This window comes from Ptychodera flava, chromosome 7 (genome assembly GCF_041260155.1).
Source record: "Ptychodera flava strain L36383 chromosome 7, AS_Pfla_20210202, whole genome shotgun sequence".
Classification (NCBI taxonomy): Eukaryota; Metazoa; Hemichordata; class Enteropneusta; family Ptychoderidae; genus Ptychodera; species Ptychodera flava.
Window position 1 is genome coordinate 20,138,254 of NC_091934.1, and position 69,002 is coordinate 20,207,255.

General features: G+C 39.1%; 2 protein-coding genes across 2 annotated transcripts; both read right to left on the reverse strand.

Moving 5' to 3' along the window:
- Positions 1-40,867: 40,867 nt before the first annotated feature.
- Positions 40,868-44,913, reverse strand: LOC139136972 (C-type lectin domain family 19 member A-like). Its single transcript, XM_070704852.1, has 5 exons — positions 44,804-44,913; positions 44,396-44,478; positions 42,721-42,932; positions 42,251-42,371; positions 40,868-41,112 (listed from the first exon to the last, which is right to left on the reverse strand). The coding sequence occupies exons 2-5, from the start codon at positions 44,451-44,453 to the stop codon at positions 41,045-41,047; spliced, it is 459 nt and encodes a 152-aa protein (XP_070560953.1). The 5' UTR covers positions 44,454-44,478; positions 44,804-44,913; the 3' UTR covers positions 40,868-41,044.
- A 1,209-nt stretch (positions 44,914-46,122) lies between these two features.
- Positions 46,123-49,443, reverse strand: LOC139136973 (C-type lectin domain family 19 member A-like). The gene is made up of 4 exons (XM_070704853.1): positions 49,307-49,443; positions 48,386-48,594; positions 47,184-47,304; positions 46,123-46,423 (listed from the first exon to the last, which is right to left on the reverse strand). The coding sequence occupies exons 1-4, from the start codon at positions 49,368-49,370 to the stop codon at positions 46,362-46,364; spliced, it is 456 nt and encodes a 151-aa protein (XP_070560954.1). The 5' UTR covers positions 49,371-49,443; the 3' UTR covers positions 46,123-46,361.
- Positions 49,444-69,002: the final 19,559 nt, after the last annotated feature.

The window sequence follows — 69,002 nt, forward strand, 5'->3', positions numbered from 1 at the left end:
TGCTACCAAAATATGTTGCAAAGAAGAACAACTGTCCAACCAATTCTCCAATAATACGAATTTATTTCAATGTAACTGCCATATACTGGCGAAGAGAACTGTTTACAATAATAGTTGTTGATACATATATCTAGTCTGACAAAACTTTCACTGTGGTTTCATCTCTGTATGCAAATTTAGAGTGACATTGAAATGTAAAGTCAGATATGCAAATATAGAGTGAAGTATGCAAATGAGAATAGAAAGGAGAATACAATTGTGCTTTCCTCCATGTAAGATGAGCAGAAGTTAGTGTAGCATGTCTTGCCTACCTGGTATGTGCGCCGCGTGTTATGGGCAACACTGTTGTGAACGTAGGCTGTGGCCAGCATCATCAGTTGCCACATATCAGGTGTGATGGTTGTAAGTGCTGTGGTACTGGCATAGGTTTTGCTTGTGCCTTGGGTGCCAGCATTCTGATCTCTGCATCTTTTAACGAGAAAGTGAGTCAGGGATTCGGTTATCAGTTCCATTAGTGTGGGCTATTAAGACATGGAAGTTAACTTTGGCCACCTGATAAAAGATGCCTCTGCATGATTTTCATAGCCACCACATCCGATGGTACCAGAGGCATCAGTGAATAGATCCAGGTCGCAGAATAAGGTCCATTTAGGCTCCAGGAATGAGGCAGTACCATTTCGATATGGCAAGATACTTCGCGTCGAGGCGGAATTCACTGGACAAGATGACGGTGGAATTGAGTGCTTGAACTGTCACACTGAGGTCTAACATACGACGGAGGAATATGCGCCAGTTGGAATGCATTTGCACACGAAGTTGAGGGTGCCAATGAGGAGAGTAGCTCTTGTTTTGTGCATGTTTGCCGCTGTAGCCATGTCAGGAGAGTATCGAGAGGTCTTGTAACTTGTCATCAGGAAGCCACAATGTCATGGAGATGGTGTCAATGATGAAACCGAGGAACGTTATTACCGGGATAGCCCTTCATCTTCTCTGGAGTGATGGGTATGGCTAGGTCATCACAGGTATTGAACATTCTGTCCAGTAAATGCTGGCATTGTCCGGATGTGATGAGCCAGGCCCAAAGGTAGTCATTCAGGTATGCAACAATTCCTTCGTCCTTACCCTAGACTGGATGATCCAAAGCAGGGCTTTGGCAAAACAGTTGAATAGGAATGGAGTAAAGTGTAAGCCGAAGGGTAACACACGATCAAATAAGTATAGTCCTTGCCATTTGAAACCAAGGAGGTGCCAGTCTGCCTTTCAACTGGGCATAGGAGGAATGTATATTTAATGTCTACCTTGGTAAGAAAGTGCCCTTGCCGTGTCTGTGCGCCATGATGGCCGCATTGTCGACACGGGAGTAGGTGATGATGTAGTCATCCTTGTTTATGTTGTAGTTAACAGAGTCATTTCTCAACTGTGACAAGTCCAATATGATTTGATAGCCCCCTGACTTTTTGGGCAGAACCCGAGTGAGTTGACAACAGGGTTTTGTAGTGGTGGTATGCGAATGGGCCAATTGTGTGGTGTGATTGTAGTTCCTTGTGTATTGCTTTGGTAACAACATCGGGATCCCTCATGGCAAAGTTACCACTGCAGGTGTAGCGTGGTGCATTTGTCCCATTGAAGCCAATGTTGGCGCCATAGATGAAGTCGTGGAGTAGGGCGGCAGTGTTAAGGTGACCTTCAAGGACTGTAACTAGTTTAGCGAAGTAGATTGGTGCTGTTGGCTGTAACGTTTTGAATATAGCCGGACTGGCGATTATTCCCTTGAAAGGGCTGAGGTGGCTGTTGACCTGTGACCAGGTGGTGTTATTGAGTATTGTGGTCAGGTGAGGCGCACACAGTGCATCTGTGTAGTCTCCCATAGGGACAGGGGGTTTTGCAAGATCCACAGTTGAAGGAACGACATACCTGTGGCTGTTGTTGTTGAGTAGATTCAGACTCCTTCTTGGCATTGGTATTTTCCCAGTAGTAAGGGTTCGTGGTGCTGTTCAGACATCTGTTGCACTCAGTCTTGATGTGACCTCATTGCCCACATCCAAAGCATGAAGGGATCAGTAGATGTGGGTGTTGCTTGAAGTGGAAGAAGTGCAGCTCTGGATCTGGCTCGCCCCAATTCAACCAGTCAGAGAAGCGTGCCGCATTCAGGTGGAAGGCTTTGTCATAGTTAAGCCATCGTGGACCAGTGGTTAGGGTAACGGACTCACTACCGGAGGATGGTGAGTTCGAGACCCGGTTCAAGTCCCGGTAGATCCAGAGTAGCGGATGCACTGTCGGAGGACGGTGAATTCGATACTCTAGCCCGGTGTTGTGCCCTTGAGCAAGGCACTTTACTCCTCAGTGCTCCATTGGGGTAGTGGGTTATGGGTACCTAATCCTGTAAATGGGCTAGCGCCCGTTGGATGATGGACTAAATAAAAAAAAAAAAAAAAAAAAAAGCCATGCCATAGTTTATAGACAGCTGCCTTTGATGCTATGAAATGATGGTAGTTAGCCAGGGGTATGGCTAGGTGCAGATGGTACAAGGATCTATACATCAAGAATATACTGTAACACTGAGACCAAAGTTGTCAATGTTTTTTCGTTTGACTTCAGTGGTAAACGTAGCTATGCCCGGTTGTTGGGATCGAAGGCTATCTGTGTTTTTGTGGCCCTTGATGCGCTTGGGGCAAGGGGATCGGGTGTACTCACTGAGGTCGATGAAATAACCGATGTTTGCCAGATTGTTCAGCGTTGTTTGCTCGATGTATGGTAGAAGGAGATCGGCTGGTTGCGTAGCTGCTGTTGCGTTTGCCGGTGTTCCAGAATGAGGGGTGGATGCCACGGTGTGTCTATGGAACTGGGAAGCTGGGTCCGCTGCAACATGGGTGCAGCCATATTGGCTGTTATGTTGTTATGAGGCACGCCTCCTACGGTGGGTTGATCCAGGAAGTGATGTATCGCCATCAGCGGTGACCAAGTCAGTTGCGAGGGTCGTTGTAATGGCTGACTGTTGTTGTGTTACAGCGTGCTGATGGTGGGTCTGCGAGTGGGCCGGTCGGGCTGCCCGCTCCACACTGGTCTCAATGATCGAAGCAGGCGATAGAGGTCCAGTATCTGTGTTAGCGGAGGTGATTGGTTGGCTTATATGTGATGCGCTGTCAGGCCAGTAGCACCAGTCGTTTGGACTTGCAAGTCACGTCGGATTGATTCAACGGCTGTGGCAATTCCGGCCTCAATGAGTTTGGAGATGTGGTCGGTCACTCCCTGCATTGGTACTGTATTGGAATTCGAAGTGGCAGGGCACGCATCATCAGGTTGAGCCTGTTGTCTCCGCAGCAAGTAGGGATCGAGGTGCTTTGGAGCCCACTTTGGCCGCGATGAAGATCTACGGCAGCTTGCCCAGTCTTTTTCTTTCTTTTACCCATGGTCGTGATGCGTATAGGATTTGTGATGTGTACGTTAGCGTTGCAGAAGCTGAAGTGGCGGCAAATGACTTTGGCCAAGCGAGGTATGCACGGATAGCTGTTGGTCAGTGATGCGAGCAGATAAGGGGTAGGACGTCATGCAAGGCATGCATGGCATTCGTATTTGAGAGTGAGGGTGAACAAGAAGCAGCTGTGATTCGAGAGGCAAGGGTTTATTGTGTGTTCAGCAAAAGTGAAGGGCGTGGTTGTGAGGCAAACGTAGAATGGACTGTGTCCCCATGCCCTTCCCTTCGTCAACCATGATTATAGTAAAGTCATAATCATCCGTTTAATTTCAACAAACACAGGAAATACCGACGCATTCGGTCATTGATGTCTCGAGTTTGAGCCGGGAATAGAATAGAAGTCGAAGGACTCTCCGTTTTCATGCTTCGGACTATGAGAGTTTCTACTGAGTCTACACATTGCATCTTGCGATTTGTGTTACTTCTGACATTTGTATTAACATTTTTGTGAGCATCTCCCGAACACTTTTGACCTATTAATTAGCTAACGTGTGTAAACACGTGGGCTTATGTCATAGCGATGTCTGTCTGTCTGTCCGTGTGTGTGTGTGTGTGTGTGTGTGTGTGTGTGTGTGTTAGTGTGTGTGTGTGTCTGTCTGTCTGTCTGTCTGTTTACATAACTCAAAAACGCCTGAACGGATTCAAGTCAGATTTGGTACACAGGTACCATATGCTACTTGCAAGAACTGATTAGATTTTGGTTTGTGTGGCTTGCATATTTATGAAGTTATGCAATATCGTTTTTTTCCGTACAACGGTTTCCCTATGGAGACGGTAATGACAGTGTAGACATATATCAAGAAATACTGCACAAAATTTCATGAAACTTTTCACAGATGACAATCTAAGAACATTATGATGATACTGTGAGTGTCATGTCAATTATCTTCTCATTTGCATAATTAATGAACTTTTGTTATTAGTGAGATAACTCTGAAATTCCTGCACCAAACTTGATGATACTTGCAACAAATATTGATCTGATATATATCTAATTACACTTAGAAGCATTAGGCAGTGTAAAGTTAATAAATAGCTCATTTGCATATTTTATGAAGGTTTGTAATTAGTCATATAATTCCGATATAACTTCACCAAATGTGATGAAATCTGCTGCAGATACTGATCCGACTGATATCTAACTGTAGTGTAAAGCATTTAGTAGTGTGAAATTAATTAAGGGTTCATTTGCATATTTAATGAACTTTGTAATTAGGTATATAACTCTGAAATTATGGCACCCAAGTCAGTGAAATTGGGTACAGATATTGTTTTGATAAATATCTAATTGTACTGAGAAGCATTTGGCAGTGTCAAGTTAACAAATAGGTCATTTGCATATTTTATGAAGTTTTGTAATTAGCGATATAACTCCAAAATAACTGCACCAAATGTGATGAAATCTGCTGCAGACACTGATCCGACAGATATCTAATTGTGGTGTAGAGCATTTAGTTGTGTGAAGTTAATTAAGGGTTCATTTGCATATTTAATGAACTTTGTAATTAGTGATATTACTCCAAAATTACAGCATTAAATTTGATGAAACTTGCTACAGATGTTGATCTGATAAATATCCAATTGTACTGAGAAGTATTGAGCATTGTCAAGTTAATAATTAGCTCATTTGCATATTTCATGAAGTCTTATCATTAGTCATATAACTCCGAAATAACTACATCAAATGTAATGAAAACTGCTGCACACACCGATACGACAGATATCTAACTGTGTTGTAAAGCATTAAGTAGTGTAAAGTTAATTGAGGGTTCATTTGCATATTTAATAAACTTTGTAATCAGGTATATAACTCTGAACTTTCGGCACCAAAATTTTGTGAAACATGCTACAGATATAGATTTGATAAATATTTAATTGTGCTATGAATCATTGAACAGTGTCAATTTAATTTAGGGTTTATTTACATATTTAATGAACTTTGTAATTAGTGACATTACTCTAAAATTACAGCATTAAATAATATTAAACGTGCTACAAATGTCGATCTGATGGATATCTAATTGTCCAATAAAGCATTGAGTAGTGTCAAGTTAATGAACAGCTCTTTTGCATATTAAATAAAGTTTTGTAATTAGTGATTAAACTCTTAGAGTACTGTGCGAAGTTGATAAAACCTGCTACATATAGTGATAACATATATCTTATTGTTCTGTAAAGCGCACTACTATTAATGAACCTGTTGTAAAACACGTGAGCATATTCAGTCATATCTGGTTTTATTTTTGGAGTGACAAGTACCGTCGCTCCAAAAACATTTCCAAATTTGAACTACAAGACATTTGTGCATGTTGTGTCTTTGAATTCCTGGCGCCTTTAAGTCTGGGAAACCTTGTGTTGAGCACACTTTTTCAAAATTCGATTGTAACTTACTGTCAATCATTCCGTCAACATTTCAGTGAAATAAATATTGACATTCCTTAAACTGTTCAAATACGAAGCCAAGTCTCCATTTTTTGCTTAAATCATAACATTTCGAATGTAACCCAGTTCCACGAAAAAATAGTTCCGGTCGCTTGTTTTTCTGTTGGCTTCACCAGACCGGTTTCCATGGGTAACTGTATGGAAACCAGTCCGTACATCGTTCAAAGGCCCGCTAACTTCCCGGATGTTCCTATTTAAATCAATGGACTGATTTGCACTCACATCGAGGCATGTAATAAATTAACTGAGTAAGGATGTGTTACCAGATTACGGTGAGTTGGGGCTGCGGGAATCGCGATTGACATCTTATTCTTTTCAGATCTCCCTTATACCCTCAAAAATTTCCAAGTCCCCCGTCTATATGATCAAAATTTTGCAGGTGTCCCCCACTTATCATATAGCCGCATATTTATAGGGGATGCACGCAAAGAAAAATAAACATGTATTGCGCAGTTCTGCTCGCAGATATTTGACACTGCTTGTTATTAGCAGTTTGTGGGGCCATATTCCTGAAGCAAGTTCTTAAATTGATTCAATTTTAAACACATCAGACTCAGTGGACTTGTTGATTTGTCAGTCTAAGCCGACATAAGCTAATCCAACTTTGGCCAGGTCAATGGCAACCGCTGAAAGAACACACAAAATGAGGATCATGAGAGAGTATGCAATCGTCAATTTCTGGCTACATTGTGTTTACTGCGAAATTGTGAAAAACTTAGCACAGTGACCTACTAAAATTGTTTTTAAAAGTACAAGACAGATTCACTTAGATGCTACTCTGGGATCGAGGTGCTTTGGAGCCCGCTCCAGCCGCAATGAAGATCAGTGGGCAGCTTGCCCGGTATTTTTCTTTGTTTTACCCATGGTCGGGATGCATATAGGATTTGTGATGTGTACGTTAGCATTGCAGGAGCTGAAGTGGCTGCAAATGGCTTTTGCCTAGGGGGTATGCACTGATAGCTGATGGTCAGTGAAGCAAGCAGATATCAAAATTATGCCAGGTCAATGGCACTCGCTGAAGAGCACACAAAATGACGATCATGAGAGAGTTTGCAATTGTCAATTTCTGGCCACATTGTGTTACTGCGAAATTGTGAAAAACGTAGCACAGTGACCTACTAAAATTGTTTTTAAAAGTACAAGACAGATATGACTTAGATGCCACTGAAAATTGACGATACAGGAAGCTTAACATATTCCATCAAATAATCTCTGAAATGTTTGGTGTAATAATGGCAAATTTGGTAATAATGAATTTATTCATACATTTTGTCATTCAATTAATTGTTACTTTTCAAAACTTTTCATCATTTTACGATGAATGTGAAAAGTTAGAAGATCAAGCATGGTAACCCATCTTTTTCCTTTTATATTTTATTATTCTCAAATGTCAGAACTCAAAATCATTGATAGTTGTCAAGTATCTTGGTCTTCCGTGTGTTGTTTTCTAGCCTCATCTTGTGTGCAAGTATATTTCACTTTCATGAGCGTTGTTTCGACCATATTCTCCTTCAACTACATCAGAATCAGAGCTATCTCTGTCACTGCCAGTATGAGGTGATAATTACACCTTAATAGCAGTGCAATAGCTGTATTAACTTTGATAATTTTGACGATATTTTTGTTCAGATGATACAACTGCTTTCTCGTTCTACTCACTACAGCATGTTTAAGGTGGTTGGAAAGGCTAGAGCGTCAGTTATAAATTTCAACAAACTATTAAATATAAAAGTAGTCAACATTCTCTGTGGAATAAAAAAAACTAGACATTTGGCACAAAGGCATTGCAGAGTTATAGCCTGTTAAAACTTCTGAAAAACTGACCAAATATGAAGAAGTTGGGGAGTCCTTAGTGTATTAACTATGGTAGAGGTCCCCTAGCTTTTAATGAAATGTTTGAAAAGGGAAAGTCATTATTTGCTGTTTTTCAGGAAAGTTTGACAAGGCGGTGCTGGCATTCAGAGTGAGTGACTGCTATTTTAAATGCATTTTTAGATTCTTTGAGTGTCAAAGAGGTGTCAAAAGTGAGATTAACCAAAAAAACTGCTCTATAACTTCAAACGAGGGTGCAAATATGGCTTGTTTTCAACATTTTTGACAGAATAACAGTTTTCCTACATAATTGTATACCAATTTAATCCAACTTTGAAATGAGATACGGACATGAAATTTTACAGCCTATTAACAAGGTTACATATACGATTTGTACGGCACAATTTTTCTGTATTTGAAGTACTTTTTGAAAAATCATATTTTGAAATTTGAAAGAATTTTTAATAATTTTTTGATATATAAACCCCTGTAAAATCATAAAAACAAATTTTATTTACAAATCCTGCCGTACAAATCTTACAATAAATAGTGCCAACATATTTATAACTAATTTGGTAATATTAATACTATCAAATTATTATTAAATTCAAATATGTAAAAAAAATATGAAAAATTAAATTTAATATTTACTGGTGTCATATTTCAAAATCATGGCTGCAAATATACAATTTTTATATTCTTTGGAATAAATATTAACTAAGGGAGTTATCCTGAAATTTGAACTAAATATCCTGATTCTAACACTTGAAACTTGACATTTACTCTGAGAAAGGAATTGGTGCAAAAATAGCCTTCCAACCACCTTAACTGCCCCGTAGTCAGCTTGCCAATACAGCCTGTGTATGTGTACTGTGCTTTTGTATCATCGACAAATGGTTTTCAGTCTTGACTCTAATTCAATTATCATAAATATTTATATAAACCGGCTATATTATGTGTTTTCAGATCCTGAAGTGAGACAGAAAGAAACGGTTTTTTGATATATTGCATAGAAATATTGAAAATATTATCAACATTTGCAGCTTCTGCCCCGTTACTATGCCCTACTGTGACATTTTGAATGGGACCTGTACTCCAAATATTAAAGGAATCGGACCGGCCGTTTTGAAAAAGAAGCTTAGGATGTAAAAAATTTACGGATGCCACACATCCACCAACTAGATAAGCTCCAAGTCACTGACAGCAAAGCTAAAAAAAGATGTTAGTGTCGAAAAAATATAGAAACTCATCAAAATTCAGTTCCCGACCCTTAATGTTTTCGATCTACATGAGAGATGACTGAGGTTCTCAAGACTGTTTCCAGACAGCTACATGTACACTCATCTTCTTCAATTTCTTTACAATACGCTTCTGTTAAAATATTCGATTTCCAGTTAAATCCAACTTTTCACATCCTGAAAATAATGCAACAATAGGTAATATGGTGACATGAGACTTTGAATGAAAGACAAGGTAGCCTTATTAGGTTAAGGAAAAGAGGAGACTTTGATATACAGTGCCTCATTTCAATAGTGTTACAAAATATTGGCTTCTTCTTGTCATCAACTGGTGAAAAGAAAAAACAAAGTCAACTCCCATAGCTGAAACAAACAGTGTATACTCTGCGATGTTTAACTGATGTTTTACATGCAACTGTGTCTACTAAAAGTCCGTCATATGTGTTCAGTATACCAGCCACGTAAAGAAAAAAGGCTTCTTTACGTATTGTAGCTATTCCATAGTGCTATACAATTAATACAGACGAACACCTTTTTATATTTGGAGAGAAAACCTACCCTTCAGATCTGTCTTCCGCACGATCTCGACTGCAGTGTGCCTTTAGAAGAACAATGTCGCAACTCTCGTTTTGATGCATGATGGGATGAGAAAAGGTGCCAAACTTAAAGACTAAGTGTTTAGGAGTAGGACGCCTCTCGCACTCCAATGTTAAAATTAAACGTTCACGGTTGTTTTCTGATTTTCTTTTCATTTTTTCAAAATTTCAAAACGCACTAAATGTGTACAATTATTTTGTATTCTTCCTTTTTCAGAAAAAAAAAAACATGCTTTCAACACTTATAGACCGGACATATTTATTACTTAGTGTGAAATCCGTGTACGTTTACCGGACAGCAAGGCAGTAGTAAAACCAGATGTGAACTGAATGTGCTCACGTGGTTTACAACAGGCTCATTACACTGTATTACGCTTCGCAGAACAATCTGATACCTGTCAGATCATTATATGTAGCAGGTTTCATCATCATCTGAAACACTCATTACAAATCTTCATTTAATATGCAAATGAGCTGTTCATTAATTTGACACTGCTCAATGCTTCATGGGCCAATTAGATATCTACCAGATCAACATCCGTAGCACGTTACATCAAATTTAATGTTGTAATTTGGATTAATTTCAATGATAACAAGGCAGTATTGCTGAAGGCAATGAGTACTTGGGCCGTGATAGAGTAATTTTGAGGACAATATATACTACTATTCAAATATGGTCTTGAATTTCCTCCTGTCAATTAGGCATTTGATTAACTGGTTATTAAACGAAGCAATGGCATGACAACGGCAAAATATGTCTAGCAACTTTTGTGGAGATTGAGGCAGGGGTTCTTTACTTATAGTGAAAATTGCTTAAACTCCTTAAATATTCAAATTACAGCAAATTTCTTTTGTTCTCGATGGTAGACGTCTAATATTTAGATGGGCATATTTAGATTTCTACCCTATAGTTATCCCTATATACCAAAAATCGGACATCCAGCTCTATTGGCTTGCTCAGAATTAGATATGCGCATAATTAATGAGGTACAATATGTGGTGTCATAAGGTGTCCCATCATACCAAATATGAAGGGTGTAGCACTTGTGGTTACTGAGTTGTGGACAAATATATCTATTTGAGGTCAAAGGTCATTGAGGTCACGTGACATTTTGTCAAAATAATTGTATTGCTAAGTTATTCCTATATACCAAAAATCAGACCTCTAGCTCTATTGGCTCGCTCGCTTGAAAACAATCTCATAAACCTGGCCATATGGGCAACTGTGTATGGGCAGCTGGATGTTGACTTCCCGGAGAAGGCGAGCTGTCACGTTCAAGCTCAGGATTATTTGTCGATCAAATTTCAGTAAATTTACCTTACCTAGATGAAATTTGTCTATAGGCTGAAATTTCGCCGAATTTTGACGAAATTGCATCGATTTTTCAGGTTCATATCCGACATTTTTGAGTTTTGAGTGCAGACAGAAATAAGTTTTGAGGCAACATGGCTGCGACCCCATGTTGACCCCGGTATCTGCTAAAGTGCGGGTTGCGGGCTACGGGCTGCGGGTTTTTAGAATTATGGCTAGATTTCTAATATATGTAATATGGCATTTAGTATATAAAATAAAACCTTTAGAATGTGTCTATTATAAATAATGATGATCAAGTCTATCGTACAGTATCCCTTTTCCTGCGAAGTCCATATTTCACCATCAGGTCAAGATGGTTAAAATTAATGAAACACTACTATATGGTGTATTTTAACGTAATACTGTATATTTGAAGGCTGTTGAAAACATCAATGCTGTAAACTTGATTTTTTGGACTAAAGATGCTATAACAGACCAAACCAATGGGTGAAAATACGTTATGTTTCTGAAAAAAATCAAAATCTGCTAAACTAAAAGCGGCGATTCCGAGGACCAATTTATTTATTCCGAGCTGCCTGGCCATTACAAATAATTAGGGATCTGAATCACTTTTCTTTCTTGCCATGGATGTGAGTGAGAAATATACGTAATACCAGACTGACAAAAAAAAATCGCGCCTCGGAAATGTCGCCACTTATCGCGGAATGAAAATTGTTACATTTCTAGTATCAGGCCATAGGAAGTAAATTCTTTGTAATGCATCCATTCACAATTCGGTTCCAGGCAACTCATACAGAAAATTAAACAATGCCTAGTTAAATGCAATGCATAAGGAAAGATTTGACTTAAAAAAGCGTAGAAGTGATGTGTATTGTAAATGCCGTGTATTTTTCATGAAATCTTTAAAAAGAAAAAGACGTACAACAGAGGACTTAGTTTACTTTGCCGTTTCGGTTCAAGCGAGGTCGCGACCTCAGAGAACGACATTCTGCTAACATTTTACGGAGAATTTCAGTGGGAAAAATACGCCGGTGCGTTGCCTTATTTTCAGGAATCGATCTAATAGGAATATTTTGGATGAGTTTGTGTTCTGCAGCTCTCAATAATTTATCTCCTAATATCATGAACGTATGACTTGCACCTGCAGTATGATAGTCGCTCCATGCCGGTATGCCCCCTTCAAGCATTTGATCCAGCTAGCCCTGCGTACGATGCTGTGTGTTCCGCTACAGCTTAAATAGCCCCGTGTGTTGAGCGGGGCGAATTAGCTGTAGCGGAACACACAGCATCGTACGCAGGGCTAGTTGACCCTAGCCCTGCGTAAGATGCTGTGTGTTCCGCTACAGCTTAAATAGCCCCGCTCACCACTGAGCGGGGCTATTTAAGCTGTAGCGGAACACACAGCATCGTACGCAGGGCTATTGATCCAGCGCGGCGTGACTTTGAAAAGTTTCCTAGGACTATAATCGTGTTCACCACAATAAAATTATTTGAAACGGCGTTGAAAACGATTTCGAAAATTGTGCTTTTATCGGCGGTTGAACTAATCTGAAGTGTGAGAAGGCGAAAATGATATCAAAAAACACACATTTTTTCATGCCCGCAACCCGCAACGCACAAATAGCGCATCCGGTTGACCCCTAGCCCTGCGTACGATGCTATGTGCTACAGCTAACACACAGCATCGTACGCAGGGCTAGCGAGAGAGTTGCCGACATCGACGGTTATTTACGAGAAGTGAATAAAAGACTGTCATTTTTGGAAGCGATCGAGTAGCTGAGGTAGGCTGGGATACGACTTGGGCCCAAGAACGCTGAATTTCGGCAGTAATTTGGCTTTTTACGTGAAGTCCCAAAATGGATTTGAAGTCACCGACCCTACGTACGGGTCTTTGCAGGGCTGTGGTGAGCGGGGCGCGATTAGCTGTAGCGGAACACACAGCATCGTACGCAGGGCTAGTTGACCCCAAGTGAAAATGTTGTTCGCGATCAAATCTTCCTATATTTTTTTCAGAATTTTCGACAAAATCATTGCTTCTTAAATCTTTTGTAAAATATAAAATACTAAAATAAAAATGCGATGTGCCATGTCTCCAGATTTCTAAAACATCGTTCGTTGACCGTTCGACGGAATACTCATTTCGCAAACTTGTGACGCAGTTGAAATTCAATACTGACCGCCAATAATCTAGACCCCGGTTCTAGACATCCTCCAAATTATCCAACCATTCGCGTTAGAGTTCAGCTCGCTTAGAGTATCATAACATTCTTCGGCCTTCGTTTAGATCGACCCTAATCTCTCCCATTTAGGAAACAAATACACAAGCTACCTCGACAAAACTTCGTGCACCATCCAGGACCAAACGCACTACAAATCTGTCTTGACGTCATCATCTCCTTACATGGTAATCGGCATACCGTATTTTTTAGCAAAGGAGACACAGAATACGTCGGAGTATTCAGTTTCAAAACGTATTACATTGTTGATGTTGTCAAAAAAAGGTAATGTTACTGCAGTGGTATAAATTACAAAACACAAAAGTTCAAATCAGTTTATTTTGGACTGGCTTTACCCAACATTTCATATTGTTTCTTATGCCAGATTTGACCACGTACTTACTGGCGACCCCTTTACATGCAAATTTTGTGTCAAATGGTGTGTTCTCCTGGAAAAACAAACGTACGATTTCTATATGAAGGAGGCGAAATTTGCCCTCAAAACTCGAAACCACCCCTTTATGGGGTGTACCTAGCTATTTTGAACGAGCTTCTCGAATCTGCAGCTCTATTTCGAAATGATGGTCTGGTTTTCTCAGCTCAAGGATAAGTGTTCTCCATCGCTGTGGGCATTACTATTTCCAACTGGGGTACAGTTTCCAGTCGTAATGTTTTTTCATTGTGTCCGGGATATAAAACCTTTCCTTTTCAAACTTTCAGTTTGATTAACACTAGTCCACATCTTGTCAGTGATTAAACATGTTTCAAGTTTAAATGTTAAATTCTGGTCTCGAGCCCTCCTGTTCGACCAAACTGAAATTACCCCTCCCACTTTGGCTCGTCCAGTGGGTGTAGCAAGGGTCGTGCCATCGCTTAGGAAACGGAGGGTGCATTAATTGTTGCATTTCGATGCACATTTTGATTATATTCAGAAGATTTTGTGGCAAAAACTCAGATAGAGAAGCATTATATTCACATCTCACTTATTCATGACTGGCTGAGAGCAGCACTTCCATTAAGTTAGCATCATTACGCCATTTATTATGCCAAGAAAGATGAAGCCAAGACATTTTGCCCTCCCTGGTCTCAGCCAGAAATGGTTATACCTTACAGAGTTTTTCCCACGGAATGAAAACAAATGTACTTGGGCTGAGGCCCAAGTACAACAAAGTTCGTTAAATATGCAAAGGAACCCTTAGTTAACTTGACACTGCTCAGTGCTTCATGGGACAATTAAATATTTATCAGATCAATATCTGTAGAACGTACAAATTTAAAGGCCGAATAGCTGTATCTTTTAGCATAATTTGTGTAATTTTACTTCCAAAATAAAACAAGTTCGTGGGAATGTACTCATTGAGGGGTGTTTATACAAGTATAATAAACGGTCCACTGGGACTGTATGTGCAATTTTGAGCAATATAAATAATAAATGTTTGCCCAAACGTAATGACGCCCTCAGGCAAGTAAAGCAAAAACACTGTACGCCGTGCATATATACATTGAAATCTTCACAGAAACAAAAGATTAGTACAATATAATGCATATTGCTGAAAGTTTTACTGGAACATCATATGCTTTGTTTTCTTTGTAATATTGCCAGTTTTTCAAAATGCGGGAAATCAAATAACGATTAAAATTAAAATTTACGTGTCCAATTTTTCAGTAGTAAAAGACTACATCCTTTAAATTTGTCGAATTTAAAGAAAAATAGAGAAAATAGAAAGCCTTTTAAGGGTCAACAAATTTCAAGAGTTAGAGCTACAGGAGTTTTCAACCAATTACGAAAAGATGATGACATAAGAGATCAACCTATGAAATTTAACTGTGGTGAACTTGACTATTCCTTTCATTACCTAACTTGACATCTTCAACTAAATGCACTATACGGTTAAGTGTGTGCACAGAGACATCAGGGTTGGACAATTTGATAGGAGGGGGAGGAGAATCTGGAAGATTTATGAGATACATTATTTTTTTATCCAATCCCTTGTACATTATTTTCCCCCACGCTACCTTTTATGTCGTCAAACCTTCGCTGCCTGATTTTGTTATTGACATTTGCTTAGATATATTTTGAAATCTGCCAGGAGCCCCCTCCCCGATATCAAATGGTCCAACCCTTGGTATTGACCATGTTTTGCATAAAGAGATACAATGACCAGATGGCAGGAAGTGTGTGAACTATTTACAACCTTGATATTCTTAAACCTTGAAAACATTTTCGTATATATTTGTTGGAAACCAAACCTTCTATAATCATCTTCAGTTATGCTTTCTAATGATTTTTACCGCATTTTAACACAAGATACAGTTTACCACATTAAATGCTTACTAAATCACCACGTTATGTACTCTTAGTTCCTATAGGTATAAAATTACCAAAAAAAAAATATTTTCACAATGTTTACTAATTTTGTTCATGTCAACACAATCTGAATAACTTATGGTACCACCACTCAAAGTAACTTTCATGCCAAATTTCAAACTAGCATTGGAAGGGGTTGTTGTAAAGACATTTGTTTACCAAAAACAACAAAGAAAAATAAAAATGTATTACAATTGTTCATCTCATTCTGACACGGTAATATATGTATGAGAACATTTGTAGAGATTACTAACCAAATTTTTAATCAATACAGCGACTATTTCTGTAATTTTTTCAGTCAAAAGTTAGGAAAATACATCACAAAATAAAAAATTGAAGAGATTTCTCTTAAAATTTTAACAAGCAACCTAACAGCCAATAGAGCTACATTGTGTTATGTAGAGAATAACTTTTTGACACGTGTTGCTGAAGGAGAATATCTCTGATAGCGCGCTTCAGATCGACCTGACCAAAACGGCAAAAATAGCTGCAAAATTACATAAATGAAAATTTCGTCATAATTTCACCACATCAAATTTTGATCATCCGTAGAACGTTAACATGTCTACACAATATCAAAGCTGTCAGAAAAGTAATTTTTAAGAAACAAATTTTTCGACAGAAAATGGCAGATTTGTCATTTTAAGATAAACCATAGGAACCTGTATACCAAATATGAACGCTATCAAATGAGCAGTTTTTAGAGTAACACATGTTTGACCAAAATGACAAAATTGTCCCAAAATACGAAATTGCAGATTTCATCAGAATTTGGATATATCACACTTTGATCACCCTTATGAACCTATATACCAAATATCAAAGCTATCAGATGAATACTTAGTGGAATTGAAATATTGCCCAAAAATTACAAATATGAAAATTTCACTTCAATTTATACAAACTTAACGAAGGTCATCCCGAGGAACATGGATATAAACTTTCAAAGCAATCCGACAAGCCGTTTCAGAGAGTGAGATTGTTTTTACTAAAAACTGAAAAAATTACCCCAAAAATACAAACATGAACATTTCACCTAAATCTGTAGACATCTGATCGATAGTACCTAAAGGATCTGCATACCACGTTTCAACCTTATCTGACAAACGCTTACAGACTTTTTGCAATTTGCAGGATATTTCCTTTTTCCCCTCATTCGCATATTTTTGACAATTACATGTTAATTCGAATAATTTCACATCTCCACCCCTGGATACACCAGTAAACCAAATACTAAGATGGTAGGTGCTGTGGTGTAGGAGTTTTTGCAGTGGACGGACACACACACATACATACATACATACATACATACATACATACATACATACATACATAATATACATACACATACATACATACATACATACATACATACATACATACATACATACACACATACATACATACACACATACATACACACACACACACATACATACATACATACATACATACATACATACATACATACATACATACATACATACATACATACATACATATACATACATACATACATACATACACACATACACACGTACACACGTACACACGTACACACGTACACACATACATACATACATACATACATACATACATACATACATACATACAGACAGACAGACAGACAGACAGACAGACAGACAGACAGACAGATAGACAGACAGATAGACAGACAGACAGACAATTTTTCCAACCTTTAAGAATAGCTTCCTTTAACACAAACATGTACGGCCATACGGGAGCTAAAAATCAGTCGCATACGACCCGCTACATTCTGAAACAGGCAGTTTAGTGGCCATCTTGATTATTTTGTAAATGAAGTACTGCGCATGTCAGCCAATTGAAAACATGAATTCCTCGACCATATTTACCTGGCAAATGATACCGCAATGACGCCAACAGGATCTCATGGATCTGAGAATATGACATTTTACCTGATTTGGAGGTCATTTAGGCAGTCATCTTGGATTTTTACGGAAATTAAGAATTTAGCATATCGAAGAAATTTTTGGACCCTGTTTACCTGGCAAAGGATATCAAAACCACTTTCGCAGGATCTCATAAAGCTGATCTTGGCGCCACCTTGAACATTTCAAAAACATCGAAAGATGTCAAGGTCACAAATGTGACAATATACAGTATCTGATGCAGTAGTATTAGAAGATACAAAAACCATTTCGGGGAGAAAATGTTGGATTTTGTGCTTTGGCAGCAGAGTAAATGTGAACGCCATTAGTATGTACAGTAAATGTGACATCTACTGTATAATTAAGCATAATAGAGGGACTTTCAGTAAGATTTGGCGAGTGCCCACTCTCTTCTGTGGCTTCACCATCGCCCCGCTTTGCTCACGAGTTCACATGAGTGAGAGTGAAAGGGGAGGTAAGACTGCGTTCAATAACAATTGTGAGGGGGCTGGAGGAATTCAAAGGAATTAGAAATTCTGCGGTAGTCCGAGGGGGGAACTTGAAAGTTTTTCTCTGCCTATGGGGGGGCCTGAAAAATTTTTTGTTCCCAACATTGGATGCCGTCAATGGTTCTTATGTTAGTAATAATTGAACAAAACTTGAACCGTTTTGTTGCATTTTATGACTTTAATCTCGAAAAAATCTGAAAATGCATGAATGCCATTAAATTTTCATAAAAAAACAAGTCGGCCTTGTAACTGGGCAGGAGCTACAACTGTTGATATTTTTTTCGATATTTCTATGCAATGCATCAAAAACAGTTTCTTGATGTCACTCTTCAGCATGCTGAAAAACACAATATTCAGTTTGTCAACAAAGCCCGTTTGTCTATAATATTGGTGATAATTGATTTAGATTTAGACTGAAGGTTATTTGTCAATGATACAATGCACGGTACACGTGAGCTGTGCTGGCAAACTGAATACTGGACAGCCAAACATGCTTAAGGGAGTAGAACAAGAACGCAGTTTGTATAAAATGGGCAAAATTGTTATCAAAATACAACGTTAATACGCTATTTGCCCTGCTACTGCCTAAAGCCAGTGTCACTGACTCTGCATAACGGCAGTGAAAGCTCTGACTCAGATGTAGTTAAAGAGAGTTTGTGTCATAGGACACTCAATTGACAGTAAAACATAATTATCCAAGCCGCACTTCATTCTTTGTACAGAGACTGACAGCCCTGCAGAGCTAGATCGGATGCTGGCCATAGTGCCCACTGGTTTCGTGGGGATATAAAGCATTTTCGTAACTTTGCTCTAGATTTCCCCGAAAAACTATTTTGCTAACCTTCGAGTTCTAGCATACCAGCTAGAATTGGCAAACATAACTACGACTTGCAAGTATATCAGTGAATGGTTTCCTCCTCTATTCAAAACACGAGTAATCGCTTAAGTAACATTCGAAATAGTATTACAAGTTTTTGTGGTCAAGCCAGCACGTGACAACCATCACACGGGTAGAAAGTGAAAAGGTTGAACACTTCAAATGAATTTGATTTCAAAAATAAATTAAAAACGCAAACGAAAGTTAAAATCATAGTAAAATTGAAACGAGGACGAATTTTCATTTTGAAATAGAAAATCAAAATGAATATCAAATCCGAAAATGATACTAGTTTAGGAAGTAAAAATGGAAATAAGAACAAAGTCAAAATGTGGAAATAAAGATAAAAATGTAAACCGAAATCAAAACCAAAAAGGAAATCAAAAATAGTCTGAACTAAAGTCAAAGTCAAAATCAAAGAAATTTCGGTTTAAGTCAAAAATTAAGTCAGAACAATATCTCAATGAAACAAAAACAAGTTGAATTTAAAATATATAGAAATTATAATCGAAATCAATTTAAAACGAAATTAAAACTAAAAATCAGAACACAAATTAAAACGAAAATTAACACCACTATTAATTTAGAAAAATAAGATTAATTTAGCTTTGAAAGCTAAAATCAAAACGGAAAGAGGAACCTTAAATCAAAATCGCCATTAAAATAAAACTTAGTGATAAAATGACAAATACAGTTACAACAGAATGCGATTCAATTTTAAAATAGATATGAAAGCCAGAAAAACTCATTTTTGAAATCGAATATCATTAACAAAATGGTTTGATGAGCCTCTCCTCTGTTGCGTCTTGCTGTTGCCGGCTGAATGACCTGCCAATGAATTTATTTTGCACTTTGTATGCAAATACGTGCTGCTGTGTTTCAGAGATTTCAGAACTTTGGCAGTGAATGCAAACATTTATTCTGGCGCAAAATGTGCAATACTTACTACATGCCTTGATGTGAGTGCAAATCAGTGCATTGGTTTTGAATAGGAACATCCGGGGAGTTAGCGGGCCGGTGAATGATGTACTAACCGGTTTCTATGGTTACCAGGTCCAGTGAAGCCCTTGACGTTTTCGACGTCAAATTAGACGCTTAACGCTTGGTGTAAAATATCCATACGCGCACTACTATTTTGACTTTCGTTTAAAGTCTATTTGATACTGGTCGATAGTGATAAAATTATTTGAAAATGCCCTGCGTGTAACCAATGTCATATAGCATTAACTGTGAAGAGGCATGTAATTAAAATATTATTGGCTGAATACATGGGTTTATGTACCCTCGCAGCAGGAGACAATTGCCCTCCTGGCATCGGACGAATTGTCACCTGCTCTCGGGCATATAAACCCATGGCCATATATTCAGGCAATAATATATAATACAATACGGGTCACGAAAATGCTGTTTCTTGTGGCGTTGAACGGTAGTGTGAAACATCGGTACCCGATGTGAAATAACGCAAGATACACGACACGGCTTGGATTTGCCCCCAAGTCTATAGGCAAATAAATGTCACAATACGGTTTGCGAAATTGAACCGACATAATTTGGTAGACTATCACGAGATCGTTGGGTGTGAACGCAATGGCTTTGTTTGCGAGCAAGTAAAACTGCCGTGTACGTCCGAGCCAGTTCAGTTGATATTTAGGAACAAAGCTGAAGCTACTCAAAGAATTTTATCGACCCTGGACCTTCGACTCATCAATTTTTAAAGATTTCATATGAGGGTTTTCAGTGTTATTACAGCAGTAAATCTCCTCTCCAAACTTGAAAGGCGAACGCAGGCATCTTACAATGTCCGCTGTTAACTTCTGAACTCACATTCTTGGAGCTCGATCGCAGCTGGCCTGTAGCCGTCATAATATAATTGTCGTCGTGAGGATTAGGCACTCGTTAAATTCGACATTATTTAGAAATGTTTATTTAGATTAACATCAAGTCTTACTTATGAAGTAAGACTTTTTGTACTGCATTCAAGATATATTTGGTTCCTTTCTGAACGTTTCCAATTTAGGAATGATATGCGAAGTCGATGGGTTGTGTTGCATTTCGTTTGCGGCGTAGCGAACATTAAAAATCATTTTAGCAGAGGAGCATGGTCCATCATCTATTTTCGACAAATTTTCATAATGCTGCATAAGGAAAAAAAACTAGTTCAAAGATTATGATGGTGTAGTTGTGAGGTTTTTAGTAGTTGCTTTTTTTCTTTCTCGTCAATTCATTGAGCAAACTTGATCTCCGTATGCAGTGCATAACATATACCACAATAGAGACTGCCTCCCTATCGTTTAGTGTAGCAGTTGAGAATGTGTGTTTGCACAGCACATTACTGTCGGAACACTCTGTAAACCTTTTAAAAATCATCATTTGTGCGTAAATACATTGTTTATCTTTATCTTTCGCGCATATCGCCTATTTTTTGCGCGTTTCTTTGCCAGGTTTGGATCGACCAACTGCTTGGAACAGCGTAGGATTCTCTGGGCGCTACGGCAAATCCTGCGTAGATGTGGTTGAGCTTGCGCAGCACTGTGGTTACGTTGTGTTTCGTGTCTCAACAAACATTGAACTTTTGCCCGGACAAGAAGTCATTTTTTCACAATCGTTTTACTATAAATTGCATACGATTGTAAGCCAGGCTGGTCCTGCATACTGTGGCGATTCAGTATCATTTAACATGATGTACTTTTATAATTGAAGATTTCATTAAAATATATAAAAACGGTTAAAAGTTAGCGGCTTTAATCTTTTTATTAATGGCATTGGGGAATATCTGAATAGTGGTCTTTATAGTGGAGAGTATTGGGCAATGCTAAAATTATTGTATTTATTTTGCTGACCATTTAATTCCAGATTTAGCAAGTTCTGTATCATTTTGTCAGTTTCTTTTAAATGTAAGCTAGGAAACAAATGATCGAGTTGCAATTGATGAATGCTGTACATTCACCCCTCTATGTTGTATATTTTAAAAGATGTGTAATTATTGGTTAAAACTTTTTACAGGTACACTCTGATAGGTATCCTTACAAGTGTTACTTCATGTTTAAAAGATTAGTGGAAGAAAGTACGACAAAATTCTTGAACTTGGCTTGTGGTGGAAAAGCCATCATTTAGAAAGAAAGGAAATGAATTGCAGTACAAGCATAACGAGCAAGTAATGGACCACATAGAAAGCGCAGTTAAAGCAATAGAAGACTCGAAATACATCCAGGCCAAAGAAAAAATGGTGGAAGGTATTACGATGATCAAACATAGACAAAAACTAATCAAGCTAGCAGACATGTCCAAGAACGGATGGAAAACGGTAGATGAGTACGTCGCCCACGAGTTAGCTTCAGATGAAGAAGATGACAAGAAAATACAAAAGGCAGAATATCGAGCTGGGCAAAAGCTGAAGGAACAGCGACGTGGTAAAGCGAAGGCGTATAGGGATCAGCGTCCCGGAGGTGCAAGCAGTGGCACAGCTGAGGCAGGCGATAAGGGACGACACATTACAAAGTAATCGGGTGTTTCCTATGGATGCGGCGAAGTCGGTCACTGGAGACACGAATGTCGAAACAAACCTGTGGCAGGAGCAGATCGGTGCAAAAGATAAGTACCGGTTATTATTCTTTTAATGAAAATGCAAGTCTAAACCCGAACGGTGATATTAGTGCGAATATCACTTTATCATGTCTATTTGAGCGGAAAGCAAGTGTATCACGTCTATGCATGGAATGCAATGAAGTGGGTATTTGAAAAGGTGATGATGTAGCCTTGGAATGCAAGCCGATAGGAACCGATATCGAAGGTCAGGGTGCATCAGTTGAAACAAAAGCCAGGGGGTCTGAAAAGATTGATCCATTGATAGTAAGTAGTATGCGATGTGCACATGTTTTGTTTTGGTGAGATATGCCCTGGGTGGGAAGAGATTAAATGTTGTTGTCGATCTGATTCGACGGGTGAAGACACAAGAGGAGCGAATCCAACGAGTATTGTCAGCGATATCTGACGTCCATACAAGGTAACTGGAGTGTTGCCGTCCATCACAGGACAGTTGATATCCCTGTATGAAGTACAGTGGGGCCGATCGTGCGGCTACGAACAAGGTGTTTATTTATGTGCATCAATACACGATCAAGTTGGTGTGGCAAGTTACTTTTAAATTCAGGCGCCATGGATGATTTATGTTTCTGGTCAGAAAACCTAAAGCGTCTCAATGGCCGCGAGTGGCATAGATCCAGGGCATGTACACGGATCGTATATTCTGATGCCTCAGAATTGGGCTATGGAGGTCTCTCCGTTAGTTGTAAGGATACAATAAGTCGGGTACATGTCAGGCCCCCGAGGCTTTGCAAGCTCTACTGCGAGAGCTTGAAGCAGTACAACCGAGTACTGCATGATTTAAGAGAAGCCATCGAGGGCAATGTTGTACATGGTGTACAGATACCAGAACGTGGTGCGTATAATTGAGACAGGTCAGTAAGAAGGCCAGTCTGCAGGACATCGCAATAAGAATTTGCGCATTCTGTGAGAATGCAAACATTGAGTTGGAAATGAAGTGGATACCACGAACTGTTAATGAGAAAGTGGATTTTCTCAGTCGTTGCCGTAGACAATGATGATTGGTCGATTAAGAGATTTTGTACATTGAATTCGATGGGCGATGGGAGCCTCATACGATCGACTCGCTTCGCTACACACTATAATAATCAGTTTGAGAGGTTTAATTCGAAGTTTTGGTGCCCAGGTACGGAAGGGATCGATGCCTTAAGGCACTCATGACGGGCGAGAACAACTGGTTGGTTCCGCCTCCGGAATTGATAACAATGACGGTGAGAAAGTGCTCGAAGAGAAAGCAAACAGTACTCTAATTGTGCCACACTGTGGCGTTCCGCACCCTACTGGACGTATTTGTGTCCCCAACGGGCAACAATTTATGAAAAATATGGTATGTTGGCAAGGTTTGCCGTCCATTGAAGTACTTCAGATAAGGTAAGGGCGAAATGGCATATTCAACGGCCACCACACTGAGTTATGTATGATTGCATTGCGCATAGAATTCGCGCAAGAGTAATATGCGACTGTTGTAACTTTGGGGAAAACGGAATGTGAGTATACAATATTAAGTATTTTATGCAACGCAGAGTGGCAATCAGTGCCGTATAGAGAATTTATTCTGGAATGCAATAGGCAGCTGTGTGGCCAGTACACGGAGTGGTGTATGAATGTCACGGCGTATTCGTATATACGAGCGAGTAAACATGATATTTCTTTATTGCAGGTCTGAATATGCAAGGTGTGGTCATGGGGCGAGCTTGGAAGAGCATGGGGTTGTGGACAACGAAATGAGAGATATTGCGACCTCAGATGATCAGTAGATTGATAGATTCTAGAAGTTTTGGGACACCTTCAAAGTATTTCGGGTATTTAAGAATGGAAAGAATAGGCGGAAAGAAAAATGTGAGCCACTACCTTGCCAATGCGATTCATGTGGCATAATACATAACGACGCTTATAGACAGTAACAAAGCGTTAGTGTGGTGACTGGTGCAGTATACGGCATCAAATGCAGCACATGAAGAAAACGAGAGTCCAACGTCTCGCCCGTTTATTAGGGCTAATGTGCAGCATTGAATTAGATCTGACCCCAATTGGGTAACTGACCAATATAATGAAAACAACACAAATAGACTCTCTAAGTGGCTGTGAGTGTTAAAATGGACCAATCAAGAAAGGAGCTTTATATTCAAGCTGCCATCATGCAGTTTTTTACGAACTTAACTGAGTCTTGCAGAAGATGTTTTGGCAAACCGACCCAGCGCAAAGATCCGGTAACGCCAGAAATGATAACAGCACTGTGTGTAAAATATGAACATTCTAGGGACATAGTAGCAATAAGAGACATTGCTATGATAACATTGGCATTCACAGCATTTCTACGTTTTGACGAATTAAGTCGTCTGATATGTAGTAACGTTAGTTTTCACAGTGATCACATGATACTCAACATTGAATCAAGTAAAACTGACCAATATAGAAAAGGGAACGAAGTAGCAATAGCCAAGTTGGGAACTGTGGCATGTCCATATGCTAATGTGCAACGCTATATTAGTCTATGTAATATTGTTATTGATAGTAACGAGTTTTTGTTTCAACCATTTTTGCACACATGCAGTGGTATTAAGCGAGTAACTATGAACAAATCTTTGACTTATACCAGGGCCAGGGAAACTATCGTAAACAGATTGGAAGAGCTAGCGGGAGAGAGAGCTAATATAGGTTACATTCTTTTAAAGCTGGAAGTGCCACAGCTGCGGCCAACTGTCAAGTGACAGATGTTTCAAACGTCACGGTCGATGGCGATCTGTGATAACGAAGGATGGCTACGTGGACCATTCACTGCAATCCTGTCTGATGGTTTCCAAAAACTTGGGACTGTAGGGTATCTTTTTGTTTCCCTTTCTTTAATGAAGTCTAAAGCTGCCACCTCTGGCTGATCCATCATTAATGAATGAATGGAGTGGAACGTAATTCATTTATTAGAATGAGAGTATAGAGAAGACATATAATTTCTCGCGGTTCGATAGTATAGAGAGAAATTGATGTCTTCGCGTTACGTGAATTTGACACGTGGCATTGGTAATTAATGCGTGGGCGGGGCTACGGAGCTATAAGTGGGAAGTTTGGAAGTAGATATTCAGTCTAGCCAGACACTTCAGCAGCCTACAGACGGGTTCGTCCAAGTTATCATCAAAAACAAAGGTGTTGTTTTGTTTTCGTATTGAGGGAATGAAAGAAAGTGGTGAAGTCCGACACCACCCCGTGGTCCTGTGTTATGCATTGTTTTTGGACACAGGTTTCCAGAGAATTTCCCTTATCTAAGGTTTTTTACCTCTGTTTTTTCCTGGACGGCATGCACATGTAACGCGGGTAATACATTTCATTTGCTTTCGCAACGCCATTAGCTTCCGCACCCCGGTATATGGTGTACTGTACACTTTTCTCTACTTGTCTATAATAAAGCTGCCCCTCTGGCTGATCCATCATTAATGAATGAATGGAGTGGAACGTAATTCATTTATTAGAATGAGAGTATAGAGAAGAACTGCCCTATCATACAGACATACTACAGTTACCATAATGCACTGCTCTACGAACTTCACCCTCACTATAGATATATGTATGCATATTAAAATCCCAAGCACTTTTTCATTCTGCACCAATCTTCGTCACACATTCTATTTTCTTCCGCTGCTCTGGTCTCTGGAACTTCTCTTTTGCTTGCAAATGCTTTCTATTGAACTTTGGGTTGTCAATGTCATTAGTGGTTTGATATCAAGCGACTCCCCTAATGACTTCATGTCCTTCAGTTACCGCAAACCAAAAAAATGCTTGTGTGTCGTCGTGTGCCTTTGCATATATTCCCAGGTGGTGGCAGTCTCGGAGCAGCCGGGTACGCACGCTCGTTAGAAATTTCGCCGGAAAAGGGGTGATTTTAGTCAGAAATCACGTAGACATCACTGCAAAAAACCCTATAATACTTATTTGTATTAACATGGATTATTGCCTGTATTTTTACCTGAAGAGTGCATATACAGATGAATACAGTCAAGAATCCATTTTTTTGTATTCAGCAAGCCTGTATTCATGTGGATTCATGTGAATTCACCTGTATTATACTATAATAGAGAAAACTCATTCATGTGAATTTATCTGAATTATTGGGTTTTCATGCAGTGATCTAGGTCCGTGAAATCGAGAAAAGGGGCACTTTTTCAGATCACCCTCCGAGAATAGGTCTGGTTCTTCTCCCAAGACGCTTTCTCACTCGATAGAGTAAAACCCAGCACGGGTCCCCCAAGCCATGATCCAGAACCGTCCCGGAGAGCCGTAACTCACATCGTGTGAAGGTGATTGTAAATAACGTGCCCACCCCTCAAATCAGTTCGATTTAAATTTAGTATGTTTCTGGCTGTTTAGAAATCCAGTGACCGTCCCTGTGATGGTTAACTTTGTTCTTGTGTTTTAATAAATGATTGTACGATGTAATTACCGGGGGAGAGATAGCTAATTCAACATCCAACAACAACTTCCTGTATGACTAGCAATATGGTTCGCGGAGATGCAAACTGTGCAGAAATTGCATGGAATTTGTCAGTGAAAATGACAGTTTGATGAGATGCGGTTATTGTGGATCGATGTGTACCTGGAGTACACACAGTGATTCTAGAAGTGATTCAAATGTTGGAAAGTGAGTTCTCCGAGTCAAGTAAGTCTTTTCAAAAACTTAGTGAAACGCATAAATTAATAAATGTACAGCTTGTTGCGGATCCATAGCCCTACCACTCTCTTTGCTGGTTGTGTTGGGGGACTCAAGAACCGTCCCGGGAGAACCGTACATCACATCGTGAAGGTGATTGTAACTACTCTTTGCTGGTTGTAACTAACTCTTTGCTGGTTGTGTTGGGGGGACTCCCCCAACATAACCAGCAAAGGGAGTGGTACAGGTGCAGCCAACGGAGCTATTCATCGAAAAAGCTATTCCAGGAGCAATTTTTGAGGGTAGGGGAAATTTTAATTTCGCTAGGGCAGGGGACATGTTTTTAGGTGTAGGGGAGGAATTTTTAAAATCTCCCAGATATCGAAAAGGGGTGTTTTTCGCAGTGATTTTCTCCCAGATGTTCCCAAAAAAGGGGGTGTTTTCAGAGAAAAATTCTGGGAAAAGGGTACCTTTCAAACTCTGCTACGAGCGTGGGTACCCATCCGTCCAGAGACTGCCACCGCCGGGATGTATTCATGTCAAATCAAAGGGAGAATTGGATGATTTTATGATATTTGGTCATTGGTATAGAGACTCTTTGATAGCGTTATATCATGCTATATGGTCGCACCCAGTCATAATTCAAATAACTCGAGAATGTTTTTCGACCCAAATCGCATCAGCCTCAATCAGTCCTTTCAATGCCACTTCCATCCCATTTGTTTCTTATTGTTTATTGATGATTTTCGTCCAGCCACCCTTTTTGAAATTGAGCTTGACAAAGTAAAATCGGCACTGCGTTTCTGTTCAGCTTGCTGATATCAAAGGCAGTATAGCTGAAGTAATGGATCGTTCAAGTAACGCGATATACAACATACCTTCGCCATCGTCGTCCGATTCTCCTGGTTCGCCTTGAGGATCACGATTTTCAGAATCGCCACTTTCCTGAATGGGAGGACTTTTCAACTCCGACTCCGACTCGTCCGTCCATGTTACCTGTACAAGCACAATCTACTCAAATGTTCGGAAACGTATCAAGATAGAACTCTTTCTGTAGTTTAATGTGAAGGCGAGTTACAGCACTTGTTTGAAACTCAATTTTCTCGATAGGGGAAAAGATAGGCGCATAGCAATTCAAAGGTCACATTAAAGTATAAGGATGGCACACGGAATATTGCAACTGAGTAAAACACTGCAGGCTGAAAGCGAGCGCGCCAGCGTCGACTCTACTCCAAGTTTCAACATCACCTTCCTGTATGAAAGACAATCTGCGCAATTTTGATTCCTCTTTGGAGTCATGTGTCAAAAACTATGTTGCAAAACTTGAATGATGTTGTCACCTTAAAGGCCTCGTACCTGATCAGACAGATGATTCAACGATACACTGGGATACATAAACACATTTGTTTGAGCAACACGGGCAGAGAGAAATATTTTCTTTTAAATACGAAAGTAACTACATTGCAAACAGAACCCCATACTTTTTTTCAAGGTTATCAAGGTGGGCATATTGTAAAGACTAACCTTTTTTCACCTATCAGTGCACCTATCTCTACTTTAGAGTTGCCTTATACTTACAGTCAGACAATGTTCATGCATAGAGATAAGATTTGCGCGCTAAACCCATCCTGCTGGGTACAGAAACTTCGGATCCACCATATATTTTGTCACTCTTAACCCCTTTCTCTTATCTGTTCCAGCTTGAGTAGCAGGGTAGAAAACCCGTTGCTCTGTCCAGAGAAAGGGAGGGCTGGAGAGAGAGAGAGAGAGAGAGAGAGAGAGAGAGAGAGAGAGAGAGAGAGAGAGGCTGCTGACTGACTGACGGATAGATAGATAGCGACAGAAGGGAACGGATAGACAGAAAGAGAGATGAATTCGCTGTGCAGTAGGAGATAAATGAGAGGGAGGAAAAGACAGAATTACAAAGGAGCAGATAAACAATAAGCTTATATGCGTTTAAGTTAACATGATAGCAAAAAAACAAAAAAGATAAATGATTTAAATGGAAAAGACGTTTTTCGGAACATTGCGCATCATTATGGCAAAGGGGAAAGCAAGAAACGAGATCTAACAAAATGAAGGAATACGCAGCAACGTCAGCTCATTCAATAATTCAAACTCAATGAATGCAACTGACGTTTCGTCATGAATATAGCTCAGCAGAAATGGGTTTACATTTACGTTCTCCGGAGAGAGAATGTTTTTATTCGATAGTATCCAACAATAAAATTACATTTGATGCGATTCGTAGTCGAACAATCCTCACAAAACTGAATTAATGTCAAGAATTTCAGGCGGCATCTCCACATCTTGGCATCCTAGGTGAAGAGCTTGCAGATAAATGGTTTCTGCTTGTCGCAATCATCATCGTCCCATCCGCCGGCTGAAAGAAAGACAGTGAAAAGGTTTCCAGGGATGCTTTCATGCTATCTCAGTACGACATTAGCTTATCACGGTATTCACTGTAGTGGATTCGTTAAGCTTGAAAGTGCTGCCATTTTTGCGAAGCCAGTTGAAAATCACTGTACTTTGTCAAAACGGAATCATTACTTTATTGATTTGTTCAGGACTTCATTCGCTGTAATGAGTCTAGCTGTTCGTTTGGTCACAGACTGCCAAATTTCCAGAAAATTAAGTAGTGTCTTTTGGTTTCACGCTGTCGCTGATCTGAATAGAAATTTACTCATACGGATAGAAGGAAGTGTATGTGACGATTTATGACAACATTGTGTGGTAAATATCTATTGAAAATCACTTTTCTGCAACGAAATGAAAATCTGACCCTGGAGAATAAATGATTCTGTAGCTTGCATTAGCCACACTTACGATTCTTGTCGCGATTCTGTAAAGCAACTTGTACACAGTCCTGTCCTCCGACTAGACCTGCGTCGTTTGGTTCACCAGAATGCCAGTTAGTGAAATTCGCCTTTGTTCCGTCAATCCACTCAAAGTTACCCTCCTGTGAGAAGTTAATAATATAGACAAGTAACCAAACCATACTGTCTGACAGGTCAGGGGTCAACCAAAGCTTTGGACATGCATTTAATATTGCAGGTGGCAAACAAGATGATGTTTCGCGATTTAAGGATCTAAAGTTTTCAATGGATGAAAGCGTGAAAATTCCTTTTCGATGTTTTGTCAAGAGTCACCAGAAATTTGATCTCACCATCTTCATGTCATAAAGGCCGACCCAGTAATCTTTGTAACCTCCAGTCAAACCGAATATATATTCACTCTCTTCAGATGTGTGTATGGAGGCCAGGTGAGCTCCCATGGCCCGACAGACATTTTCGGCGCTCTCCCAATCCTGAGCACCGCTGAAGTACCGGTAACATTTGTCTTCCCATGGGAACCAAAGATGCGGACAGTACTCATATTCTGTGTTTGGTGTGGGTGATGAGAGAGGGGGGAGAGAGAGAGAGAGAGAGAGAGAGAGAGAGAGAGAGAGAGAGAGAGAGAGAGAGAGAGAGAGAGAGAGAGAGAGAGAGAGAGAGAGAGAGAGAGAGAGAGAGGGAGGAGAGAGAGAGGAGAGAGAGAGAGAGAGAGAGAGAGAGAACGAGAGAGAGAGAGAGAGAGAGAGAGAGAGAGAGAGAGAGAGAGAGAGAGAGAGAGGGGGAGGGAAGGAGTGAGTGACGGAGACATAGGCACAGCCAGGCAGAGAAAGACAATGGTACAGAAAGGTCATGAACCAGAGGATCCAGGCAGACAGACACACAGAAACGCATATAGACAGAGAAAGAAATTAAGTGAAAATGGCACACATATAGTTCAAATTATTAAACCATTTGGAGCAGAAATACCAACTCTTTTTACTGAAAGATGTCGAATACCACATTGAGGAAGGTTGATTAGACGAGTGGAATGAGAAATTTACGTATATACGACCCGGGTTTCCATTTCTGTTGTCATCATCTTCGTTTATATTTTCATCATCTGTAAGATCATATCACCTTGAAGGTATTGTATATTAGTTGCATGAGGGCAAATATATTGAGACATTAAGTTTTTTTCTTTCATTTGAATGCATTACTCATGGTCATATATGTACATATGTGGCTGATAGAGGGCGCCCGCACAAGCTAGGGCAGCACAGAAGAAAAGTGCCGGCATCAACATCTCGCGGGATATTCTGAGAAAAGCATGAAAAAACATCACGTTATTCATTGACACATACAAAGCAGTACACATCGACGATTGTTGGTCAGTCACTTGGTCAAACAAACAGACAGTCAGACAGTCATTGCGACTACGAGGCAGATGAGGATCTATATTGATCTCCTTTCTCAGTTAATATGCATTAGACTTACTGGCGTAGCGATAGGAATATTGAAAAACACATAGAAACAGTGTACAGTACATACGGTGCAGATAGAACACTTGGAGTAGAGGAGAACGTCCATTTTGCTTTCCTTACATTGTAAATGTAACATTTGGTATTTTCCAATGCTTGCATTTACATAAACATTACACTTTATGCATTCATCAATTTTAAATAATAAGTCCGAAGATTGTACCTATATCGATTGCTGATCACATGTTTACAACACATCTCCATCATCGATTTAGTAGTTTCTCGATTTGATTCAAAACACGGTTCCTCCATCAGAGGGACCGTGTTCAAACTCACAAAGTATGACACCTATTCACCTAGTGAAAGACATCACAGTCAAAACCGCTCGACCAAATAAATCCCCATCCTTACAAAGAGTCACCTAAATAACCTCAGTAACCTAAATAAGATGTTACAATTTTTCTGACCGCCACCCCTCCTCGCACGGTAGCGTACATCAAGCACACGGACACACATGCTCGCTATCACACACACAAAATAATTATACCAATAAATATATCGCTAAACTGGGCTTCAGATAATTGTTAATCGAAGGGAGATGGGCAATTACTTACAACTGACTAGAGAATTGTTTTCAGATTTTTTTTTTTGTATGGATGCCTCCGTAATTTTGTCGAGAGTGTGTCAGCTTATATGAATGACTTGAAGAAGACACCAAGAACCAAATCAACAGAGTGCCATACAGCCTATGAAAGAATCACTGACCAAACTCTACCTACTTAGCAGAGTAAATATAACTAGATTCATTTCACAGTACAACGTGTAAAAACACACGATTAGATGCCACTTACTTGTGAATAAGCCTTCCTTCTTGTTCGGCGATTAATTAATCAACGAAGTAAACCTCCGTCGATGAGTTGGTGTCAAAAAGACAAAGATTGTTACGTAAGGATAACACCGCGACATTTGGACTGTTATCGAAGTTTCCCACGAATATCTTCCGGATAGATTAATTTTTCATTTAGATAGATTATATCTCGGGATTAAATGTCTCAAGACAAATTAATCTAATCAGTCAATATTGAGTTCCGACTTGGCAACTGATACATAGTTTTCTTCCGCCAGACAGTCGGCGCAGGCACAAGGGACGTTGCCAGATGTTCCGTATTTATGCGCATGCTCAGATACATCTTTTGCGAAAACAGATGCAACGGCTTTACTTCTTGAATGTGAAATATCAAAACTCGAACTTAAATAGCAAACAGTTTTACTGTACACATTAGTGGAAAGGAGAATTTTGCTCTGTCGTCTTCTAGTTATAAGAAATGTTCTATATGAGATGATTAAACGCAACTTTTGAGCATTATTTTTTAAGTAAATGGTGACTATCAAATCGCTAAATTATGACAGTTGTATCTAAACCAACCGTACGCGTCACAAAATTAAACTTGATGTATCTTTGAAAATTTACCTCCATAGCTATAGAGATAATCAGTTGATACTGCCATTATTAAGTCAAAATTTAAACGAAATCACTTCAGTCAATGAAAACTGCATCTAAATGAAGGCCATCGTAGTACGCTTGATGTTGCAAATATTCCTGTGATCTACATCGTTGTTGTTGTCGTCGATTGTACGTTTGCTATTGACGACGATGACGACGACGACGACGACGACGACGACGACGACGATGATGATGATGATGATGATGATGATGATGATGATGATGATGATGACAAGCTACAAAGGTCACCCAACCAATAATCGTCTTAGTTGATGACCAAGTTCAGTAACAGGCTAGGATACAGAAATTGCATAATCATTTTACGTCTCCTTGACAGATTATAGACGATATATACGTCTGAAAGAATTAAGTAATATAATCCATTTCATTTCTAACAAATACACTACTGTTCGTTCAAATAAAGGAGAGTTAAACATCAAAATAGTTCTTTTGTCACGATTTTATTAATACTGTTTCGCAAATTTTCGACTACTTTAAAACCCGTTCAGCGCGATTTCACACTGGTTTAAATCATTCACAGACAAACGGCTCTGTTGTTGCCACACTTGGTGTCATTCCATTGCCACGCTGAAAGTAATGGAAAATATACCAGTGTTCATCATATGGAAGTCACTTTATGTAAATTACGTGATATCGTCGATTTCGTGTCCGAATGATATGCTCCTTACAAATACTTCTCAAATTAACTGAGAATCCGTAATTAATATTATAATGATTTTTATTCTAAGTTATGAAGTAAAAGTGTACATCGACCTTATGTATCAGGATAAATGTGTCAGAAAGTCGGGGATTCAAAAAAAAAAGTGATATCGAATTTCTTGGGAGTCTCATTTTAACTCTTTATGAAATAATCCGTTGTCGGGCGTGTGATTATATGGTTGACGGTACAGCGACCTTTGGTCGATTATACTGAATTCTTCTCGGGCAGTTTTAATATTCGAAAATTTTCAGAGGGTTTGCTACTCCGGTTCTCCGAAGAGAAATGTTAAAATAAACAGTCTACAGATTGGCTTTGTAAATATTAGTATGCAGAAATACGAGTCGAAATGTGTTCAGAAAAACAAAATCCCTCGAAGATAAGATATTTAGCGTCACGTGGTTTCAAGATGCCTTGAGTAAATTACCTCTTCACCGCTCATGCTCAGAATTGTCCCCTTTGAGTGAGAAATCTTGTGTTCAAACTACTGTGGTGAATTGGTTTCTTCAAGCACACGTGAAGATTGTTTTATCATATAGATCTCCTGCATGCATTTTGGAAGGGGCATGAGAAATCGATTAAATTGAATTAGTGCGATCATGCGTGCATGAAGGTAGGACATGAAGGTGAAATAACACATGCTTCGAATATGATTCCAAATTTGCATGTTTGTTTGTTATTTTCGTTTATTGTGTGGCTAAAACGATTTCACTTCAAACCAGGTCTTGTCGACTCAAATCGTCCATCAATACTAATGTCCAACGAATGCACAGTACTAGTGCGCCCTCAGACTTACGATCGGCTATTGCGCCGTCCACTGATTTCAACACTATCTTCGTCACCGTCGCTGTCTGGCTCTCAGACGTGCCATTTGGAGTGTGGCTCTCAGACGTGCCATTTGGAGTACATATAATTCGTACCATCAATCCACTGGAAGACGGCCTCCTGAGAAACAAGAGTGACCAAATGTAAGCGGTGTGGTCAACTTAACTCCAAAAGGACCAATATGGATCTGATCCAGGGGATAAAGTTATAGAGACTTCTAACTTGACTTCTGGGGAAGGAGAGCCGGAGGACTTTGTACAACCAGTCGTCAAGGATCAAAATATAAAAATTTAATATCATAACGTCACAATTGTCACTTTAAAGAAGTGGGCTGGCTGCCATGCTTGATGATATGAAGTGATACTGCCAATAGTGTAGTATCGACACGATGCTGAGCTTGCACCGTATATCAATTCGGCCGTATCCTTTCAAGAAGCGAACATCTGAGATAGCTTCTCAGAAGTGATGTATTGAGTTAGAAGGGAGCCCTCAACGGGTGCTCAGCTCATACAAGGCGTGAAGCATATGCGATGTGAACATGCTTCTGTCACCATATCAGCGCGCGGTGACGTCATAACGACCAAAACGTCAAGTTATAATTCACATCGCTGCAATCTAGGTGTCATAACTTGATGCTTATTCTTACCAAATATGTGCAAAATTAAAACTTTAACACTCTTTTGGCTTCCAAACGCATACTTTGTAGATCTGAATCACACTTGATTCGCGTGAATCGAAAAGCGTCAACAATAAATCAACTTGTTTTTAAGGTTGACCTTGGGGCGTGGGAGCAAGGTGAACCGCGACCTTTATGAGTCTGAAGGATAAAAACAAACAAATGAGATCAAACTTACGAAGAGCTGGTCACTCAGACCCGTCCAAAACTTATTGTCCCCGCCGCGCCCTGTAATTTATACACGAAGTCGTTTCCTCGTTGCTATGGACTGGAGACGAGATCAGCGCCTGTCGTCTGACAAATGTCCAAGGATGCGTTGCATTTAAGAAGCGATAGCAGAAGCCGTTGTATCCATGCCAGTAACGCGGATACTGCTCTGTTAATGAAAATCAGTAAAATTTTCTAACATTCGGTCAGTCATACAACCGGGATAATGAAATATGTTGCAATGGCAATTACTTCAAACAACCGACATTTAAAAATCTTAATCAATCAATGTTTAATACAGACAGCTAGCTTTGATTGTCCACTGCAAAGAAAATTAGATGATAACTATCTTCGCAATGGACAATCAAAGCTAGCTGTCTGTATTAAACATTGATTGATTGATTTAAGATTTGTAAATGTCGGTTGTTTGAAGTTGGATCGCTTGAAGATTTGAATTATATGTTGTTTAGCATGATTTTAAAGCCAGGTTTGATGAGTAATAGCGCTAGTGTTATGACTAACTTCGGGTCAAAGGTCAGAACTCTGGTGAACAGCAAAGCACTACAGCACTGCGAACCGTTAGGATCAGAAAGAAATGTCAAAAATCACATCAAAGCGTTGCCATTCGCGTTAACTACCGATTTGAGTTTTGAAGTGGCGTTGTGCTTTTGTAATATTTATCTACGTCTTATTTGTTACCAGCAGTCCGTAATTATAATAATAATAATAATAATAATCTTTATTACCCTTAATCATAATAATTTACAATTCAATGATGAATGTACATCTGAGTTGTGCTGTGTAAAGGGTAAATGGAAACGGAAAATAGCAAATGCTAGTCTAGTCCGTTCCCAAAGCCATTTGATGTTAAAGCAAGGAAACGAAGAAGAAAAAAGAAAACTGAAGTATATCGTAACAAAGTAACTATAAGTGAATAAAAGAACAACTACATAAATAAATATATAACTAAATAGATACATTACAAGTAGAAATGCGTAAAAAGAAAACGATAAGAGAGAAAAAAAAAAAAAACGTATATAAATATATATATATTTAAATATGATATACATATATGTAAAGTTGAATATACTCTTCATCACTTAAAAACAAAAACAAAAAACAATCGTGTAAAAGTAGACTTGAAAGTGCTAAGTAACTAACTAAGTAAATAAGACAACTACATAAAATTCATTACGAATAAGTAGAAAATATGTAAAATAAAATAAGTAAAAAAAAAACAAACCAAAAAACAAAATGTATAGTGAAATATATATATTTATATATCTATGATATACATATTTGTAAAGTTGAATATAACTCTTCGTCATGTAAAACACTAACCGTGTATGAGGAGACTTGAAAGGGAGTGTCCCTGACACGATTGAAGAAGGGGAACGAGAAGGCGAGACCAGAAGTATCCGACGTCTCGAAACCGTTTCCGCTTTTTAAGTGATGCGTTCCTATGTGCTGTCCTGCCGCATGATGTACTGACTGAAACTACACCGGCGAATCCCACAGACGCGACACTTGTAGGATGTGACACAGTGCGCCCTCTGCGTCCTGAACTTTTCTCTGTTCTCCCTCGCCCATTTTACAAGGGTGCTACTGACGATCGTTTGATTTTTGGAATCTCAAATTCAGCGGGCCGACGAAATCCAATTTTCTTTGCAAATGCCATCAATTGTTATGTAGATTTTCCAAGATTCGCTCATTAGTGCGAGGTCATATATAGCCCATTAGTATTAAAAATAACGTGTACAAAGTATTACAAGTCCACTTATAGTATGCCATTGTTACATTATCCTGGAGGCAATAGGATCAGCTTACGTGACTCGCTAAGGTGATTCCGGTCAGAAGTAAAAGAACACGGAGAACGCTTATCTTTAGGCTTGTTGAATGGATCACCTGGAAATAATAAAAGACATGTGTCTCAGTTTTTTAAACTGTTACACAAGAAGGGGATAATACAATAGATCAACCACTACTTGACTTAAGGTGGCTTGCTATGCAAAATAGTATAGTGTTGCCATTTCACGGTGGGTGAGTATGCAAAATAGCGGTATTGTCATTTCCTTTATAATTGCATAAATTCCTTGTAGCATTGAGTAGACAGAAATGTTAAGAGATACATTTGTGTCCCCTCATTTTACTTTATATATGTTGTACAAATACATCGTAACCTTGGATATGGTCCAGCTCTCAATGCTTTATGACAAATTGCAGCCTTTTATGAAGTATTTGGCTGATTTGGAGACTCTGAAGATATGTCATTTCCTAGCAGTATAGATTTCCTAAAATATTCCTGTACAAATGACTTTCAGAGTGAGGACTCGAGAAGAAAACGTTCGTTGCTGACAAACAGATGAAGTTGCACCATAGTATATTTATCGCATCAACAACACTAAGAAAATTGCTGAGTCAGCGTTTTTTCATATTTCATCTGAGAAACAGAGAACTTATTTCTTGAAATGTACCAGGTTGACACCAATTTTTGAATCAGCTTAGATTTTCCGAAACGGTTATTTGTACCGAGGCGATTGTGAAAGTTTCAAGAAGATTACAAAATGACAATAGCATTTCCATTATTTCTCCATGCCAGTCAATGGAGTTATTTAGCATTGCAACACCGATGGGTACTCAGAATCTAACGATCGCATCACAACTGTGACTACAGAAGACGGGCAAAAATAGCAGGAATTTTCTCTTCAGCGACTTTCAGTCTTGTTTATGAAGGTATTTTTCATGATTGCGTATTTCTTCTCAAGCATTGTTGCTATCTTGCAAATCTCTCTCGGCAGCTGAAGTTAAATTTTGAGTACCCGGTGTTGGTGGCGCTGTTGGGCTGCCGTGGCCTGTGAGGGCGGTACTTCACTAAGGACAATCGTTGCTTATATATAGTACTGGTATTTTTCCATATATGTAACACCAAATGTAGGACAAATTATTACGTTGTTTTCTTTCTTTGTTTGAATTTTATCAGATGTATTATTGAAGGCGTTTAATAGACGTAACACGTGAGACATAATCGTCTGCACGCAATTATGTCATCGAGTGACATTTAATATTTATCTGAAAGTGTTATCAGTCTGTGCAGGTACACATGGTATCGCTCGGTACGGGGTGATAGTACCAATAATTTATACACAAAGCATGTAAAAATGATGTTGTGAAATAACTTCGAGTATTCGATGAAAAAATGCCATATTCTGTGTAGTAACGACGCATTCCGTTTGTAGTTCAAGCATATGGCCGTGAACAAGCCATCACTCTCGTCAAAGATATCAATATGCCCTCAATTCGAATGACAGCAGACGATGCAATATATTTACAACTTTCTCGATACGAAGAAACTACAACATTGTAAAGAAGTATTCCCAATTTCAAAATAAAGGGTTTTGACCTACCTTTCAAACACCATGCTATAAGAAAAACCTCCGTATCGTCGGATTATTTCTATATTTTTCATATTTTTTTGTGTTACACGTTTATTTGGGTCGTGTCACCCGGTCATAGCGCCATCTGCAGATGCCACTGTTCTCATCGCTATCTCTGTTTTTCGGACGAGATACTGCACGAAAATGTGTTATTTGCATTTATATATTCGATATTTACGATGCAATCAAACTAACATTAAGAACCACTGGTCTTATTTGAACAACAGTCAAAGTTCAAAGTTCATATAAACAATAGATATAAAAATCATCATACGTGGAAAAGATGACAGCGTACACAACGACGATGCAAAAAAAATTGCACTAGCGGGTTTAATCGACAGGCATATGTGCGGGAATTCGTTTTGACGAATAAATATAGCTGCACTTTATTAAAAACCTACAGGCTTGATTTTTTTACTGCAACAACGTTTCTAAAGATCCTCAGTTTGACTAATCTGGCAAGTATTGAAATCAAAAACATCAAATTTCAGTACCCTATGCGCATTTGATACTAAGTCACCATCAAAAGATAGCGCCAACTTTTTTAGGGTATCATGGCGTCTACTGTCAATGTTTGTAGCTATTCGAGTATAGGTGGATAGTTAGATAGATCGATAGATGGATAGCTAGCTAGATCGATATACAGATAGATAGATAGATAGATAGATAGATAGATAGATAGATAGATAGATAGATAGATAGATAGATAGATAGATAGATACATAGATAGATAGATACATAGATACATAGATACATAGACACAGCTACACAAATACATACATACATACATACATACATACATACATACATACATACATACATACATACATACATACATACATACATACATATACAGACAGATAGAGACAGACAGACAGATTTTTTTATGTAGCGTCTGCCTGCGAAACTCAAACAAAAGAACATCAAACAAACCAGTGACCTAGACTACAAATTTGGATGGCACTATAGTAGAAGACGGAATGACTTACACATTATCAGTGCAATTTAAGAGTGGCATTGGAATACGTGAAATGAAACTGGAAAGGACAAACACAACGCAAAAACGAATTCAAACATTGAATCATGAAGGTTTCGAATTCGCTGTCAACGGGTACGTCTTGAGACTAACACCTCCTCTATTGGAGGTCAAGGCTGCAGAGGTGTCGGCCATCACTGAACAATATTACAAAGTAACATAATCCTAGAGGGGTAGGAACTCTGTAACAGCCGTAGGAGGCCCCTTAAGAAAACCCCAATATCGAAGACTTGACTCTATGTTCCTCGGGTTAGCCGGGTGGAGTATAGGGCGCGTCTTGGCAAAGACAGACAAAAACTTCCTCGGTTTCTTGGGTGTAGATATTATTACTTCTCTCATGCATATTTATAGTCCTATCTTCTTCCGTGAGACGCACAGATTACTAGGTTAATGGGAATCACTAAGGTCTATTCATGTAAACTTGGTTGTGTTTATTCACTGTATTCACACGGTCACTCCAATTCTGAAAGTTACAAGAACGGGGCGTCTCCTTGAAAACGGAATATTGCTTCCTTTGTCTCTTTCACCATGACCGATAAACAGTGAGTGATTTAACACATGCAAAGCTAAATTAAGACAAGGGGGTGGATAGTACACACCTAATCTAATGCCTATTGTGATTTTCTTAAACTCCAAACTGTGAGAAGACAATTAAACGAGATTTCGGCTTGTGGGAATTTCAAAAAGAATAAGAACTATTGAGGGATCGTAGTCACATTCAAGTAAATTAATTACGTCTATTACAGGCAACGGCTGCATCAGAGAGATGTTAGGGTCCGTGAAGGCATCGTGATCAACGCCCTCCGCTACTGCCTATGATTAAATCTGTCCTCGGGGACGGTGATTAGATCGTGGTGCGTCCATGATCAGATTAATCCAGTTGAAAATGTTCACAGGGTAGCACTCATTAACATCCATTGTTTTTCCCCCCGTTTGTAAGTTTCATGACTGAGAGAAACCACTGACCGTGACATCATTGTTCACCACATTTAATCATGCACAGAACACAATTTAAGTCACGGCTTGCAGTACACTCGTAGATGGGAGTGGCGACTTCAGGATCCATCGCGTTCGATTAATACCTAGTTGTCAGCGTAAACTCCCACTACACAGCGTCGCCTTGTCCTGCCATGTAGATGGCAGACGATAAATAAGATTTGTAAAGCGTATTCAAACTTAACTTTTAAAGCAAGAGATTTAATGCACATTTGGATTAACATTTATTAACATAAATTAACACATTTTAGTATTCAAATTTATACTCTTAATCAACATGTGAACGCCGGAATTTGTAGCTTTTGCATACAGTGAAAGTGTTGTTAGAACACTCTCCTTTGCGGGCGAAGTCCACAACTAGGGCAGCAGCCATTTACAGACGAAGTGGTGGTTATCCGAACAAAACGTGTCGTTCCATTTCCAAGCTGAAATCAAAAGAGAAACAGAATCAATTTTGGAACGCTGTCGAGTCAACCTCTTCAAATATACACCGCAAAAATGTCTGAATACAGACTTTCATGCATGCATGCACTTCACTGCAATCTCACATCCCCCGCCATCCACACCCCTGACCACGTGACGTCGACAGAAGCCCATGCAATGTTCCAAGAGTTTACCAGTAAAAGTGAAAGTGAATTTTTTTTCGACTTGTTTATTAATACTGAACTCAACATCGACGGACAACTGCCACAGAATGACTCCATCTTAAACATTTTAGTAGGTATCCATGACGACAGAAACAAAACACAGCAAGTAAAGATTTACTCTCTCTCTCTCTAGGGTAGGATGCGCCTTGCTTTGGGACAGATATTGAAACTCAATCTTTTTCAATCTCTTCTTATCTACCGCTTGCGGGGGCTTTTTCCAGTTCTTGGAGTGAATAAAGTTTTCGCTGTCTTACTTTTGTGAAAATAGAACATTTAAGTTTTACTTATAGAGTCAACACAAGGGTTGGCGGCCATTCTTTCCAAATATTGGTGAATTTGAGACAATCTTTTCCGAGTCCACGATTGTATCATACTTTGCATGGCGAACCAGGTCCCCCTAAATTTTATTCTCGGAGCAAAAGTTTAAGTCTTTCAATATCAATGCGTATATTACCTAAATAAATGGGATAGAAATTTTACTTATTCGCTAGATCACAGAAAATGTTGTCTGTAAGTATACCCTAAGTATACTCATTTCCACACTGAAACGTGCAGAAAAACTTCGAGGTGAACTTAGATTTCCCATGCTTCACAAGGCAACACTTAAATGCCTGGTTATTTACTCTACACACATCATTGTGTAATATTTGCGATGAGAGTGTTTCTGAACACGCATTCTTACAATGTGTCACTTCAGGAAACCTCCGAGGAACGCTCCTGCATTCTGTCTTCTTTAGTTCCCCTTCAAAATGACTTTGTTTGCCTAATCTTGTCGTTACTTGTCTTTAGGCTTGGAAAATACATGTCAAGTGTACATGACTCTGGCATTTCAAAGTGAAAGTGTTTGCTCTGCACTTGACAATCAATTAAGAAGCCTCCCCGGCGAGGTTTTCATCTACACAGTGACAAAACTTACGAGCTTCACCGGTGGTTCCGCCGAATACCACGCAGTCCTGCTCGAGGTAGTCGTCAGGTTCTCCAGGATTCCAGTTGGAGTAAACTAACTCCGTACCATCAATCCAACGGAAGTCTCCTTCCTATTTGAGAAGAAATAAAACATACACTTATTACTTCGTCAACTGCAAGGTGAACATATGTGTGAAAAAGACGTCGACTAGATTTCATCTTGGTGTTTTTACATGCCAGTGTTGACGATGATAACTCCCACGCTCTTATTGTTTTCGGGGCGATTTGTGCTCTCAAAGGAATCCTTCATCGATAACTATGGAGTTACAATGATTGGGTTTCGTGAACGCAGAGGGCCAGAATTCCAAGCGCGAGATCTCGCAGACATTCTCGCGTCAGAGTGTGTCCCCCTATTTACTCAGCAGACTGAGTATACCCTTGCGCGCAACATCAAATAGATCACCGGTGTGACACACTCACGTTTTCCTCGTCGCTAAGTCCAATCCAAAAGATGTTATTCAAGCAGGAGCCTTGCAGTTTGTGGATGAAACTGTTCTCTTCATCGCCATGAATCGATGCGAGGTTGGCACCGTAGGTAGCGCAGATATCTTGAGCGGCCCTCCAGCTGTTTAGGGCGGTGAAGTAGCGATAGCAGTAGCCGTCAAAACCAAACCAATATTTCGGACAGGATTCTGTAATTAGGATAGGTGAAGAACGAGATTTGACGTCTGATCGGGAAGAAATTAGCAGGATGTCAAGAAGGGTTGCAGGTGACGAGGCGAAACCACTTTGTTTACTAGTAGTAAAAAATATTACTCGCTAAGCAACTCTACAACAGTCAATGGCACGAAAACAAACAAACAAACAAACAAAAAAACAAACAAAATATATAATACAAAGATAAATAAATAAAAAAATTAAATAAATATCCTTCTTCAAACACCTGCTATTAATATTTTACTATTTTCCGAAATGTATGTTGATTTGTAGAGGGCGCTCTGTAATTTGTATCGCTTGAACTGTTGACATTTTATTACGAGGTTATCCAAAATTATATCATACCAGTATATTGATGGCGCAAATGCGGCGATCTGATTGGTCAAGACGCGAAAAGAACCGTGGTATATTGGCGATATACCACGGCTGGCATACGCGCGAGCTCTAAGCTTGAGCTAAAATCAGTTTTTGACGTTCCAAGCCAGAATTTCAATATACTGTTATGATATAATAGCAATAAATCACACCCAGCGACGGTATACCACTCGATTTTGACCAGTTCACTCCATATATGCACTCGCTATCGCTCGTGCAGATATGTCGTGAACTGGTCAGAATCTCGTGGTATACCGTCGCTGGGTATGCTTTATTGCTTAATTAGACTACAGTATTGCGCAGGATATATTACTTCTGCATATTAAAATAAAATGCAAAAACATAAACACGACTTCAAACAGGTCGATTGAAAAGGGGGACAGACAGACAGACAGACAGAACATGATGCAGAGGCTCAACAACAAGTGCCTAATTTTTCTGGCCGATAGTGTTATACAATTAAAGTTACTCTAATTTCTGATATATTCACCAGAAAATTGAAACATATTATTGACGATTTACTGGCTTTGATTGAATGGTTTTTTGTTTGAATGGTTTCTCATGTTCACTAGAAACAGTAACAGAGAGAAGGACCCCCTGCCACTAAAATTGTGTTTATATGGTTTCAGCATATCTGCAAATTCTTATGGACCGGCATTCAACACTGTGGTTGCAGCGATCACATCATAAAGTTTTGGATCTTTCGCAACCGATTTATCTGTTTGATTGATAATTATCATCAGCCTTTTTGTTGAATGTCAGATTAATGAAGCTGATTACTACAGCAATTGGAGCTCGGTTTGCGGTTTCTTGATATATTCTGCTTCGTTGAACTGGGACTAACATCAGAGCGCGGTGTTCCCATGGACTTCACATCGATTTGGAGAAAATAGAATAAACATGTACTCTCACCCAGATTTCGTTGACCTAGAGACATCTTAGACGGTCAGCAGGTTCCACGGCTAGACAAGCAAACTGACCCTTAGCCAGATAGGCAGAGAGACAGACAGACATATACTGCCAGTCAGAGCATTAAAGGGTGTGAGAATATATTTGTACTTACGACTATAAACAAATGATAGTCCGATGACAGCAGCTAAGAGTAAACACAGCCGACTCATCGTGGGAGAAGTTGCAAAGACACTTCTGAAAGGAACACGTACACATATTTGAATCTGTTTGTCAATAAAGTGATATTTTCCCCTCTAAAAGCTTGTTCCCTACTTCAGACTATGGTTAAGTTCACAGAGTAGCTCAATATGTTCGTTCATATGAAAGATATACAGACGCACAGGTAAACAAAATTATTCTTTTAACCTTTACGAAACATTCATGTTGGGCATAATTGACATCTTACGCATTACAGAAATGTATAATAGTTTCAACCCTATACGCAATCGCTATTCAAAACCACGAAGTCTTTACTTTTTGCCAATATTAAAGACGGTTGACAAATGTCGCATTCACTTACCTCGTTGTAAAAATTCCTACACCGGAAATGACGACCTTCAGTGTGTATCTGTCCTTCGCCTGTCCCGTCGATGTCAATTCTCATATCGTGTCCGTCATTTGTGTCACCGGCACATGCTGGTTTCGCAGGCGTTATCACCCATCCGTCCGCGAGAGGCCGGTGCGAGTCCGTGAACTGACACGATAATCTTATCGATGTTCATTTGTTTTTTCCCTGAGTAGCGGGCGACGTAGGCTTGGCAAGGGGGCGGGGCGACGTAGAATTGGGAGTGATGTGCCTTCTCGGGGACAGACGAATCTTTTAGACAATGATACAGATCATTGCCTATTTTTGTTCAGTACCAGAAATATAATATTTGCTATTATGTGCAGGTATTTACACTGATGTCACTTCTTCATTTTAGTTAGAAAAAAGTCTTACATTCCCAATTAATGACATCGCCGTACTTTTAAGGCTCTTTCACGCATACAGATTACAGGTAAACAATAACACAATACCGATGACTGTTAGTTAAAATAAAAATTACAAGGTTATGTTTGCATGAAATATTGTAACGAAGGCTTTGACATAGACTGGCCTGTTTTGTTTCTCATCGAAATTTTCTTTTCACCCATTTCATGGGGTTTTTTGACGATTTGTTTGTGTATTTTCTTCCTCTTTACTCAGTAGGGCTCTGATGAAATTGACAATTACTATATTGTAATCAGATTATCCTCTTTAAATCAAGTGTAATAATAGTAATAATCCACTATCACTGTCAAATATCAATGACGTTTCTCTTTGAGAGCAACAACTTGACTTTCATGCCCCCTCTAAATGAGAGAGAGAGAGAGAGAGAGAGAGAGAGAGAGAGAGAGAGAGAGAGAGAGAGAGAGAGAGCCTGGATTGTCCATGTTGGCAGCGCTGTTGTAGAAAACTTAAATTTCCTTTTCCAAAATATTATGATCGTTTGAACTATTGCGCGCAAACACGTGAGGAAACCTCTCCAGTAACAGCCGACTCCATAAAGTGGCAATACTGATGTCATTGGTGTGGCAGATATGAATTTAATAATCTACATCCTTCACAGTAGGTCTTATTTATGTTCTCAACTAATCATAATTTTGTCACTGAAAGTTTAAGTTTATTGAAGTTTTATGAAATTGAAAAACTGGCAGTATTGGTGGTCACAGACGACAGTTCATGACATTGAATTAAAATAAAAGCATTAAGGTCACCTGTGTACATTTGATCCACATAAAATATTTTTCATGAATTTATATATTAACAAACGCATAACGCATTCATCAAGTTTATAAATAAGCAAAGGCATTACACAGTTTTGAAACCATACTAATTATTTAATCTTTCAATTCAACAAAACGGGGAAAAGCATAGAATCGATATTCGGCGTAGTTGTCATAGTTGACGGTTCCATGATTGTAGTCCTTGATTTTGGTAATCATCATCATCGCTATCACCATCATCATTATCATCATCATCATCGCCATCATCATCATCATAATCATCATCGGGCAAGAAACATCGCTGCCAGAAACAGTCTTAGAATCCAGTGTTTTCAAATTTTGCAGACAAACGGTTGCTCATTACCACACGAATTGTCGTTCCATTTCCACGGATCTACAAGACAGATAAAGACAGACCACGAACGCATGTGTATCGATTGCGTAATAGTTGCAGAAAGTATGGATGGATGGATGGATGGATGGATGGATGGATGGATGGATGGATGGATGGATGGACGGCCGGACAGTGACTGTACAATACTCCGAGCTCATGTTGACTCACTTATACTCTGCACTACATACAAATTCTGAAAGATCCAGATTGCTGACCAGGCGAATACTATCGATTTTCATGAGGTGATTTGACTTTGTAGCAGACCTAGTCTGATCAACTGATAAATAACGATCATGATTGGTCAGGCGTTACTCTGATTCTTAATTATTCATCGGGTCTTACTGATTGGTTTACAGAAATATTTTTGATGATAGTTCAGGATCCCTCCCCCCAGCTACACATGTTATAGATTCTAACTGTAGTCTGTGTACATGAAACAGATAGTTTTGTACGGCCGTGAATGCAATGGGGATTTGGGTAAGATAAATAAAGTTAGAAGACTGGAGGAGGCTGATTATAAAACTAATGAAACTTGTGATTGATGTCCGAGTTAGTTACTTAAGTTACACACAGTAACATTCAACTGTTTTATTTCACACTCTAACCTCGCATCTTTTGTTCATATATCAGATGCTTTGCAGTCTCTAGATGTTGGCACTTAAACACTTCAGACGCTCTAAGCTGCATCGCGTCTTCTTGAGAAACACCGAGCAAATAATTGAAGCAGGCGTGGCCATCACCCGTTACGTTGCTCACTTACCTGACCTAGTTCCGTCCACCTCCACGCAGTCCTCTCCACCGATACCACTGTCATTGGGTTCCCCGTCGTGCCAATTGGTGTACGTCACCGGCGTGCCGTCAATCCAGACAAAGTTACCCTCCTAAAAGCAAAAAATCATTTCGTGTAATTATCATATTTCTGCTACATTTTAAAACGTTTCTCCTAACGTGTCTTTTGATGAATGTTCTAGCAATTTCAATGTCTTTCCGACTCTTAGTGGTGCATACTTTAAATAATATCCCAATGCTTACTCTAACTTGTGCTCTTAACATTTCATTAAAATGAGCCTTTCGTCATATTTTATATTTCGCTGCAAACATGTGAACTTGGTATCATCATTGTCATCGAGTAATGGTCAATTTGAAAGTAAATTAGTTTATTACCCTATCTTAGGTTTTCTTGCTTGTTTATGTCTATGTAGCTTTCCGGGAGGGAAGGGAAGGGTCGGGAGAGACAGGGACACAGGAAGAGGCAGAGACGCGGAGACCAGCGATAGACATACAGCGGGCAGATAGAAAGACAGGCAAGTTAGGGAGACAGTTTCGGTCCAAACCAAGCAGTCTACCATGTGTGTCAGTATGTTTGTCTACAATAAGTCAACGGTTTTCAATGATAAAATATCGGTGCCTCAAACATGCGCGCCACTACATGACAACCGTATCATCGACAAAATTTTTCATAAGTTTCATTCATCACCATATGTGTAGTATAGTGTAGTGTAGTGTAGTGTAGTGTAGTGTAGTGTAGTGTAGTGTAGTGTAGTGCAGTGCAGTGCAGTGCAGTGCATTGCAGTGCAGTGTAGAGTAGTGTAGTGTAGTGTAGTGTAGTGAAGTGTAGTGCAGTGCAGTGCAGAGCAGTGCAGTGCAGTGCAGTGCAGTGCAGTGCAGTGTAGTGTAGTGTAGTGGTGTGGTGTGGTGTAGTGCAGTGCAGTGCAGTGCAGTGTAGTGTAGTGTAGTGTAGTGGTGTAGTGTAGTGTAGTGTAGTGTAGTGTAGTGTAGTGTAGTGTAGTGTAGTGCAGTGCAGTGCAGTGCAGTTCAGTGCAGTGCAGTGCAGTGCAGTGCAGTGCAGTCTGGTGTAGTGAAGTATGGTGTAGTGAAGTGTAGTCTGGTCTAGTCTAGTCTTGTCTCGTCCAGTCTTTTCTAGTGTAGCGTAGTAAAATAGCAATGCATGTGTCTACTCACAAAGTCTCTGTCATTCAATCCAATCCAAAATCTGTTGTCACCACATCCTTGCAATTTGTAGACGAGGTCGTTCTCTTCATTGGAGTGAATCGACGCCAGGTTTGCTCCGTACGACTTACAAATGTTCTGGGCGGACGTCCATTCCGCCTCCCCGGTAAAGTAGCGATAGCAGTGTCCCTGATACTCTACCCATCGTAAGGGGCAGTTCTCTGTAAATGTAACATCATCATGACATTTAATATCTCTCAGTGAACTGACGCCAAATGAATGCAAATGTGAGAGGGGTCGGATTTCTTTGTTTGAAAATATAAGGTTGCGTTGTGCTATAGCAAAGTGTTGCAATATGAATAGGTTTACAAACACTGTAGGTTTTATAGTAGTGGTTGCTTTTATTCGGATGCTGTCATTGTGGCTAACTGCCATCTTTTAATTGTCCTCCTTGTTTTGTTTTGGGTCACAGGCTTTGTTACTGTTAGTCTGAGTTCCCTTCAGTGTGCTCAAATGCCTGTTGGAATGCGTGAAAGCACACACACGATTTTAATCGTGTTTATTCGAAGCGGTTACAAAGTGTCGTATGCTTTTACTGTGGCTACCAATAACTGTACATTTTAGAATGTTGCCTAAAGCATTTCCCCGAGCCCAAAATTTGATTTTTTAGCGTTTTTGACTTTTGAAACAACAAAGAAATTACACCTTTTTTTGTAGGTGTGCCATTTCAAATACACTAGCAAAATACACGGTTGCGTAATCCTGCCGCGAAGTACAATTAACGAAAGTGTTAATGTGATTGACAACTTACAGCGCTCATCCATCGGAATTAAACCCCTCGCCCCATTCAAAATTCGCAACTTTTGCAAAAAAGCCCGCTTAATACGATAATAGGAGTGAATTACAAAGAATTTGACGAAACAGCGAACTTACGGGCCTGTATTCCGGCAGCTATGGCCAACAGTACAACTAGCAGCGGGCCTCTGAACGCAGACATCTTTCGAAATAGTTTTTTCGCTATGTTTCTTTTAGTGAATTTCAAGTAGGGTTATTTTTAGGGGAAAAAGAGCGGTGACCCAAACAGTGTATAGACCCGCCCACTGTTTGCTTTTCAAAAATTGATAAGGACAGGCAGAAAAAATTGTTGTAAAACGGACGCTAGAAAGAATGTTTCAATAAACGCGTACGAGAGTAATGGACATATGCTATGGTTGATATATGATCTACTCGTCTTCTTTACTTGTTGAATTAATTCTGTTTTGAAACAAAATGAAAATGTCACCTTCGAAGACCTTATGCGTCACGTGACTGTTTCCTCTGCACGACATATCTGTAACTACTGGTGGCGCTGTAAGCGATGCAAGTTCGTGTTAGTATATGTGTAAAGAGATCATATGATATTTGAATCACACACCGACATCTTTACACATTAATATCTTTATTTACTTCGATTTTTGGAACAGGGGAAAATCGAGGAACCCAAAACCCTACTCAGAAGCCAAACAAGGACAAAAAGCGACAGGTTTGCAAAATTTACAATTTGTAGACCGACACCGCACCGTCGATTAGCTCACATTATTCTATTTCATTATTATTCTATAATTATTTGATTATTATTTTTCCGAATTTAACTTGTCGTCAAGTGTCCATCAAGGATGCAACAACTGTATTTCTTGTTATTATTTTGTGCTGGAAAACAAACACATTCCGTCTCCGACTTTCTGCCAAAATATACCCTAAAATCCCACTGTGTACAAATTCAATTGTATTTTTGGCCCGTGAATTGTAGATTTCTGTCAAAATCCAGTTTTCAACAGCTTTTAATATCGGACATCGTATTCATTCAGGCTTAGTTGAACACAAGGCCAGGCAATATGATTTGGTGACTGAAAAAAAGAATGGCGTTTTTCAAACCAACAAGAAATAGCGGAAGCTACATTGTAAACTTGTAAATCAAATAGGACGTCATCAAATAAATAGTAAATTCGATAAAATGATTTTCCCCGTTGAGTTAACACAGAAATGGCGGCCATTTCGAATTTCAAATATCCGTAAATGTTAGTTTATTTTTTTTCTCTATTACCAACATTTTGCACGGTGACTCATCATATTTATTTATTCTTGATTTGGTAAGATAATGGTTGAAAGTTTCATTGAGGAAAGTTTGAGCAAAGGTTTAAGTCTTTCACTTTCGAGGCTTGTACAACCATGAGTAAAACACCCCATCCTGATATAGACGGACACTAAGCCATTCTCATTCGGAATTAAGAAGCAGGAAATCAGTGACCATCGTGCGAATTCTTACGCCACAAAAACAAAATTACCTTCACTATTTGAAGTCAATATGGTCGCCACCCTTGAATGAAAGTCAACTTTCCTTCCCAAATAGAAAAAAAACACCAGACGATGAAAAAAAATAATCTGCGCACTGTTTGGGTCACCGCTCTTTTTCCCCTAAAATAGCCCTACTTGAAATTCACTAAAAGAAACCTAGCGAAAAACTATTTCGAAAGATGTCTGCGTTCAGAGGCCCGCTGTTAGTTGTACTGTTGGCCATAGCTGCCGGAATACAGGCCTGTAAGTTCGCCGTTCCGTCAAATTCCTTGTAAGTCACTCCTACTATCGTGTTAAGCTGGCGTTTTGCAGCAGTTGCGAATTTTGAATGGGGCGCGAGGGGTTTGATTTTGATGGATGAGCGCTGTAAGTTGCCAATCACATTAACACTTTCGTTGACACATCGCTTCGGGATTTGTATTTTGCTTTTCTATTTGAAATGACACACCTATACAAATGCTTCGACTGCCCACCGTCCTTGCCACAATAGGTGTAACTTTTTTGTTTCTCTGATACGAAACTTTCGATGCTGACCTTGACAATGGTTTCAAGTGTCCTTGAGGAAAGTTATGCAAACGTTTAAAACGTTGCTTCGAGGCGTGTGGTACCATGGTAACGGTCAAGCGCAAACTGTGGCTGCCCTTTTTGGATTCAATTAACAACGATTTTTCTGCTTTTGGCGTATCGGATAGGGTTTATGAGCTGAATCCTAGCAACTTCTCAATCCGTGGACAAGGAGGGGTCGCTTTCCTATACAGACAGTCGTTGATTCCACAAATTGAACATATAGACCTAAATGATGACCGCATCATTGGCTTGAAACTTACCTGTGAAAACAATGTGGATTTATTTGTCTTTGGTGCATATTTACCTCCTGTGAATAACACGGTGGATTCGTACATGGAATACATAAAACTGCTTGAAGATGTTTATCACACGTATAGTCCTGTCGGGCATGTTATTATGATGGGAGATTTCAATGCTAACCTATTTGGTCAACGCAGGAAAATTAGACCAACCACAACAAGAGAAAAATGCTTTCAACAATTTGTTGACGAAAGCTGTTTGCAGCCTGCTAACATACTTTCAATTTGCTCCGGCCCTGTTGAGACATTTTGTTCAGCAGATGGCCAGAACCAATCAACTATTGATTTTATATTATTGCCACGTGACATTGTTGACACAATCGTCGAATGCAAAGTACTCGGTGACGATGCGCTAAATTTGTCTGATCATTATCCCATTACTTGCACCCTGAGAATTCCTTCTCGTACGTTTCAATGCCCTCTGCCCAAGGTACGACTGGCATGGTCAAAACTAGAAACAAATGTTATTGAACAGACGTATGGTGCTTCATTGGCTAATAACTTAAACTTCCTATCTATGAACCAGCCTTTATCATGTCCAGCTGACATTGAACAGTATGCAAATATTTTGATTAACACAATGCGTGACACTGCCAATGAAAATGTACCACCCTCTCAATTCAAGCCATTTTTGAAACCTTATTGGACCCAGATCAAAGCACTTCATCAAAAATCCTGGAATTGCCGTAAGCGGTGGATAGAGTCTGGAAGGCCACGAGGGATGGAACATGAAACATTTCGTTTATACAAAGACGCTAAACGAGAATTTCGCCGAGAACTGAGGAAGAAACAGAAAGAAAATGACAAGAAAAAGTATGACTTCATCGAAACTGCGTTGGAACTCGATCAATCTACATTTTGGCACTGTGTTAATGTTCGCAGGAAACAGAAAAACGTTACCAATCCTGTACTCAAAATTGACGATCGCAAAATCTGCGATCCTAAAGATGTTGTGGACTCATTTGCTAAGTTTTATAAGAATTTATATGAACCTTTAGAAGATCGCTCCTTCTCAAATGACTTTAAACTAACTATTGATGACGACATTGACAGATTAGCCATAGAAAGTACCTTGAACTGTGAGTATGTTTTGTCATCCAACTTTACACTTGATGAAATTACCTCTGCTATACAAAAACTAAAGCGTGTAAGCTGGAGGCCCAGATTCCATCACATATGAGCACATTCTTTTCGGTGGACCTACGCTACAAAAATGTCTGCTACATCTGTTTAATGCAATGATAGATATTGAATATATCCCTTGTACTTTCAAATGTGCTTATCTCATCCCGATTTTTAAAGGTGGCAACAAAGACAAGTATGATATTAATAATTACCGGGGGATCTCGCTTACGCCATCGTTACAAAAGCTCTTTGAATTATGCATCTTTCAACGTTTACAACCATGGCTTTTGAAAAGACAGATTCCCCATCCACTTCAAGCAGGCTACCAACCTGGTCTAAGTAATATCACTACAGCGTTTTGTATTCAGGAAACCATCCTTCATCACATTGAACGCCATAGCAAGGTGTGCATGTGCAGTCTGGACATTCACAAAGCCTTCGATTCTGTGTGGTGGAATGGCCTTTTCACAAAGTTATATGTTAATGTAGGAATTAACTCGAAACTTTGGAGGATATTACGTACTATGTTTCATGGTCAACATTGCAAAATTGTCGTGGGTACATGTACTTCAGAAAACTTCCCAATACTGCAGGGAATTCGACAGGGTAGTGTACTCTCTACTGCATTATTCCTTATTTTCATCAATGATTTATTTACTGAGCTTGAGTCCAGTAAAGTCGGTTGTTTTATCGGTTCATCATTTGTAGGCGCACCTGCACTTGCTGATGATATTTCAATTTTTATACCTACTCGTTCCAGTTGCCAAAACATGTTAACATTGTTAGTAATTTTTGTTCCCTTTGGAGACTGAAACTCTCAACAAGTAAGAGCCGTCTTATTATTTTCGGAGAAAAGAAATCTGAACATAAAAGTAGACCTATGCATTGTGCTGTGTTTCTAAATAACGAGGCAATACAAGAAACTGACTTCATTACCACTGTTGGCATGCAATTCAATAGTACTTTGTCATCTTTAGATAGGACAGTTTCTGCATGTAAAAAAGCCAGACCCATTATTAATTCTCTGCGTAGCTCTGGTGTTGGACCAAATGGGATTAATCCTATCATTGGTGCAGAGGTTTGGAAAAAAATGTGTATGCCTGCAGCTTTCCACACATGTGAACTTGGACAGTCTCTGATACTGAAATGTTAATGTTAGAACGGTGCCAGCGATATGCTGCAAAAATAATACAAGGTTTACCGACAAGAACTTCGTCGGACGTTGCTATAAGTACGATTGGCCTGTACTCAATGGAAGCACACTTAGATTTATGTAAATTAAGATTTTTTGGAACATTGTGTCGTCTTAGTAACTCTGCTTTGTGCAAAAAGGTATTCCTAAATCGTCTTTTTGAATTCAAACTATCAGTCATTGAAAGTCAAAGAGGCTTTATTCCTGATGTGTTACGTATTTTAGCAAAGTATGACCTGTTATGTTTTCTGGAAGAATTCTATTTGTCAGGATTCTTTCCTAACAAAGCAACTTGGAAATTAATAGTTAAAGACACTGTGTATGAAAGAGAAAATGTCTTGCGGAAGGGTAGACTTGAAAGTAAAAGGGAATTTGATTTCTTTCATACTGTGCATCCAAAAATTGAACCACTTTTTTTCTTATTGCGCTTTGCAAAATTGTTTCCTTTCTTCAAAGATACTGCGATGTATATTTTACAGATTCTTGCAAATTTCGAAATAATACATTGTCCAAAATGTGAGGAAGACACGCATAATTTGCTTATCCATTCTGCTGTAGCCTGCACAGAAACAGAACAACAAAGGATCGATCTTTGGTCTAAGTTGATTAACAACACAAGTGTGCACTTTACAGTTTTCCTTAATGACCTCAGTGATGATTATTTTGTTTCAGCAATGCTTGGAAACGAATATATCATTAACGATTTCAGCTCTGAGGAAAGTACGTTTCTCGTAAAAACTTCCCTGGAATTTTTTCAGACAATATTTTTGCGTTAATTAGTTTCATTTTTCTCTCTGATATAACTGTTATGACTCTTAAAATGTAAATTTTATGTTGCTGTAACTCTTCTTTTCAAAGGAGGAAATAAAGAAACAACAACAACAACAACAACTCCGGACCGACCCCCAAAAACCTTAGTTAGCCCCTGACACCTTGTGTATTACGTCTGTCAAGCGTCGTTCAACTTCACTTAATAGTTATCGTTCAGTGATTGTAAGGGTCTTAAACATGAAAAGCATGTAAGTTCGCGTGTTTTTTCGAGCCTTCTGCTAAGTTCGTCATCGGCCGTAATGAATATTTTACTGTTGCGTTACCATTGAAGTGATTATACCTCCATGCTCCCGCTTAATTCCCAGAGTGTACCATAAGCCTCACAGAAAAGTTTTTACTAAAGTCCGTGGCTGTACCTAGCGATCGTTTTCAGAACCAAAATCGACCTCGAACCGTAGTCAACTCGAAACCAAACACTTGACGACGAGGACCTCTCCCCTCAAAAAAAAGATATTTTATTTTAATGTTTGACTCTCAAGTAATCAATTTGCAAGGTCAATACCAAAAGTTTGCGGTGACACTCTACAACAATTTATAGTTGACATCAGGAGTCGCGACGCATCAGTGTTACACACGTATGCAAATATATTCACGTTGTATTGTCTTCAGAGATACTTGAATACAATACGTCCGTGCTCTATGTATTGTAAACCCATGTACAACTGGACATTATATACAGTCCTTTTAACGGCTACGTAGTGCAAGCTTTTTATTTGGTCAGAAACACTATGAATGGTTATCTTTGTATATGCTGAGCGATGACGCATGACCGCTACAGTCGATGTCAGCGAATTGGAAAGATTGGGTTAAAAAGAGGCAGAGGTCAAGATGTGTGCAGTTGGGTCGAGTTGATCATACATACACACATACATACATACATACATACATACATACATACATACATACATACATACATACATACATACATACATACATACATACATACATACATACATCGGACATACACACATACATACACACATACATACACACATACATACATACATACATACATACATACATACATACATACATACATACATACATACATACATACATACATACATACATACATACATACATACATACATACATACATACACACATACATACATACATACATACATACATACATACATACATACATACATACATACATACATACATACATACATACATACATACATACATACATACATACACACACACACACACATACATACATACATACATACATACATACATACATACATACATACATACATACATACACACACACATACATACATACATACATACATACATACATACATACATACATACATACATACATACATACATACATACATACATACACACACACACACACACACACACACACACACACACACACCACACATACATACATACATACATACATACATAAATACATACATACATACATACATACATACATACATACATACATACATACATACATACATACATACATACATACATACATACATACATACATACATACATACATACATATAGTTACGATTTTCTTAATTCAATGGCTGGGTCACACAATCTGTCTACGCTCATTTTGATACGTAATGTTTGTTTCGTTGTTAATTCATTCAGCAAGTCAATTAAACAATATGGATCAATTAACCGTATCATTTGGAACTGTTCTGATAAGCAAAAATTTGCGTATACACTCGTGTCAAAGTAAATTAAGTGTAAAAAATTCCATAAAGTAAGCGTTATGATTGATTTAAAAGAGAAAGCGTTTCATTTCCATTGTTTGAAAACAAGTTGTTTAACAATGGTATTGTCATTGATAATCAGGGAAAAACAAAAAGCGAGTAATAATCTTTAGAGGTATTGTGTGTGTAAAGCTTCCTAAATAAAACACATATTGTCTTATGTATATACCAACGTAAAAACAATGGACACATTTGAATTTCATAACTTATAGAACGATCGATACTACCAATTCAATAAACATTCATGTAAATGGACATAATATTATGGTAGCGGAAGGGGTCTTTATGTCATGCAAATCATGACAGGGAAAAGTACCGTGGGAAAGGGAATATTATTTTGAGTCTCCTTTCACTAAATAAGTGCTAATTTTTTCCGCAATCAGCCCAACAACCTCTTCGTGCATGATCGTGTCAACACCGTGTGATCATTTAACGAGATCACCTATCCGACCAAAGAGGCAAAAAAGGGATTATCCGACTTAACTGATTGAAGATAGTATTTATTTTACTGAGTGATATTTTAAGCTACTCTCACAACATACCAACGTACGTTCATCACCAACGCAGTCAGATAAATCTTGCAAGTGAATGTAAATATATGAATATTTGAAATTCAAAATGGCTGCTTTATTTAGCGTATGTTATTTTAATGAGGAAAAACGATTTACAATTTCCATTGCAACGAGGGTTAATTCAATTTACCCATCGACCCCTGGCTTAGAAACATGTCTACACAGGTAGCAGTGGCGAAGTATGGCAGGAATTTGAGAGTGTGAAAATCTGCCCTCGGGCGTAACTTGTCTCGACGTTGAAATTATTTGCATTGTTTTGTTTCGTGTTTTTTTTTCTGTTTTCATATATTATTTGGACGACATGTACTCTCATTGTGATCTTGTGCTGTCTAGTGACTGTTGGGTCGGGACCCTCCGCCTGTCTCCGCCCCGTAAACATAACAATCTATCTTCCTTCGTCCCTGTTTTCTCTTATTGTCGTCTCCTCTTATACGCGTTTCCCTCTCCCACTACAAAACTTAGTGCGCATCTTAAGTACTTCTCATGTACATCTGCAACGGATAACCTGTCGTAGAGTTATCCCTGGTGGGAGAAAATTGGCCGTCCAGCCAAAATTACCGACTTCCGTAATTGTCCCGGCTTCTTGCTTCTCTCCTGCAACGTATTTATGAGAGTGGTCAATGCGTTAATCCAACTCTGTAGGTTGCAAATAGACATATCATTGCTATGGCATTTTACAGTAACCAAGACGCGGGAAAATCGACCCTGATTTACTTACATCAAGTGGTGCCAGCTTAGAGTTAGATACATTAATATACAGCTACCCACCCCCACCCCCCCACACACACACACAAAGTGTGATTTAGAGTTGTGTCAATCAAACTTTTACTTGACCATGGGGGAATAGCGTAAATGTCCATCACCTGGGGTGGGGGTGGGCATGGAGGTGCCTTGGTCTCAGCACAGGTTTCTTGTTGCTATCGTTTATTTCATTTTAACATTACACATTGGACTATGATACATTTCGCCATAAAGATTTATACAACCAACCTTGGGTGTCTTGGTCTTATCATGGAAGTAGCAAGTCTTTCTTTCTATCTCCATGATCTTATCTCCAATATTTAAATTATTGTAAAAATTTTAGAGCCCGAATATCTCTCCCCATGGCGCATTTCACCCTAAAGAGGACATCTCTAAATCACCAACGAGTGACTCGGACTATTCTATTCTATACCTTTCAATTTGCCATGATACGTTTGTTTCGTCAACAACAATGTTTAGACAGCCTGAGGTATCATTGGCCCATTTTCAGCGATTAAAATTACGAAAATTGGAATAACACTAACATTCAAAACGGATCATATAGAACTCGAATTTGGTGTACGCCAATAAACTGGGATGATCTATTTGTCTTAAATAATCAGCTATTACTCCAACCAGTTAATATTGTTGCATTCTAAACTATCGTCCTCTGTTCAGAGAGTTATTGGAGCAATGTTTCTCTTGGCAAAAGGGGAAAAAATTGTTTCCACGCATGCTAAGCCAAGCTTAGTCACATTTGCCACAAAATTTTTATCTAAGTGACTGGGGCCCCGGAGAGTCGCTTAATTAATTATTATACGTCATTTCTTCTTGTAAATGATTTTACTTATATTGATATCCGGGTACTGCCTTGTGTTGTCACGTGATAAACTTAATTGCCGTATCGGTGTCTTCCAATCAGCTTGAGCTTAGTCTTACTCATGACTATCACGTGACTAGCAAGTCAATAAACAGTACATGCAAGCAATGTCCTCGTGGGATTTCATAAATATCACATTTTATGGACCCGTACATTTATTATAAATAAAACTACCGTACATTTTTATAAAGGACTCACATAATATACTGTGAGTGGTGTTTCTGTGTAAGCTGTCACGGTTGTGATATACATTGAGTATTTCGTTTTCTCTGTTTGTCTTATGACAAAGATTTCACTTAGTGAACTTCGTCGGGGAGATCGGAACAGATGAATTTTCCCGTCGTCGTCTCCGCTTCCGGGAATTCCAAAGACCAGTAAAGCGCTGTGTCCCTACCATCGTTGGTTTATGCATATAGACAGTTGATGTACGTATTTGCCTATCTGTGTGCAAAGTTACTCAACGCCATATCACCGAGATGCAAAGACTACACCAAGGAATTGTTTTATTCTCATCGCTATTTCTATAGCAAATTATGACTGCATTAAAACCTACGGTGAGTGCGTTCGCTGTTGACTTTGTCAAAGTTAATCCAGCGATAATCTGATGACAGCGTCCACAGATTAGTAACTTACCCTTGCTTGCTTTTGGCGTATTAGGCAATCAAACGTATCAGATAATAAACGCAGCACTGAGATAAAACTTCGCGCAAGACTGTCAAAGGACAGATACAAGAAACAGTGGAGGAGAAAAAGAATCTTTACAAAACCAGTGCTAAGTTGAGACCAAGACACCAAAGGTTGGTGGTATAAATCTTTATTGGCAATATCTATCATAGCCCAACGTGAGACCAAGACACCTCTCCTCCCACCCCTTGGGATGGACCATCCCCTACGCTTATACCTTGCTTATACCTTTATGATAATTTCACAACCGGCTACCACAGTGAACAATTCCATTTCCGTATCGTTTTATTTTTTTTCTGTGCAATGTTCTGTCGGCGACACAAAGCAGAACTGGTGCCCGAATGGCATATTTGAATGGCGACGAGAAGAACTCGCGAACAATAACGAATAAGGTCACTCTCTCGTCACTTCGCCAAATTTCAGGACTAAAACATGCAGATTTATGCTAATACATGCATATCTGGCAAAATCTTTCGTTCACGTCAATACAGTAAAAGTTGGCTTTATCGCTCTAAAACGATAACATTTACTGTCTCCCGGTTGCCGTTTCGTTCATATCCATTGCAGACCAAAACCATACAATTTTTAAAAAAACATGAGTTACAGGAGTCAGAAAAGGCGATAAGCAGAAGTGACCCGATGAAATGATGACGCCGAAAATGCAGGTCGCGAGATATGCACATCATGAGTAGACTATGGAAGGTCCTGTCGCATGCTAGGCATATGTACTTTTGACGTCATCGATCGTTGTGTGAGGCTCCGCGGCTTGTACAATATGCAGATATCTCTTCGGTTGTCGGACGGTGATAGCAGAATCACAGTCCCTCTGTGGCAGAATCTAAAACCATTATTTGGTTGTTTTCCGGCGCATTCTGCGCTGCAAAAATACAACCTCACTCCTAGTACGCGGAGTAACATATTGTACAGGCATAATTATCATTAACCATTCACGGAAAATCATTCGATAGTTCAGTTAGATAAACACCGTCAATGGCTTTTCGACAAACGGTCCTTTCTTCCATTATTATGTTACGTCACGTCATCTCAACACACACTAACACAATGGTGACAAATCTTCTCTCAGAGTCCCTGGAATGTTTGCAACGCCATACAATCTCCCCTTTGTCTCCTTGTCTGCCTGTCTGTCCGCCTGTCTGTCACTTTCTATGTATCAACCTCTATTATATTATCGTCTCCCTTCCCTCTCCCCCTCCCTAGACCGACCTTTGCCAATCTCGGCAACAAATATGACGATGCGATTGAACGCAAAAAGTGTGGTTAATGCAATTAGCTCGATTGAAAATCATTGCTAATTTAAATTTTGCACTAAATCGTTTATGCAAAACGATAATCTATTATTGGTTCATCAAAAAGTACAATTGGTTTTAGTCTTCGCGTCTTGACATGACCCGTTTATTGACTGGTTATGTTAGATTCCGTCTCCCTTCCAAATTAGGACAATGTATAGTGTAAAAACGTCCTTTGTAATTTTTTGTCCTCGAATACGGAGGAAATGTATTCATACTTCATTGGCGAGACTAAAAATACGCCCCGTTCACTTAACTGGCCATACTGGTGTTTTGAATTGTTACATTATGTTATGCAGTTGTGCCCACTACATCAGATTTCTCACACATTACTATTGTTAAGGTTCACAGCTTTCTATTCACTTCGTGAAAAAGGTGTAATTAAAGGGGCAGTTCTCAACCCCTGGTTCTGATATTATTGTCTGTTTACGTTCACTGTTTACGTGATTTTAGTCCTCTGCTCTTCTTTAAAAGTTGTGCACAGTCAATGTGCTCACTGGATAAAGTTGATAGAGAACCCACCCATTTCAGTGTCCATGATAATTCCGTTGCAGCAGCGAGCACTGAGTTGATCTCAGGTCTTTCTGTGCAAGGGTGACGACGGGGGACCCTTTGACCTGCGCAATCAAAATATTTCAGGAAGTACGCACCTCGATTGCAAGACTAAAACGTTCTCTAAACACTCCTATAACTTTAACCCTTTCACCCCCAGTTCCCTATATACAGGTCCAACTTTACCATTGAAAACAATTGATTTGGGACAAACAACGGTGGTGAAAGGGTTAAGTCATTCCCTTTCAAAATCAAACATAAAAATGTGACGTCACTGCATAATTTGATACCAGAGAAACCAATCATTTACAAACTCTTCAATTTCAAAATGGCAGCCAAACATGTATTCAGTAACTCTATGATGAAAGATGAAAATTCCTATTTTAGCAAAATAAAGCAAAAGCTTTCAATACAAGATTTAAGGTGAGCCCCAAATTTGAAAGATGTAGACCAAATAGTATTGTAAACGTTTGTAAGTCCGAATTTCTGTCCGTATGGTGACCACTTGAACGTAAAGCATCGTCGGAATGTCATTTATCCCTAGTCCACGATATTATTGAGTATGCGTACAAATTGTCGGACAAATTGCATGTCCAGGCTGCTATCATCACAAGACACTCGATCAAGAGTTTGTACCGAAGGGAGCTGCAAATGAGGCCAGAAAGTAGGCTTTCCTTGCTGATGAATGCAAAACATTTCAGGTGGAAAGTGTTGCACTAACCATCTAGGGTTTTATCGTTCCGCAAAACCAGTGAAAGTCACTACAACGGTTTACCGGCGAGTTCAATATGTTAGAGCATTTGGAACTGGTTTATACAGAATTGTCAATTTTCATGAAATTGAAGCATACAACATGTTTATTTTTAAATACAGACTAAAATAAAAGCATTAAACTGATATAAACGTAAACATAGAATGGATGCAGTCAACGTTTCTATTTTATACCTTAAAAAAACAAAGGAATCTCCATGTTTATGAAAAGACTTCACAGCTGATTGTGCGAAACTTGAAGGTGATACCACTTCCGTTAGCTGATGTGCCAGAACTTGTATGTTTGCGTACCACATACCACATACACAAGGAACTTTCAGTAGCATTGTTGGGCGTGGTATGTACCGGCACCGGGCAAAACGGAGAAGTGAAAGAATAATTAATAAGATACTCCATCACGTGACCAGCGTTAAATGAAACACACTGTCCCTTGGTAAGATACAAACAAAGCAATACAATCTCTCTGCATTGTATTACCCTATACCCCAACGTAGAAGACAAACCAGGACATTGCATAAAAAACTCCATAGCAGTGACATAATGACAGTATGCACGTGTTGTGTTAAAAATCAACTATACCACATGGATCTTTCAACTATAGTCATGTGGATATTCATTATCTCTGATTTTACGTTTCATTATGATAACCATCGCAATGGTAGTCACGATAATAAAATGTAAAATCATTGATAATTTGAACAAAAGCGAAGTTCTTCAAAATGGCGTATGGAAAAGAGCTATTCGAATGAACTCCCCACCCTATTTACGTTGTCCTTCAGATTGAAAATTCTAAAAGTTTTCGGCAATCATTTTCGGGTAAGTTAGTCTTATTTTATGATGGAATTGGAAAAAAAAGATGTTTTTAAGATAGAGTTGAATCGGTTATTTTAGATTCACGATTCAATCCGAGCGAAAATTTGTTTTTTTTTTATGTATTTCCAAACATGAGGCGATGACTAAAGATATTCTGTCCGTCAGACAGTCGGACTTTATATAGTTGTTCAATCGAAATGTCCCTGGATCCTTTGCGCCATGGTATATGTGGTGTTGTTTTCTCGAAGTTGAAGTGCCATGAAATTTTAATATTCCACTCCGTCCAACTTCACAACACACATAAATTGGCGACTGTATTTGTCGATGTCCTGATGTCCTCCTGGAGCGCTTACCATTCATTAACGACCCGTTTGCTTTTTACTCTTAAAATAATGGTTTCCATCTGATCATGAAAGGTTAAGTCATCATATACGGCAGTTTCTTTTAAAGTTGAAAACAAAAAATACAAATTAAAGTTTTACTCGCAAGGTGTGGTCAAGGGAGATACAATGCAGGGAGTGGCCAAGGAAAACAATGTCAGGTTTAAGAAAACTGAAAGCAATATATGAATCATTGTATATAGAAGTGTTGTCGGAATGTTAGATTAGATGAAAGCCTCGCCTTCTTTGACGTTGTCCATACACATTGATATGCTTTTATCGAAATCAGAAGATACACTTTTCGTGGAGAGAAATAATTGTTTATACTTTTCACGACGTGTGTGACGGAGACCGCGTAGGGTAATTAATATTTCTCGCTGTTTATTTACTCGGCCATCGGAAAGGTCTGACACATCTTCCGGGGCGTTGCTGCGATGAGTAAGCCTCAGCTAGCAAGCGATAATCCAGATCGCCCGATGTCGTAGGGCCCGGATGTAGCCCTAGAAGCTGACAAGCCGAAAGACATATTTGATAGATGTATGTTGCATATAAGCCAAGATCAAGTTTCGATAAAATGACTTTCATGTATCCTTCTAATTCATATATATATATATATATATATATATATATAATATATATATATATATATATATATATATATATATATATATCATCTTGTATCAGAGTCTGTAAATACTTGGTTTCTATAGTACAAAATGGAAGGCAGGTCATCCAATCTCAGTAAGCTTATGTCGTATTATCCCTGTGCCTTTAATGTACAATTCTCAAAAGTAGTTTAAATTTTCTGACAGAATCACGCACAAAGAGTATTTTTTGTTTGTGTTTCTCTCTATCTATTGTCGCTAACACTAGCGTGACAAGTAACAGACGTTGCGTTTTCACTGTTTTCACTTGGAAGAATTATGAATTTTGGAATATAAGATAATATTGGGTAATACATATAAGTGGCCTGTTCTGCAGTATTTCCCAACCAGGCTTTTGGTGATTGTAGAATCTTGCACTGGAAGGCCAAACATTGCGAAGAGAGAGCCCTGTACGGCAAGTCATGTTTGGTAATGTTGAATGCCGATACCGAGAAATCGGACCTTCTTTTAATGTACGTTTATGTTGCACCGGGCTTGACTGTCAACAGATTATTTCCTAGCCTCGCTTTGAATACTCTGCTCTGTTTTTTACTTTCTTCTTCGACTTCTTTTCTTGACTTGGTTATTTTTCTGCCATGATGTCAGTATTCTGTTTTTGATGAAAAGCTAATAAGGATTCCCGTACGAGCACAGATGGGTTGTAGGCAAAATGATACTTGGGCAAAGGAAACGATAACTTTAAGGACCTATTCAAGGGATACAATCGTCGGAACTGCGCTCACAGGTTGTATGGGACCCATACGACCAATGTGAACACTGTATCCAAGGTACGATGGTGTTGATGAAAGTTAAATATGTCTGTCTAATCTACGTCGTATAATTTCAATGCTGCAGCTATGATGATGAGGTGCATCTAGATATCGTGCACGAAATACATTGTAAACAAGAAACTCGCACAGGCGCAGTTCCGACGACGGTTTCCCTCGTAACAGTACATTTCTGAATGCTCATACTTTCAAAGATAACACATTCTGCCTGTTCTCAATGACACAAGTTCTGTGCGTTGCAGTAATCATGATGTAACTAGAAATTAAAAACTAATAAAAATAAAAATAAAATTGGGCGCATAATATATTTAATGGCCGTTGACTGTTTTCTGAGCAAAATGCACAGTGTAAGTTCTAACTTTTACAGTACGGTGTGATCTACCACTTGTAATGATTGATCGTGAAGCTCTTTCAGTAAATAGATTTTCCATCGCTCTATTTTTTGTGAAAATTGAGAATTGGATTTTCCCCTGACTGAGTTAACACGGAAAGGCCATTAATTTTGAATGTCTCGGGTGAGTATTGGGTTATTTCTTCTCCAGAGTCAAATTTTGTACGGTGATCCCTGATATTTATTCTTGATTGCGAAAGAAAGGCTGAAAGTTTCTTTGTGGGAAGTTTGAGCAAAAGTGTAAGTCTTTCAATTGCGAGGCCTGTTTTAGACCTTGATTTTGCACAACTAATTTCAAACATTCAAGCCACATTTCTCGGTGCTGCTCACGGAGAATAGAAGAGCGCAGTCTTGTACTGTGTCACTGGCAAGTTGAAGAATAATTAAGTTTTATGTGTATATAACAGGATATTAACCGCATCATCCCTGCTAAGACATACAGTTGAATTCGAAATTGTTCCTTGATCCGCCTAAGGAAAAACATAAATGTCGCGTCCAGCTTATAGTCCGGTCGTTTGCTTGCTGGATACAGTGAAAAGATAAATATTATGAAGATTAACTGTTTACCGCCAATTACTCCGCGTGCACTATTAGTATCTTCTCGCTCTTTTTTCTATGCTTCTATCTTTTCTTTGAAGTGCGTCTGAAAGTTCAGCTGTCAAATTACTGACCAACCCTGCAAATGTGATATTTCTGCACGACGTCATTGGTTTTAATTGGTCGGGCTTCGAAGTATAGAGCAAGAACTCGTGGTCTTCTGAGACAAATCTCGATATATCCAGCTTCCATTGCAGATGTTGCTATCTTCTGTGATGCTGTTGCTTGTTATTGTCTTCCTTCATCACAAATCACTGTGCTACGCGCCGGCAAACGAGATGCGTTTTCGTTTATGGACGGATTAACAGGGCAGCGTCTGGGTCAAAAGCCATAAGGCGTAAAGATAAGACGTACTCTCGATTGTGCGTCGCAGTGTCGTTGCGTAACGCTTTGGGCGTTGACGTATCTTCACCCCGTCTCCACAGTGTCACGTGGGTGAACTCGACCACTCATCTGTTGTTCTGGGTTCGCCCTGTGGTAAACTTTCTCCAATACGCACACAGGTCTAATTGTTCTTCGCCCACTGAGAGACAATAGCAGAAGCATAAAGAGTTCAGTCACTTGTAGCACTGCATTGTTGTTGCTTAATCCGAACTAAAAAAATTCCCTCTTCAGGACCCCAGCAAAACTGTTGCTCATATCACTCTCGAAAAAAAATTCCTACGCGTCAAAAAAGTAAACCACGTGTCAAACAAAATGAAAACATATCAGAGTGAATACCACCCACAGAACATCACGTGAAAAGTGAGCCACAACATACCACAGCACAAAGGGCAAATCACATCGCAAACACAAGGCAATATTCCCTAACACATATTGTAACACACCACATGGGGCCGTGTTGTGATTCGCCAGAACACATCATGTGACAAAAACATTGATACGTCTAGTCCCCACTGATTCGGAAAATGTGACGTCACAGGGTATTTTTTCAAATAATATTACCTTTGGGAAATAGTCTTTGAAAAAGTGCGCGGTCAAGTCACCATACGCTTAGTATCGTCTGCAGCTTTGAAACAATGGCGGATATTCAGAGCAAGGAGACCACCCGGTATGGGCGACCAACCTCTAAATAGCAATAATTTCAATTTCCAACAGCGTAGAAACTTGAAAAGATCAGTGACAAGAAAGATTCAAGAAAGATTCAAGTGCAACCAAAGACATTTTGCGGTATGCTGAGGACATTTTCCTTCTGTGTGTAATGAAGTTGACACTAGGGTGTTCGCTACTGCCAGGAGAATCGCCAAGTAAACTTCTCGTAATGTATTGTTGCGGAGACAATACATCCAAGGAAAGGCCAATAAAATAGAACTGCATGAGCATGCAGTTGTGTCACAAAGCACCATAATACCTGGTTCCCATTCCGGCTATAATTACCCCTCGAGGCCTTGAGTTACCAGAAATATATCGCTTAATGACGCCCAGGCCTACGGCCTCCGAGGAAAAGTGATATATTTCTTGTGACGCACAGCCCCTAAGGGTAATACATGTAAACAGGTGCTATAACCCTCATAACCAGGGAATAGGTGTTTATTAGGACATCGCCTAGAACGTAACGTATGCAAATGATCTAGTAATTTCTCCCGCTAAGATTCTACTCATTCTTTCCCTCGGACAAAACCACGTGATCTGCTCCCTTTAAAAAAGCTTACAAACTTCACGCTGTAATCAGGGCCAGTCACGTGACCTGTGACAATTAGTGGGTTCATTGCGGTAGCACACAATTGTCGGGGTGTGGCTTCTAAAATGTCCAGAAAGCAAGACTTATTTACTTTGTCAAAATATTTTATATAAGGATATCTAAATCGGAAACGAAGGAGCAAAATACATACGATCATTTAAAATTCAGTATGATTTGCGTTTTTTTGTAATTTTTCAATTTGATTTATTTGAACAAAAAAAGAACCACATGTACTAATAAATTGGTCGTACTCAATCTTTTTCCATTTTATTCAATCTTGACGAAAACTAGACTGACTTAACAGGCGACTACAAAAGGAGAAATAGGGCCATGACTTATGCGATAGCAGTAACACTATGATATATGCTGGTAAGAGAGGTTGAATGGAGAAGAACGCCTTAATTCTGCAACACAAATGCTCGCCTGGGTGGGTAGTCGTAAGAATACGGATGGGTAATAGTGTGCAGGATTTCCTGACATGATAAATCACAGAACGACAATTGCTACGAGGATACTCAGACCAACTATTCCTGATATCGTAGGTTTTCATTTTACAAAAATCTTTCAAAAAAAAGGCTAACTTTTTCAGTATGAGGGTTTTGGAAGTGCAAGATTTATGATCATAATTTGTTCTTACCTTATATAACAACAGGGGTAGACTGTTCTGTAATAAATGTAAATTGGCAATCCCCTCGCTTAACTGGTCTGCCGATTAACATAAGCCTGTGCAACCATACGTTAATACATACACTTTTAACATACATAGATACATACATATATACTTAATTCATGGTAGATAGATAGATAGATAGATAGATAGATAGATAGATAGATAGATGGATAGATAGATAGATAGATAGATAGATAGATAGATAGATAGATAGATAGATAGATAGATAGATAGATAGATAGATAGATAGACATACGTACATACATACATACATACATACATACATACATACATACATACATACATACATACATACATACATACATACATACATACATACATGCGTGCGTGCGTGCGTGCGTGCGTGCGTGCGTGCGTACGTACGTACGTACGTACGTACGTACGTACGTACATACTGTTACGTGCAGAGAAAACGAACAAAGGGTGAACTCAGCAGTTAACGTTTAAACCAAATTTATTACAAAATAAACTAATTGCTAAGTCAGGGATAGAGTACAAGCTTTAAAAGTGTACAGATTACTTATCTCAGCTGGGACGGCAAAGCTCCAGTCTCAGAGTTGTAACAGTCAGTCGGATGAATGAACAGTCCTTTGGCTTGCAGGCTTGAAGCTGTACAAAGTCCACAGTATAAATCCAGCGTTGACAGTGAAGGTCTTGAAAAGTCTTGAGAATGACTACTGCTGGAGTTTAGTAACACACAAGAGACACGATCCCCAAAAGTCTGACTGGAAGCTGTGCACGTCCCTTTATAAAGGCATATAAGAACAATCTAGAACTTTTATTGACATGCTAATTACTGTTCTAAAATTATCTCCCTTACACAACTAATCAACTTTCCAGAACATTCCAAACATGACTAATTGAATTCAAGGTTGTGAGGTCATCAAGGGCAGTGACCTTGAGAATGTTCTAGACTAATTGAACTCAGGTCATGATGAGTGTGGGGGAAATGACCTACATAACACCCCCCTCTTCAAAAAAGAAAATTTTTCAAAGAAATCTTTCTTTTACAAATGTAATCTTGGAAAAGGATTTAAA

Coding starts and splice junctions, on each gene's coding strand:
- LOC139136972 (XM_070704852.1), bottom strand. CDS start 44,453: ATGAGTCGGCTGTGTTTACTCTTAGCTGCTGTCATCGGACTATCATTT. Junction 42,933..44,395: donor ACTATCATTTGTTTATAGTC/GTAAGTACAAAT, acceptor TCCTAATTACAG/AATCCTGTCCGAAATATTGG. Junction 41,113..42,250: donor CGGAACCACCGGTGAAGCTC/GTAAGTTTTGTC, acceptor TTTTGATTTCAG/CTTGGAAATGGAACGACACG.
- LOC139136973 (XM_070704853.1), bottom strand. CDS start 49,370: ATGTCTGCGTTCAGAGGCCCGCTGCTAGTTGTACTGTTGGCCATAGCT. Junction 48,595..49,306: donor AGCTGCCGGAATACAGGCCC/GTAAGTTCGCTG, acceptor TTACATTTACAG/AGAACTGCCCCTTACGATGG. Junction 46,424..47,183: donor GGTGGACGGAACTAGGTCAG/GTAAGTGAGCAA, acceptor TCTGTCTTGTAG/ATCCGTGGAAATGGAACGAC.